The sequence below is a fragment of the Glandiceps talaboti genome, chromosome 1, assembly GCF_964340395.1.
Source record: "Glandiceps talaboti chromosome 1, keGlaTala1.1, whole genome shotgun sequence".
Taxonomy (NCBI): Eukaryota; Metazoa; Hemichordata; class Enteropneusta; family Spengelidae; genus Glandiceps; species Glandiceps talaboti.
In genome coordinates, this window is record NC_135549.1 from 5,692,730 (window position 1) to 5,764,818 (window position 72,089).

General features: G+C 35.4%; 1 protein-coding gene across 1 annotated transcript; it reads right to left on the bottom strand.

The window, feature by feature from the left end:
• Positions 1-33,219: 33,219 nt before the first annotated feature.
• LOC144433570 (somatostatin receptor type 4-like) lies at positions 33,220-34,308 on the bottom strand. The gene has a single exon (XM_078121927.1). The coding sequence runs from the start codon at positions 34,306-34,308 to the stop codon at positions 33,220-33,222; it is 1,089 nt and encodes a 362-aa protein (XP_077978053.1).
• Between the last annotated feature and the right edge of the window lie 37,781 nt (positions 34,309-72,089).

Here is a 72,089-nt window from a genome sequence, read left to right on the forward strand (position 1 = left end):
AGCTTCAATTCTAGACATTACCATAAAAATACACGTGCATTAAATTTCGCTTGAATTGATACAAAAGATTTTGAGAAAATGGAGATAAAAACACACAGACAGACACACGGTCTTTTCTTTCCCAATATACTAGTATAATCTTCCTTACGGAAGGTAAAAATGTATTGCAATTTCTTAGACTGGAAGCCAAATAAGTTTAGACACCGTGACGTCAGGTCATTATGATCAGGACGACCTTCCCATATCGTTTACACGACTAGTCGACGCTGCTAAATATTAATTCGGATAGGGGAATATTTTGGATGTAGTTTGGATTGTTCATCACATTCCAATCAGATATTTGTTCACTACAGATCGTGTCTATCACAAAATCTTGAGAATTTTTACCTTTAAATCTTAAGTTTCTTTCCCCAAATTGATGATTGCTCATCCGGTCTGACTAAGACATCGAATTGTAAGACATTAGCTCTGATTCTTCAATTTTCAATGATACTTGTACTGCATGATTCATGGATGCATGAGATAATACACAAGTTTCCCCAAAACAGACTTCTAGATCTGCTGTTGGTCGGCATTTTGTCCCTCGGACTCTGTACAGTATGTTCGAGTTCAGGAAATCGGTCGTTGACAACACTTTACTTTTATGTTACATGGGTTTAGAGAAGTGCTGACGGGTTACTTCATTAAACGACAGATACTTGAAAACAAATCTATTATGGGAAAATTCAGCGAATTGTTAACGTACCCGTAGAAAACATTGAGTCTATATACATCATTTAAGGTTCAATTTAAGCGCCTTTCTCTAGTTTATTCCACAATCGAGTTCCTAACTTCTAAAGAGAATGGTAGGTTTTGCTGAGTTTGCCGTTTAGAAAAGAATGATCATACTTTTTGTTATCAAAAAAGGTGGTTGCATGCTCTGAAAACCCCATTTGTTAAAGGATAATTGTCTAAATGTAAATTTTAAAATGTAGTAGCCCAAGAGAGATCTATCCATTTAAATAAAACCCAGACTGATTTTTTCAGGCGGAGATGATGATGATTAACATGGTAAATATGTCAAGAGGTGCACACTATTCCATTCTTGTATTATATGCGAAAAGTAGACATTACGATGGCTGTTCGAATTCCTTTATCGCGCTAGGTGGCAAACAAGTCAGGGTCATTTTATGATTTCATAAAAAATCGGCGTCAAAAACTAGGTGGGGTCGGGTAACCAGAACCAAACAGGTTTTATTTGGCATAAAACATTTAGATTGCAATGAACAACGAAATCTAGAATCGTCGAAGACATCTTCTCCTACAAGAAGAAAACCACAATGTAATGTAACAAACGTTTACAATTATATGTTATGATAATGAGAAAAGTTAACCAAAACCAAAGATGAAATAGTTGGAAGATAAACGTCTAGACTTGACAAAGGGCATCACATTCATTATGTACAACAACAACAACAACAACAACAACAACAACAACAACAACAACAACAACAACAACAACACAACATGTATTAGAATAATATACATTTTCAGTTGTTTGCGTACGTCATCTTTCATCAGTGATATGGTGTCCACAACACCACTCCTCTTGAAGAAGCAGCTGGATGTTTATAATCTGAACTTTATTACTTGTGATCTGAAGAGTTACATAACTATACTTTTCCGATTAGGTCAAGCTCCATGAAAGAAAGAGGATATCTACGAATTCAGTAACGGATTGATCCGTGCAGGATTGTAATTATATTCCCTCAAATTAGATGAAACCATTGAAATGACATTCATCATGGTAGAAGTAATTTGTTGAATCGTCTTCTCAATGTATCATTTCCTGATACCCTAATCGATATAATTGAATTCTGAAATACCATATCTTAACTGAGTTAGCAAATCTTGCAAAATTGATCAGAATATATGTAACACTAGTAACTGTCTGAGAGTTAAATTGGTAGAGAAAAGAGAGCATATATATGTAACAATAAGGGAGAGAGAAACAATCCTAAAGGCGAAAAGATAGGGAAAGAAAGTTGTTTGCGATGAGTATCTGGAAACGGTCAACCATGTTCACATAACAATAAGTGACAGCGAATTACATACCCTTCGACAGCGTGGCAGTCTTCTGTCTGATATCCAAGATCTGAGATCATATCGATATCGATGTTAATTCTTTCAGTCCGGTCACCTGCCCTCATACATACAACAAACGAAAGTAAACTTTTCTTTATAATAAATTGTGCGATGGCGCTATTTACAATAGGTTGTAAGCTGGACATATCATCGAGAAATCCATTTTCATCGTTTTGATAGAAAAATGACAAATGAAAATAAAGTGGAGTAACTCAGCATGTATCAATCATGTTGGACGGTTTGAACTGTACACAGAGACAAATCAAGGGGACACAGACTTCATTGTATGATTATATAATGTATTATGATCACATCGATGATATCATTGAAAGTGAATTATTGAGGGAATACATACATACATACATACATACATACTCATTATTATATGTACTTGTGCGCGAGGACATTAGTATATTTTTGTTTGATATCTAGGAACATGGGTGAGATTAGTTCCAAGTGGAATGTATCCATAGAGCTCGTTTTTGCTTATTTTGCAAATGGTTAATGTTAATCACTTACGTCAATGAGTTATCGGTTTAATAAGTCCTCGATATATTTCCCTGTATAAGAGAGAACCGCTCAGGCATTTAAATGAAAGAAGACAGACACACCAAACGAGTATATATTTTTGTCAATTTTTAATCCTGTTAAACCAATCAACGTGGCTTCTTCTCAACATTTATGTTTGAGGATCTGTGTCACGTCTCCTTGTTCATTGAGGTCAATATAGGGTAAACATAGAACATACAGCATGTGTGTATCTAGAAGTGTTAAGACGGCAACACAAAATCTTGACGATGAATCCGACAGACATTTAAATTGGAAAAGAAAATGTAGGAAGGGCAAACCTTTCTATCTGTATATAATGAATGAAGATATACACAGCGAGAACGCTTTTAAATGTATTGGTTTTTGGATCCCAGTGCCAGACTTTCACTTCATACAATGAAGCTGTTCTCCACATCTCCTGAAGGCACTGAAATGAAACTGATCTAATTATGTATGATGATCTCCTCTTTCTCTCCGTCTGTCGTCTCTTCACTGTATGTCTTCACCCAGTCAAATGAGTACACTCACATTTTCATCCATGTGTTCAAATACACGGTCTTTAATACGATTAAGCTCGAGTTTGCAGTCGACCTTCTAACATTACATTATATGTGGATTTCAGCCAAAGGTATTACTGGCTGCCAATTAATAATAATTTATTCCCACGTACAAAAAAAAATTTGATACAGAACAGAACAAAATATCCTTATGTATATACATAAACGTGTTATTCGGGAAAAGGGTGTGGAAGTAGTTGTTATACAGCTAATCGAGTCCTCCCCTCACAAAACATATGACACTCATCATTTAAATTTGCCCTGTTTCAATCAAGACTATTTAACATGGTAGATGATACATGGAAATACACTGAAATTACAAAATAAATTAAACATGAGGTCTAGATCCCGAAACAACCAGACTGTAGACATTTGTTAAATTCCCGCTTAAACTCTGACCTGCATTGTATAGTCCTAATATGCACTGGTATTTTATTCCATAGTTTCGCATTGTTGCTTTTTTCGATAGTCTGTGAATTAGGTGATACGTCAGAAGATAATATTTGAAAGTTATTCAAATAATATCAATACAGTCCGTAGAACAACTCAGGGTGTTGAATGTTGGACAGATGTTCCGATTGGGTAGACCACATTACAACGTACTGTCTGCCATACTCACACACTCACGCATGCGCGTGCACAAAGACATCTATATGTAAATCCTATTTGTATTTACATAATCGTGCACACTGGAATTTGCATGGTCAGTGCATTTCAGATGAATTTAGATTGCAAGTTGACTACAAAAAAGTCCAACCCTTCAAGTTACAAACGTTCACATATACGTTAATATTGAGTGAACGTCTTACCTATATACTTTGCTGAACAGTACAATGTACGATAATGTCAATCAATGATAAATGCTAAAAACTTAAAACTAGACATGAACAGTGGCGAGCATAAAAATTGCTCACAAAGCTGGGAAGTTTTAGGCCAATCGTATTTTTGACCAAGGAAATTGAAGAGTCTGTTAATGATGATATCCGAAGTAGACGTTATCATCAATCAGTCCAATAGATGTGACAGTGAAATTGCAGGCAGAAAACAGAATTTCTGGACAACTTCAAAATGTACCGATCACCATAAAGTAATTGTCTGTGCTAATTGTTGATGTACAGACTGACGCTCGTCGGGGAAACTGTGTCGCAATGGGTAATAAAATCGATTTAGTTGCGACAGAATATCCGCCTATCTTTAAAAAGTACCAGTCGTCATAGAATAAAACAATAACAGTTTTATTTAATTTATTTTAAAACTGACGGTTTGTCGAAATGGAAAACAAAACAGGGATTTAGCTGCGAAAAGAAATGTGTATTCTCATCCAATATCATATAAAATAATCGGATACAATTTAATATACAGTCGACAAAAGAATGTAGAAAGTAGATTACTCTTAAAACTGCAGAGGACGCCCACAAATGTAAGATAATCCTATATACCGTGAATGTATTATAAAAAACTTTTCACAGAACATATCAGAACATGAAATTTGGTAGATATAGAACTATCCTAAATCCTTTCAGTTACTCATGTTCCTTTTTTAAATTTCATCTGCGCTTCCTTCAAAACCAACTTTCTGGCAAAAACAAAAAGAAGCTAAGGGGTACGTTTATGCGGCTTCATGTCAAGCCGTCGATTCTATTAGCTAGTCAAATAGCCGTAAGGATGATATTGCGCTAAGATAAAAGCCAATAATTGACTATAATAATATTTCGTGTCTTCTGCGCCAATTATAGTGAATAATTTGAACCCTCTCAAATATTGCTTTGTAAATATACATGTACATGTATCAAATTGCTATGTGAAGGATTGGGGACAAATGGACATTAAAGGTCATAATTTCGTAATAGTGCAACGAGCGTTTGATCCGTAGACTTCCTGAACTATTTACGCAAATGCACCATACTTACTCAAATTAAACAAAAATAGTAAAAGTTAGAGTTGAGTTTTTCCAATATCACTTTCCAGTATGATTGTTTTTATTGAATGTAACTGTTTACGTTATTAAACTAGTGGGCTACTTTCTAGGCGATGTGATAGGCTATCTCATTTCCTGAATTCTACCTTCTATAGGGGCGCCACCTGTCGATGTAAATAATATATATATTTCACGAAATTGGCTAAAATTGGTGATATTAAAACAATCGATAGTAAGGATCTTTCAAGGCAATGTTTTGTAATATAATATTAATACAGTTTTACAAAACAAAAATGCAATAACAAATAGGTAAAACATACCATAGAAAGACACGGTTAACTTATTGTGTACTTACATGTGTAAACATGTACATGTACATGCACACACACACACACACATACACACACATACATACATACATACATACATACATACATACATACATACATACATACAGCCAGGAAAAAGCAAAAGCTGATTACCACCTAGGCCCTGTTGTGATGCATTCGACACAGAAGTGCAAATTGAATGACAGGCAAGAAAGTTCATAGCAACAATTAAAAGAGAATGGTATGTAGATTTTATTTATATGTATCCATCCCTCTATCTATCTATCTATCTACCTACCTACCTACCTACCTACCTACCTACCTACCTACCTATCTATCTATCTATCTATGCATCTATGTCCAGATCAGTTGTACATATTTCCAATTGAAAGATATCTTTCGCGAAAAATACGTGAAATTCTAGTGAAGAATACAACAGCTCAGTTTTATAAAATCATGTCCTTCTAGAATAAGAGAGGAAAATGAGGAGTTACAACGACAATAGCCAATCATGTGCGGAACACCCAGTGAGAGCTGAACGACTCCGGTGGAATGTAATACGAGGATATGCCATGTCTAGAATTACGGATATAGAGTCCCAAATGGTTTAGAATTGTTACATTATTAAGCTAATCATGACCATGCTCACTTTATACCATATTCTAATAGAGGGGAATGATACAGGAAATATAAACCAACATAATCCCTGGGTTTTATTTTGAGCGACGTTCATAACCACATCTAATCTGGTCTATTATCTGCCGATTTCAGGATGTAATTGAAATAATTGAAAGCAATCCAATGAATTTTATTGTTAGGTTTAATTTGGACATAGAACAATATCAGACAATAATACTCATTCAACTCCGCGTTAGTTCTCTTGATATGTTTTTTTTCCCAAATAGTTCATGACAATATGTATTTCACATGTTCTAGTTCGATGACATTGCTTCGCTGCTGATTATTCGAATCACCGTCTATTCAATTACCGTGCCCATCTATACCAAAACATGTATATCAATGGTGATATGTTCCTTGACCTTGAAAGAGAACTGTGCTGCCGGTAATGCTACCATGGACATTATTAATATATTTCATGTTTAAAATTCTCAATCCTTTAAATATAACTTTCTGTTATTATTCATGAGTGAAATTCTTGTGGGAGAAGGTACGATTGTGGCGAGCCAGCTTTCAGATTACCAAAATAGACACACACTAAAAATCATGTTATACAACACGTTGATGCCAGATACTGCAGAACAGGCATTTAATATTAGTCTTTGTGTAGAATCATATAATCATTCGCAAATGATGAATATATCTCAGCCTATGCAGGACATTGATTTAAATTACATTTACAGTTTGTAGAAGTGTTTCTGATAGCTAGTTTTTTCTCAAGTGACGTAACATTCCACGCCATTTCTAATTTCCAGTGTTTACACGATCTTGGTTACAGGGGTGATTATATCCGCACAATTAAACAAGACACCGCTACCATCCATTGTCACTCATTTGTGTAATATACCACATTGAGGAACTTCTAATTTGTGTTTATCATAGTAACTTGGAAGCTGGATTACCGCGGCAATATAATATAATGTGGGCCATTTCGTCTTGTCCTGATATTTAATAACACTGCTGTCCAAGAATATCGTTTTACGAACCAGTTGTTAAATTAAAAAATAAAGGTTGTATGATAAATGTTGTTATGTAATTGCATAGTGCAGAGCACAATGCTGGGTTAGATTGTAAAATGTATGACATCGTATCTTGAGATGTTACAGTTCTTTTAGTCTTTGAATTACAATGTTGATCAGATTACGCCCTACAGCAATCTTTCATCCTAATGAGACAAAAAACCTGGTTACTATGGAAACCAAGTCATGATTTTTAGTCTGCCCTATGGGGCCTGCAATATTTAGGAAAATATATCATTACATATGCATTGTTTAAGGTGTATACGTTGGTACATGTGTAATATAAACCATTCAAGGAGTTATACATGCATGAATCTAGGAGATATATTACAAATATGTATAATATATATAGTGCTGCCATGGTGAAATTTAAAATTCGTCACACAGGCAGAATTGGAGTGTTTTAGTGTTTTATGGGAAGTTTTAGAAATGAAATACAATGTTCAATGTGGATATAGCACGACTACTACGCAAATCACAGAAAATGACAAACAAAGTGTTGTACAGCGTAATTAATATATTCAGACGAAATCACCATGAGGTAGGCCCACTTTGCTGGTAAGAAGTTAATTCGAAGTAGTGAAAACATGGAAGAAAATGCCATATCTGACACTACTTGCCTCTGAACTCTGAAGAAGTATTGTTTAATTTGAAGAAAAACAAGTTATGCAAGACAAACATCAAAGAAGAAGTATTGTCACAGTGAACAATATCCATGGAACCCGTCTCCGGATGGTTAGCTCCATAGATGGATGGGTGGATGGATGGATGGATATACAAGACTATGATGTGTACGGTTTACAATCGATTGGCATCCGAAACGAAAGTATCAAAAAAATTGATCAATCCATCACTCATACATGTAAAACTGTTTGCATTATTAACGAACTGGACATTTGTGAAGTATTCTATCGTTCATGTTATAGTCACAAATATAGTAGCCGCATTTTTAAAAGTAAAAGAGAACACTTTCATACATTTCTTTCAAATTATTGGATATTTATGCTGAGTAACCATTGTAAGTTGTACAAATTTAAATGTTATTGCATACAGTATACGTGTATGAGAATTAGTGTCTGTATTGAAAATGGATAATTGACAATCGGTCACTTTCAGATGCAACGAGTCAGCATCTTGACCTATGCTTTCCTGCATGGTATACCTTTGATTTATGACTACAAATTTCCAATTATAAGTATCAATGTTGCAGGTCTATTGCACATAAAATTGAGACCGACAGCTGTGTCTACTTACACAATTTGTGAAAACATATCTTCAAGGTGTAAAACGGTAATACTATACCAATGTTGTCAGTTTGCATTCTCTATATTTGCAAAACAGCCATGACATCACTTGGTATGGCAGGATATTACACACCGTAGGCTTTATACGTTTATTGACCAAACCAGCCTATTTGACTCTAGCATGGACAAGTTCTTAATTACCCGCATCGGGAACGTAAAATTGAATGTAGTATCCGATTCAATTCAAGGCAATATCGAAGGCTTGCTTTTGAAGTCATGCATTATGTATCTCGAATTCTAAGCCTTCAAAATACAATGAAGTTTATGTTTTTATTCTAAGCGTATAAAAAAACTCTTACAGTAACAGCGTCGACATCTTTACGCCTCATTTATTTTTCACTGCCAGCAGCAATATCACATTTCCGCATTATTCACGACCAATTCATTTGTTTAACCGTTCTCTAAACGACAGATGTATTGATGTTAAGACAAGCTTAAGATGGTTGCATTTTAGTTTACTATCATCATGAACAATTCCTAGACCAAACGTAATTTATTTTGTGTCAGTTACAGAATCTGATGATTTCATTGTTATAATGGGAAAAAGACACCGACACAATTCTATAGGCACACATTTTTAGCTTCGGTAATTTCAACCAGTCCTGTTTTGCTCGAGTAATTTTTGGATGGTTTAATCAGCAGACTCAAACACAAACAAATACAGACATAGGCACAGACAAACACCTACGTATCTACCTACATGTACTTATAACTACTCCCCCCCCCCATATATGAAATCGTTTTAGTCGAAACGATAATTTGTTTTGTTATCGTTTATGTCTATCCTTTGAATATCCACAATGCCTAGCTAGGTGTTTAGTCAACTATTTAAAGAAAGAGGCGTATAATACTATAATACAGGAAAGACAACGCCTCACAATTAGTGACAGAGCAACAAGTGAAATCGATGTTTCAGAAGGCTTGTTTGAATATAGAATTCATTTTGATCAACATTGTCTCCTAGGGATATTGTGTTCATGATACTCGCAACTACGTCGTTTATGTAAAGAATTACGTGATGGGTCAAACGTTGACATAGCATGCATTGATGTCGTGCTGGACGACTGATGTTTCTGAGCACGATCGATTATCATGTACATCTTGAGACAAGTCTAGCAAAGCACATAATATTACGACTATGTTGTTAGATCCTGCATGCACGTTAGGCTGCTTGGCTTTCGTTAATACAGATAATTAGCTAAAAAACGACATTTTAGTGTTCTTAGAGGGGACATAGTGGAAGAAATTATAACTCTAGAGATACACAGCGTGGGTTTAAGATGCATGTAGCTTCTACATTAACTCCTCACCAGACACCTGCAATTGAATAGCCCATCTCTAGTGTGTTAAACAAAACCCCATAGTTTTATCCGTTATATATTTTAATAAGCAGTTCCTTTGATTTAATAGTCTTCATGCAGTGACCTGTCTTGAATAATATATTTTCCTGTGCAAATTTCATCGAGTAGTGAAGATGGAAACGATCCCTTTAGTACTAGTAGGTTTTGCTCTGGAAAATATTGGAATTGTATATTTAGATTTCACGCTAATGGGAAATGAAAACTTTGTTCCCATTTCTAAATGTTATACAAATGTATGAACTATCCACTTCAGATACAATTACCTACTTATTTCGAAGACTATTGTCTTTTGGAAAGTACTGTAAGTAATCACTATTGGTTTTACATTCTTTAGACGTTCAAACTGAACATACATTATAAACAAGTTGTTATATGTGACTGTTATTGATGTTGTCCCGTCTCCTCGTCTTGTTCTTATTCTGCTCGTCCATGTTTATGTTCATTTCCTTGCTCTATTCAGACACAAGGTGTGCTATTACATGGTAGACCATCACAATTAAGCTATTACTTACATATTGCAGACACTTTGTAGCAATTATTGTGGCTAATGACTAATGACTATAGATAATGCAGAACCAAATAAATAATACACTTTTTAGTCAATAGCAGCCATATGTGTAGTGAACAATCGTGATTTACAACATAATTCAAACACTTTATTACATAGCGATTACTTTATTACATAGCGATTATTACATTCACGTGTCTACCCCAATATTGCGAGGTTTAAACTTTCTTTTCAGACATTGACCTTGGCCTCAACTCTAATCTTCAGGTTCAATTATCGAAATTCAGCCATTACCTACATTATCATACACTTTGTAGTATTAATTTGTTGCCACCGAATTTCTTTTAAATCGTGTCTCTGTTCAGTCACATAGAACTAAAGTATTTGAGGGGATGTATTTTCTACGGAGACTTTTTCTTGTATTTTCCATCCTTGTTTACCTCGCAACCATTTTGAATTGTGAATTTCTGTCATATTATCGGATAATGAGACATCTACCCATATGAGTTCGGAGGATTTTTCCCCCACATGTGCTAATGTTAATTAATGCATTTAAGATACGGTACAGAACAAAATGGTGAAGTATTTCTACCAGAGTTCAAAATAAATCGATATCTGCCTGTCTGAAGTCGATTTTATTTTTACATTTTGCAGAAAGTATTTCTGAACATCGTACATACAGATACAAATGACATACAAAATTAATGACACACAGACGAACACTACTGTCTATATGTTGATGCAATGAATAAAGTAATAGACAGTTTTTTTCCCTTGACAGCGTCTACATTCTTTCCATAAAGTACCGATTCAGTATGAAGTCAGACTATAGCTATACAACGGTTAGATTTCTCACACACATACGCCTTTTTGACTCTTCATCAAATACCTATGGAAAAAACGTTATACTTATCAGAAATACATGAGCCCTGAGCAAAGAATGTTCGATCGAACTATTTTAAAACTTTTCCACTTGGGAGAACAATTACTCAAGCTACTGTCACGATGGTGAAACGCACAAGGAAATATTATATACTAATCTAGAAATACCTTGACAACATCAGATTCGGAATAGTAAATCTTTCACGAATCGAGTATTAAATAGGATCAAGGTACCGTATATATGATGATGAATTATGAAAGACAATCATAACCATTAAATTATTTAACATGGAAAGGATTGTTAATTTTATATATTCTCAAAAGATCATTTATAAGTTTATTGTTTATGACTGTTTAGACAGTGAGAGTCATTTCATCCATACAATACAGCGATGAAATACAGACTGGTTTTATTGATAACAAAGTCGATGTTTCTTCGATGGACTGAGTTTTGATTGAAAAAAATCTAGATTAAAATTCGTTTCCTCGTTTCAATGAAAAAGAGCCTCATAAACGTATTAAACATTAAACGACATTTAATGTTTTATATAAAAATATCATGTTGTATATAAACGAGAGAGAGAGAGAGAGAGAGAGAGAGAGAGAGAGAGAGAGAGAGAGAGAGAGAGAGAGAGAGAGAGAGAGAGAGAGAGACTGACTTAATTCAGAAGCATATAAGGATGTTATAAATCATTACTCAGAGTTTGTCACATCATGATCGCTGTGAACATCTGAGTAACGACTCATAATATCCTCTGCTACTAATATTGCATCGAGCACTGTTCTTTCCAGTGAGACACTTATACTTATTTTTCAAGTAAATTTTCTTCCTTAAAAATAATTTTCTTTTCTCGATATATTCTAATGACATCTTCGAAATGGCGACTGTTTCCCTACAACTCATGCAATGGTATCCAGTTTCATTTAGAAGTTCCTTTTACTAGAAATTACGTTTTTATAAGTTACTTTTGGAAGAAATTCAAAGAATGGCGTTATATCTGGGTTAGTACGTTTCCTAAAGGTTGATTAAACAGGATTTGCTTGTTTGTACACAAGTGATTCCTTGTGAATGCAGTTCCGTTTTCTCATAGTAATATCCTCAATATCATTATTAAAAGAATATACTGAACTTTAAAAAATAGCCGGTTTGATCTACAAAAGGCTTGAAAGGCTTCTTTTAAATTTACAATTAGTAAAAATATATTTAGTCAGAAAGCGATTGACAATACAATACAATCAAAGTGATTCTACAATATCCGTTCTCGCTAGAACACACAAGTTTTGAAAACGCAAATCGACGTATAACGATGATAACTATACTGATAATAATAATTATATTAAACGTAAGTTTTTATATAGCGATTTCCCACGTATTGCTCAAACGCTTTTTCAATGATTACTACCTCTGGCATGGACGTAGAGCGGCACAACCATATGTTCCATTTTACCTCCTCATGATCAACTCTAATGGGAGCACACAGTTCATTTAACCTCCAAAAGCGCGTAGGATTAAATCATTCATATATCCCACCTCTATCCTACCATGTCTCAAATTATAAAGGTGGCTTGACTGGCATGCATTTGTGATTCAAATCTTGCCGAAGGACTTTATCCACTCAGAAACAAACGGCAGCGGTGACGCTCGAACATGCAACTTGCAGATTCCAAGCCAGCCATTCTAACCTTAATGGCTTCATACAACATAACCAGAAACATAATGTATACACCACGGTTACGTACGAAGATGACATAAATAATAATAAACATCACACAAAAATACGACATGACTCAAACTCATTACAGAGATACAACATGACTCGACTCATTGCAAAGCCAGACCACGATCCAACACATTACGAAGATAGTACACTCATCATATCTATACAACTAAACACACTTGGACTCACCACAAACGACGTAGCACACGACTAGCACATAACACACACATGACTCGACTCATCACAACGACATCATACAACTAGACAGTCACATACAAAGGAATACAACAAGACGCATTTAAATGACAAAGATACTGCAAAAAAACTAAAAGCAACCCAAGGCAACATGGCACGGTATCAGTCGTAAAAAATTGTGTGGTTACGATTATATTCAATTTTAAAATAGGTGGAGTCGGTAGATTTTTTATTTTATTATATTTGTTTTTCATGTGTGAGTGCAGGTTTTCCATTGTTTTTCAAATGGTCTCTGTGCTGTTTATTTCTTCCTATCAGATGTACAGCCATTACAGATTGGAAGATTAGTTTTATATTGTATTTTAGGTAGGTGTCAGTTTCTGCACCCACCTAAAATACAATATATATTTCTTGCGAGACTTCACGATTGTATTATTATTTTTCTCAAATACGTAAAAAAAAACGTTTAGGGTCGGCGTTAAAAGCAAGGTGGGGTGGGGTAACCGGAACCAAACAACTTTTTTTATTTGGCCTCCGTAAGGTTCTGATATAACACATATCATGTATCCTAAATAATGGTCATATCGTGATACACAAACAATCAGGCTATAACAGCTAACAATACAACATGTGTACATGCAGCAATTCATATCCTGAATAAATAATTTCACCTTTACATTCACTTTGTTTCAAGGATTATATAGCTCTGACTTTGTCAAACAAGGAAATGCCATTGGTGGTTTAATTTACTCTGTAATGTTCATGACACATACATAGCAATGTTATCGAGGTTCTGAATCGTACATTGACAATAGCCTTCCCAATATGAACCCTGGGCCCGGCTATGGACGTTCCCTGTTCTATAGATGTGTGAATAATTTGAGTCTGACAAATCAAATAGCTATCCCAAGTTTAAGAACTAGACAGGCGTGGTGAATAATCCAAAGTAATTCCACGCGATTTCACCTTAGGGGTAAACCTTATAAGATTAATGAAATCAGCTGAGTGGTATTGTATGGCTCGGTGGGCTTGTAAATTAAGTGTATAAACTAACACAACTCATGTCTGTCGTTTTATTTGAATTGCATTTGAGTAATTTTACGCAAGAGATTTCATGCAAGTTTGCGATGTCGGCAGTCAGTTTTACTTTGTCAGTGGCGTCAGTGATTCCATTAATTTATTGCTCAAATCACATACATCACATCCAAACGTGACATTTGTATTGCAATGAATCATGGGAAACGCTGTTCGACCTATTGACATTGTTAGGAATGTACACCAAGGAAAACCCCAAAAACTACTAAATATGCTGAAGACTAGGAAATGCGTTGGATAAGTAGGTCGGTACTACAATCAAGCTTCTGGTATCAAAATAGATTTAAAATAGACAGCCATACGTATAAATCTGCAGGTAAGGTTTAATTTAGCCAACAGACATGCTACATTAGACTCAAACCCTATAAAGCATAAATCCGCAACTATTGCATAATTGTGGTGGACAGCATATCGAGGACAGTATCTTTTGAATAAAATAATACGTCATTGAACGAACATCGTGGAAAATATTGCAAACTGAGAACGTAGTAGTATTTTTCTGACATTAACACGCACAGCATATACACTTATGGAATTGTATGTTTGATTTCGAAACAACAATAAAACCGCCACTTCGTTTCCATCTTATTACAATGGCATATAGGTTCAGTCTGAGTACATCATAGATCAATGTATTGAAGTTGGAAGCTGACGATGACTGACAGTTGGTATAACATAAAACAAACCTACAGGAAAATAGCATCATTCGTGCGTTGATTTCTTATGGCTCATAAGTAGAATACCTTCGTATCATGTTATGATGCCTGACATTTATACATGTGAAATGTAGCTCAAATCAATATTTAATGGTACATGGTGCGACCTCCTCTAAAGCACTACAGTGTGTGTCATTCGGAAATTTATTCCGAATTTTATTCCAGTCTGCACTACCTAGCCTGCCACACACAACGTTAGTGAAATTTTAAAAGCCATCTGTTATACACATAATTTATGATTACATAAACACTTAGGTGAATTTAATACTATATAACAATTGGCAGTGTTTTTCGCATGGATAGTGAGGTATGTTATGTACTGTTGAATTTTGTTTTGACAGTCTTACGATGTTGTTTAATCTTGATCTATCATATACCATTATCATTCTATTACATGTATTATAACTTATCACATTGACAACAACAGATAACGCCGTGTCATTCACGTCTCATCGACTCACAAATCACAACACTTCACATTTCAATTCTCCAGTAGTCCCGATAGTTGGCCATCAAGGAGATACTGATATTCAATAAAACTCCTTATACCATTTGTATACCCATGGTTGCAACTGTACATTATATAACGCCTCCTCGTCTCTGGTAATGGTATACACTGAACCAATGTTTCATAACTATCGTTAGCAATAATTCCATTAGTAATATCTATAAATGAGTGTTGACTTTACTTTGCATACAATTTCATATTTCTGATAATTTAAATAGCCCCAATATGGAATTGCTTCAAAATCATGTATTTAAGGGTAGTGTCTACAAATTAACTTGTACAGTACATTCAAAAATAGGTCATTCTTGTTTATCTTTTGTTTTGAAGTTGTATGTAATTGTTACAAGTTTAAATTACAGTGTGTACTGGTATCAGCAGTTGTAGGTAAAGCCGGTGGGTCTAAATCAGATTAACCCAATAGAAGAAGACGGTTACAATATCCATGTTGACGTTTTAGTGACGAGTGTGGTATTTACCGGTACAGCTAAAGCGCGATGAGTGACGTCAATCCCTGCTGCGTTAAAGTATAATGTAACTATTAACATTTGTACTGATTCATATAAACCGTTGTCATTATTGTTTGAAATGTCAATGTAATATTTGATTGAATTCGTCAACAGACCATTTTTTTTTCTACAGTGTATTAAACAGAGACCATCCTTTGTTGTAGTGGAACAGTCTGTTTTCAACATGACCATTAAAATTTCAGCTAAAGAAAACTGGCCTCAATTGCAAGGTGTTTTCTAAGATTTGGGCTTTAAATATAAATACGAGGGAACACCAATGGCTAAAAAACGTGTGGTATTGTAAATAGATTTGTAATACCATCCTACATATCACCAATTTTACTTCCAATATTCAACAAGGTATGACATGAGGAAAGGACAGTCCATAATACAATATACAATGTGAGTAAAGGATTTGCAGGACTATATCTAGAACTAATTTGAGTTAACAAGGTTGAAGGCTATGTCTGGAGATCAAGGGCTTTGGCTCTTCTTGGACGTATAGAGAGAGCTTGCATTATTTATCAATGCTTACCTCCCATAAGGGGAGGTTATGATTGTGTCTGTCTGTCTGTCTGTCCGTCTGTCTGTCTGGTTATGTATGTATGTATGTATGTATGTATGTATGTATGTATGTATGTATATGTGTGTGTATGTATGTATGTATGTATGTATGTATGTATGTATGTATGTATGTATGTATGTCTATCTGTCTGTCTGTCTGTCTGTCTGTCTGTGGACACGATCTCAAAAGCTGTTTCATTGATTCTAATGAATCTTGCTACACATCTTCCATATGCTAACCACATGAACTAATTGGGTACATGCATTGACCATGATTTCGCATATATGCCCTACACGGTACGATCTATTTTCATCACATCTGAAAATAAATACCAGTTTATGGCATGTACTTAATACTTAGATGGTATCAGCACTGAACTGTTTTTCTTTTAATATTTGCAAAAAGGGTGTCATTTGGTTATGTAAGAACGCAAGGTGAAACCGTACACGCAGTATTGGTATCACTACAAGATCACCTTGCACCAGAATGGGTTAATGACGCCCACGCGTTTTGTATCATGTATTGTTCTGTGCACGATGAGCTTGATAGCAAATCTCTTTGTTTCAACAAAATACATTGTTCAACAACCGCTTATGAGATTTAGTTGTCATCACATAATTATAGGAGCAACTCTAAATATATTGTGATGGAAGAATGTATTGACAGTCCTATAATGCGTGTTTTTGTGTTTTTGCCCCAGTGTGTATAACGTAGCCTACATCAGATCACTCACCTGCTTACATGTATTATTCTATAATGCACTTTCTTCCCAGAAATGTACCTTCATCCGTTCCCTTACCTGCTTCAGTGTGAAAAAACAACTTGTACACATACCTAAACATGTTATAAATTACACTAAGTGAAAAGTTGCACCATTTCAATCAAACATGACACATGTTTGTTATTCAATAGCATCAACGCCAAGTGTCTAATGCTTAGTCAGGTCATTGGGAAAAATTAAAACATTACACATGTATCTAGTGAAATTATCCAGTGACTACTAATAAATGTCATGATTTCTAAACAAAATAAAGTATAATAACTCTTTGTGGAAAAGACAAAATTGTTTTATGATTGAAGGAAAAAAACAAACATTTTATGAGGTGAATAATAATATAGAGACTACGTGTTTTCCTTTTGTTGTTGTTGGAGACATAAGACGACAATTACCCTTGTTCATAGACAGTTTAGTTAACAATCTATGGTTACTTCTAGTAGATCTCGTCCAATTCGCCAAAATATGGTAAGTATGAGAATATTATAAAATAGATGCTTCAGAATGTGTGAATTTTATGAAATTTTACTTTTTGGGCAATATTGTACATTACCCATCAGAATATTATTAACTCGAAAACGTGACTGAATAATTTATAATAATCAGTTCATTGGGTCTACACTTATGGCATTTCAAATGAAACAAAACATACATAAACACTTGGGATACTTAATACCTGCTATTGCTGACAAACAAATCAAATTAGATGTTGACAGATGGATAAACAAATTACTGATATAATGTGTGTTATTACAGTTAAGAAATACTTGCTGTTGAAAATCTCAATCTGAGTGACTGATATTCCCATTTCTATTGATTTTCCTAACCTATATGTGTTTATGTATGTATGTATGTATGTATGTATGTATGTATGTATGTATGTATGTATGTATGTATGTATGTATGTGTGTGTGTGTGTATGTATATGTGTGTGTGTGTGTGTCTATCTGTCTGTCTGTCTGTCTGTCTGTCTGTTCAGGTTGGCCTTACGTCCATTTCCAAAACAAAATGTTTCCAGCAACGTTTCGATGTGACTAGCACATCTTTCCCAGGCTGAACACTGCCAACAGGAGTCTCTCGCATATCAGAATGATTAAAAGTGAAAGTACCACATAGAGTTAAAATGCAGGATTTAATACTTGAGGGTCTATTTAGATATATTGCCCCGGCTCTATTTTACTACAGGCTTTCTAGTTACATACACGTATATATATATAACTTAAACCATGGGAGGTAACATTAGGAAAGTTGCATCTGTGGCGATGGCTATAATATTGCCAAGAGACAGGTTTGAAATATGTATAATAATTAATGAGGTAGGGCGATTCAAGGAGATACACACTTTTGCTGTAGAATATGGCTATCCCTTGTTTTTATTAACTGATTGTCGCCATGGTAACGTTTATCTTCTTGTACTTAATCGCGTTCACTTAAATACAATTTGAGTTGACTTTAGGAAATGGAGGCTACTAAAAATAAAGTATATTCCTTCAAGATTCAATATTGCGTTGATAAAAGAATACAAGAACGACTGAGATTAATGTAGAATTATGACCTAGATTTTCAAAAATGTTCAGATTGGATTCGTACTTACGCATTCTACTCGTACTCAATACCATAATCTTGTTCTACCTCTGCACTACCTGAATATGTTTTCTGACTTTTTCTTCGTCATTCACCTTGTCAGCATGACTCCATCTCTCACTATCTCTCACTTCCTCCACGCACATTAAATCCGAAATATATGGAATGTTCGCAAACGTTGATTTCGAAGTGTATTATTATAATAGAACATTTAAGATAGAATGCGGTGCTTTGTATTGTAATTTCCTCTTGTTTGTTTTATTTGATATTACTAATAATGAAACTAATGCTAATACTGATCCGCCAAGTGCAAACCGGGGGGGGGGGGGGAGTCGAGGTGCTTGCTATGTACTTAATGTATTATGATGACAGTGTCTATAATCAGTTTAGTCGTGTTGACGCCATGTTGTTAATTATGGCATCCAGTGATGTGTGTACAGACTGATCAAATTACCTCAGACAGAAATCAGAATAATTTGAAATTAAAGACATTAGGTATGTCAAACACAGTCGTACACACTGTTTTATTTCTGTCTTCAAGTTAGGTCAGTAAAACAACCACATTTTGTTTATTGTTATCATTAAGTGGATTTTGACTTGACTAGTCTTGTGGATTGACTGTGCATTTCAATTTCTGTAATTCGTTCAGCCATATATAGTTCACGTATGCTTTACAGTTTATCATACTGTTCACTACGCAGGACCAATGCAACAGTCATGTATTCATTTACGTTTGTTGCGCGCCGTATTGAGTAAATAATGAACTTTCAGCATACTGTCAGCCATTTATCTAACCCTCTCTAGTATTGACATTCGGTCTTTTGACAATGGGAGTATACGTATGACTTTATGCAGCTAAAACTGAGAAAGACTGCCCGAATTGTGAATATGTAACGTATCAGAGAATACTTAAATTGAAAGAAAAACCAAAACATAGGATGCGACGTAAACATTTAAAATATAAAATATGGTAATTGGAGAAATAGGGTAATTGGAGATTGATCGTACTTTCTTTGAAAACGTAAAGATTATAAGCTGAAAGTGGAGATGAGCTAATTATTTGTTATATTCACCAATCAAACTACATGTTTTCACAAGGGTATTAGTGGGTCAATGGCTTTAAAGCTCGTGGTAATGTAAAATATGGCATATTGAATATATACTTGTACAAGGGAGTCTCACGGAGTCAAATATCAACCTTCATATAATGTTGAGTTAGAGGCCAGAAGCAAGCTGATAAAATGGCTGATACGGTTACACAAACGAACTGAGACCGACGACAGAATCAGACGCATTTTCATACACATCTGTAACTGTCATGATTTAATCAAGCCTGTAGTCATAGCCTCTAGTTACGGCTTGTTAAAAATTGTTAGTGACTATTTACTATCAAGACTATCAATTTAGTCACTAAAATTGAAAGACTCTTGTGCCTAAAATGGCTTATTGCTAAACGGGCTCGATTAAAAGCGTTGTAAAGACTCAGAGACGGAAAAGACGTTCGAGTAGTCTGCTCAATATTATTCTACGCAATTCAGTCAGTACGACTTGTTAGAATAGCAATAGGTTTAAGGTTGTTCAAAGTGTACATTTTAATCCAAATATACTGACGTCATACTGTTATGCCGAGTTGCAGGAAATCATTACACATATCATCAAGTTATCGTAGTTCGTAAATTGTCTTCTGTACAGAATGTATGTAATTTCCGTTCTATATGTAAACGGCATTGATACGGCCAAGATGAAATTACCCCCGAGATATCAAGCGACACACCAAGCGGTCAACTTCTTTGCATAACCATGAAACAAGATGTAATAAACCGAGTGCCTCAAACATATACTTTTGTTCCTACACACATTGTTGGACTACACAATTCTGAGCTACAGCTATCGTACATGGTGTACGCCTTAATTGTAAAATTAATTATATGGAACTGTATATGAAATTTGAAGCGTGCATTCATATTGCCTAATTATGAAAAGTCACTGCAATTGAACCATTATGATCATACGCTTTACATGTACTAAATGATCTGAAACATCACAATTAAAAACTACATAAACAACTACATAAATCACTTGTGCTATGTTATGGTTGATGTATGTACCAAATTATATGAAATCTGAATTTTGCAATATAGCCCAATTATCAAAAATCATTAATTATACAAATTTCTCATTCAAAATAAAAACTACATCAACAAGATCTAACCGTACACATGCGCTTTCTTATGTTTCATTTATAACGTACCGAAATATATGCAATTTGAAGCTTGCATACTATAAGGTATTGTCTAATTATCAAAAGTCAGTTATCATGCAAGTAACATATTGCTATCAAAAACTACACAAATATGCACGTTGTTGTCATCATTGAATACACCAAATTACATGCCATTTGAAGGATGCATTCTAAAGATACAGCATAATTGCCAAAAATCATTAATATATACAAATTATATTGTTAAAACTAAAACCTTTGTCAACGGACTTCAAAGGACATGTACGCATTATTATAGTTGATTATATGTACATAATTAAATGACATTTAAATATAATTTTGCTTTCTAAGATATAACCGAATAAGCAATAATCATTAATTATGCAAATTATTCATTATAAAATTTATACAATGCCATCAGGCTTTATGGTACATGTGTGTTTTGTTGTGGTTGATGTATGTGCCAAATTATATGGAATTTGAAGTGTGCATTCATAAGATAAAGCTTTTAATATGGTTGATGAATGTACTAAATATTGTGGCATTTGAAGTGTGCATTCTTGAAACATGACTCGATTACTGCGATTTACCCATTAAAACTAATATCTACAATTAGCTTTATACCACACGTTTGTTATGGTTGACGTATGCACCAAATGATGGAGAATTTGAGGATTGCATTCTTTAAATATAGTTTAATTACTCAAAGTCATTAATTATTAAAACATTATTAACGCTACAAACTTGATCAACAATCGTTATACGACATATACGCTTTGTTATGGTTAACACATTTACCACCATTGTGGTTCCTACAGACAATTGTTGGAATACAACAGAACATATGTAATAAGTTATTTTTTCTCATTGATTGCTATTTGCTCATTGCTGTTAGTGATCTGGCCAACCACAACATGTACTGTGACATTTGTTGAGAATGTAAAAAAAAAAAAATAAGCGCATCGTCGTACCACTTTAGACAACGTTTCCTGACGAGAAACTATTTTTTTCTTTTTGTGGCCCATCGAAATTATGCCAATAACTTATTAAAACATTGTCGCAAATGTGTGTACCAAGTTATAATGAATTTGAAGCATGCATTCTTGAGCTATAGCCTAATTACCGAAAATCATTAATTACGTAAATTGCTCATTAATATTCACGGGATTTTTACCAAAACCCAATCAAGTCTTGCCATTACCCTACGGAATACGTCTTCAAAATTTCGTTTGAATTAAGCAAGCCGTTATGGAGAAAACGATGACACAGATCCTTTAATGTCCATGACAATCGTGTGTACAATGTACCGAAAATATGGCAATATCTTATTAAAACTAAAAGCTACATTAGTAATATTTTCAGAACAGGTGCGCTTTGGTATTGAAAATGTGCGTACCACGTTATAATGAATTTGAAGCGTGCATTCTTGAGATATAGCCTAATTACCGAAAATCATTAATTATGTAAATTGCTCATTAATATTCACTGGATTTTTACCAAAACCTAATCAAGTCTTGCCATTACCCTACGAAATACGTCTTCAAAAATTCATTTGAATTGAGCAAGCCGTTAGGGAGAAAACGATGACACAGACAGACAGACACGTACACAGACTTCCACCCATAAACATATCTCTTCCTTACGGAAGAAAAAAATATATGACATTTGATTTTTGAATTCTTAAGATATATCCTAATTACTCAAAAACACCAATTATGCAAATAACTGATTTTCATTTGATGTTTACCAAAATCTAACCACTTCTTACCATTATCATATGAAAGATATGTAGCAAGTATCATTAGAATCGATGCAGTAGTTTTTTAGATATCGTGTCCACAGACACAGACAGGCAGACTGACATAGACATACATACATACATACATACATACATACATACATACATACATACATACAGACAGACAGACAGACAGACACAGACAGTCAAACAGACATAGACAGACATCATAACATGCATTACATCCCTTTATGGGAGGTAAATGTGTATTGCTAAAGCTTTGCCTTATGTTAGAGAAAACCTTGGGATAATATTTGTTGTTTATTGACATTTTGTAAACAAACTGTGCTTTGATATGTTCTCAAGTAATTATTTGCCATCTCTTTTGTCAAGCACATCGATCAGACTCTTTTAATTCCGATATTGGTGACAGTTTACACAGATGATCTATATGTATGTTGTAGACGATTCAAACCCTGAACAAAGACAATTCAAACGGTTAAATATTTTGTTGTTATAATATTGCAAAGAAGACTTGACCTTTCATATTTATAATATCCAACATAGTATTATCTGCCGTCGAGTTGACATTTGTATGGATTACTTTGTCGGGCTTTAATATCTTTGCCTCGAGATATGAATAATCAACTAAATTTGAATAGAGAAATGAATAATTAACGAAACATCACAGATGCCGATCTTTCCCGTATTACACTCCATGTCATAGAAGCTTAGCATTGGGTGTTCGAAAGAGACACAATCCTTCTTTGAGAAACACACAATCCTTGTCATAAAATGTTTAACATTTTAACGTTTTATGCAAAAAAAAAATTCTCTAAAACACGACACGTCAAAAGAAGTATCAATCCGTGGAGACAAAACAATTTATATTAATTTTATAATTTATATAAATGACATCGCAAATTCAACTAACCAATTTCAATTCCGTCTATTCGCAGATGACACAAATTTATTTAAATTTATCAAGGATAATAATATAAACCTTACCCAAACCAATTGTGACTTTCAAAAGGTTTATGATTGGTGTCAAGCGAATAAACGTACGATCAATGCTGAAAAAACAAATTACATGATTATTGATACACCCCACAGGAAAATCTCAGTTGAGGGTAATATAGGAATAGACGGGAATGAAATACAGTGTGTCATGTCATCAACCTATCTAGGAGTTACTCTTGATCGCAATCTTACCTGGAAATCACATATCCAAAATGTTGTTAATGCTATCACCCCAAACGTTGAACTTGTTGCACAGTTGCGACACTATGTACCGAAAGCCATTCTCTTGTTATTATATACACTTTTTGTCATAAAACCTTAGCATTTGGGTGTTTGAAACACACACAATTCTTGTTTGAAACACATACAATCCTTGTTCGAAACACACACAATCCTTGTCATGAGACCTTAGCATTTGCCGTTTTGTGCAACAATTTCCTCTAAAACAGGACACATCAAAAGATGCGTCAGTTCCAGGCGACAAAACACACACTCCAGTCGAAACCACACCAACTTGTGTCTGCATCAACTCTCATTGACGGAACCCTTGATGTCTTCTGTTTTAGAGTAAATTGTTGCAGAAAACACCCAAATACTAAGCTCTTCTGACCAGAATTTAGGTGTTCGAAACACACTGAATCCTGGTCATAAGAGCTTAGCATTTGGGCATTTTCGGCAACAATTTACTCCAAAACAGCACACATCAAAGGGCCGTCAACACGGATTGACAGTTCGGGTAGTCTACACGACGGGTGTTTTCGGTGACCAACCCCGTACAATTCTGACTCTCTGATGCCCCAGCGGTGGCAGTCGCTTGATTATGGATGGGTGGGTTGTTAGCGAAATTTCATATGTACCCCTTTTCCAGTTAATATTTCAATGAAAAAGACCCCCCCCCCCCATTTTTTATATAGTGAATCTGGGAGAAAATCATTTCAAAAACCCCCTTCTTTCCGAAATCCGGGAAGTTTTACCTTCAACTAGCTCTGGATTTGTATGCTACAGGGTTTTGACATGTCAAAACCCCATAGCATATAAATCCAGAGCTATACCTTCAACGACACCTAATCCATACACTGAGAGAGAGAGAGAGAGAGAGAGAGAGAGAGAGAGAGAGAGAGAGAGAGAGAGAGAGAGAGAGAGAGAGAGAGAGAGAGAGAGAGAGAGAGAGAGCGAGAGAGAGAGAGAGAGAGAGAGAGAGAGAGAGAGAGAGAGAGAGAGAGAGAGAGAGAGAGAGAGAGAGATATGGGGCATCGTACCCATATTCGCGGAGGGTGATCTGAAAAAGTACCCCCTTTTAACGATTCCACGGACCTAGATGGCCGATGAGATGCAAAACATCCATTGGACCGCGACCAAGAAAACGATTCTGAAGAGTCACTTTCACGGTAGTCATGCTCGCAGACGGTATGCGTTTCGCTCAAGGGACGACTTACTCCGTATGCAAGCAGGACTACTATCACAACAGAGTACCATCTAATTTGGAAGAAGAATCATTGAAGTTTGAGCGTATCATATACCACTTTTAAAATTTGATGTAGACACTGGACGTACGTACTCTACGAAAAGACACAGCGAGAGAGGGGTGAAAAAGAGACACAAGAAACATCAGGGGAAAGCGGGATGGTCACCGAAAACACTGGACGTCGCGTAGACGTCTACTGACTGCTCGAGCGCTCTCTTCAACGTTGAAAGCGGCATCTTCTGATGTTCATAAATGCTTAGCATTTGAGAGTTAATGTCAACAATTTACTCTGTTCGACAGACCAGAAGTTAGTGTGTCTTAGACACCACACGAAATTGTAACAATGTGTAAAGCAGGATGCTTTGAAGAAGTCACCTCCGACTAACGCATCTTTTGATGTGTTCTGTGTTAGAGTAAATTGTAGCATAAAACGTCAAATGCTAAGCTCTTATGACCAGGATTCAGTGTGTCTCAAACAAGGATTGCGTGTGTCTCAAACAAGAATTGTGTGTGTCTCAAACACCCAAATGCTAAGGTTTTATGACAAAAAGTGTAACACACTCATTTTACCAGACATTACTTACTGCCTAGAAATATGGGGTAATACCTATGCAACTTCCTTACAGCCAATTCTTTTACTTCAAAAGAAAATTGCTCGCCTCATTACTTTTTCTGACTTTCATGCTCATAGCGACCCTCTTTTCAGACAACTTGGTATTTTAGACATTTATAAACTCTGTAAACTGCACACATGCGTTTTCATCTTTGACTTGTTGAATAATCACTTTGCCCATGGTATAACGCATTACTTCAAAAAACCTCCTCACATGTATCCCATCCGTTTCGCGACCCAAATAATTTCTGTCCCTAAAGTTAGCTTATCTCATAGTCAACACAATATCAAGTATGCAGCTGTAACACACTGGAATTCACTCCCAGACTACATAAAAAACATAACCTACAGACATTCATTCAAACATGCCTTAAAAGCTTACTTACTTCAATATGTTTGTGTGCGTGTGTGTGTGTGTATGTATGTATGTATGTATGTATGTATGTATGTATGTATGTATGTATGTATGTATGTATGTATGTATGTGTGCATGCATGTCTCAAATGCTAAGCATTTATGAACTCAGAAGATGCCGCTTTCAGCGTTGGAGAGAGTGCTCGAGCAGTCAGTAGACGTCAACGCGTGTTTTCGGTGACCATCCAGCTTTCCACTGTTATTTCTGGTGTCTCCTTTTTCACCCCTCTCTCGCTGTCTCTTTTCGTAGAGTACGTACGTATACGTCCAGTGTCTACATCAAATTTTAAAAAGTGGTGTATGCTACGCTCAAACTTCAATGATTCTTCATCTAAATTATACATGGTACTCTGCCATGATAGTAGTCCTGTTTGCATATCACCGACTGCGAGCAGGACTACCGTAATAGTGACTCTTCAGAATCGCAATATCACAATTTACGACCTGTTTTCTTGGTTGCGGTCCAATGGATGTTTCGCATCTCGTCGGCCATCTAGGTCCGTGGAATCAAACCGACGAAGGCCCGGGGAGCCGGAGAAACGTCGCGTAATTAAGGACCATGTGCAGTGTATGGATTAGGTATCGTTGAAGGTAAAACCTCCCGGATTTCGTAAAGAAGGGTTTTTTTAAGTGATTTTCTCCCAGATTCACTATAAAAAAGGGGTTCTTTTTCATTGAAATATTAACTGGAAAGGGGTACATATGAAATTTCGCGACAAGCATGGGTACCCACCATCCGTGATTCAGCGACTGCCACCGCTTGGGCGTCTGAGAGTCAGAATTGTATGGGGTTTTGTCACCGAAAACATCCGTCGTGTAGACTACCGAACTGTCAATCAGTGTTGACCGCCCTTTGATGTGTTCTGTTTCAGAGTAAATAGTTGCAGAAAATCCCCAAATGCTAAGCTCTTATGACCAGGATTCAATGTGTTTCGAACACCTCAATTCTGGTCATAAGAGCTTAGCATTAGGGTGTTTTCTGCAACAATTTACTCTAAAACAGAAGACATCAAGGGTTCCGTCAATGAGAGTTGATACAGACACAAGTTGGTGTGGTTTCGACTGGAGTGTTTGTTTTGTGGCCTGGAACTGACACATCTTTTGATTTGGCCTGTTTTAGAGTAAATTGTTTCACAAAACGCCAAGTGCTAAGCCTCTTATGACAAGGATTGTGTTTGTCTCGAACAAGAAGTGTGTGTGTCTCAAACAAGGACTGTGTGTCTCTTAAACTGACAACACTAGTACTTCAAATGTTCTTTAAATTAATTTTCTTTGCGATTCATATGCAGATACCGTGGCAGTCGCACGAATTATGTCACTTCATCTCTTCCGTACAACGTTTTCCATATTACCTGTCTTTCTAATTTCCTGTCCGGTTCACAAGTCGGCCTAGCTTACTTGTAGACTTAAAAAACTACCGCTACTACACTATTCCGCTATTCGATTTGTTATATACTATTCGATAAATGAATTCCTTGGGCTTCTTAGCAACAGAGACCAATTTGACGTCACAATGGGAAGTCACGACGGTGCTAAGATATGAGAGCTAGTACGTACATCCTCACTGCTCTCGAAGAAAAGTACCAGAAGAGCAATATTGGTCTATATAGAGACGATGGTTTAGCTGTCTTCAAAAACACCAATGGGACCAACAAGCAGAACGTATAAAGAAAGAAATAACCAGTCTTCTGTGCACTCGGATTGAAAATAACCATACAAACCAATTTTAATAAATAAAGACCGCAAACTTTCTAGACACCACTCTAAATCTCTTAAATGGAGAACACAGTCCATACAGGAAACCAAATGGTCAACCAGTGTACATCAACACTCTCTCAAACCACCCCCTACGGTAATACATCTACCGACGGCAATAAGCAAACGTGTCTCCAGCATATCATCCAGCAAAGAAGTGTTTGAAAAAGCTGCACATTTCTACTATGATGTCATAAACAACAACGGCTATATGGAAAAGTTAACATATAATGGAGACTCCACACATAGGGAAGAAGAGAAATAACAGACAAAGAAACATCATCTGGTTTGATCCGCCATTGAACAATTAAACATCGGCAAGATATTTCTCCGTCTTATTGAGAGGCACCCCCCCCCCAACACCAAACTACATACATGTAAGATCTTCAACAAAGGAAATCTTAAGTTAAGCTACAGTTGCATGCCAAACATGTCGAGTATTGTGAATGCACACAAGTCAGTCAGTGCAGACCGTACACAAAAAACCTAATAATTCCTGCAGCTGTAGAGATCGCAAACAGTGTCCATTTAACGGCAACTGCTTATCAACCAACGTAATATACAGGGCACAAGTCACACCAGATAACAAGAACACAAAACTATACTTTGGGCTAACAGAAAACACATGTACAGTAATTCTCAAACCACAAACACACATTTACTCATAAGAAGCTACAGTACAGCACAAAGCTATCCAAACAAGTTTGGAATTTGAAGGAAAGAAACCAGCCATTTATAATATCAAGTGGGATATTGCCACCCAATCGGTGAAATGTGCATGTAACTTTGCCCAGTTCATGGAATGATCAACCTTATGCAAATGAGAGTATAGATTACGATGTAAAGGGGCCAAATTAATTTTTGGGGGCAAGAGTTTTGAACAAGAATTGTGAAGTGATGAGTTTGTAAATACATGATAATAAAGTTGTTTGATTCTTATTCTATTCTGTGTGTGTCCTATAAAAGATCATTTCATGTACTGGGCATATCTTACCATACCCACTTCATAACCTGGGCAACACGATTGCCTATTTCATGAAGTGGGTAAAGTTACCTACCCATTTCATGAATTGGGCAATTTCATGGATTGGGTGTAACATATACATACAAACATTAAATGTATGTACCGACCTTGACAATCCCAATTTAGATGTCTAAAGATCGCTCGAAGCGTGAAACTCTGAGTAACGACTTATTACATCCTTATTCTTTTTAAGAGACCAGGCAGCTATACGCCTTAAACGGTAAAGGGATAAATAAATATAACAGACAAAGAATTGGATACGACGAAATTTAATACTGTAAAAACACTATTACACTTATTAAAACAATAAATATAAATGTGTGTAGTTATCACAATCTCATTAAAATCTGATGTGGTGAAAGCCGCCCGATTGCTTTATTTACCTCTATTTCCATCGCTTAGTATCGATTGATTTTTTATTTTGTTCTTCCAGGTTATCGCCGCCTTCCCACCTGCAACCAGATTTTAATCAGATTGGTAGCTATACAAGTATATTTCTTTCCGAGGCGTTAACACTAGATGAACTGTAAGCTTCTCAAAATGCCCACAGATACGACACTTTCCAATTGTGACTACCAAATTAATCACACTGAATTATTAGAATTCTTACGACGTTTTGTTACTTTTTTTATTTCGTTCTGTGTTTGACAACCAGCAAGGATAACACTCGTAGTTCTTACCAGGGTCACACACGTACTTTAAGCTTATCATTATGAAGGCCGTAACGCGTGATTAAGCGGTAATAAATAAAAATATATAAATAGACAGTATATATATATATATATATATATATATATATATATATATATATATATATATATATATATATATATATATAGACAGTATATATATATATATATATATATATATATATATATATAAAATATAATATAATATAATATAATATTCTAAAGATGTCATATAAAACGCCATGAAAGTTAACATTTTATCACGTAGCTAATATGTCTTTGATGCGACTCCATCACATTATTCAGCTCTGTTGTCACTACGCACATTCTAATGAGAGTGACAGACATACGGAACATTTACCGGCAAAGTTAAATATCAATTAATCAGCCTAATGCTTTTGAATTGAGAAGTGAATGACAAGATCTTTACGAAGACAATTTCACAAAAAAGTATTTGTAAAGGCTTTAACTGATTAATCTCGACTTACGAGTGGCGAGGCTGGCAAACATCAATTATTCGTTTAGAATATACATTGAAAATACTTATGTGCTAGGTATTCAAACATGCTGTAATTTGGAAGGTACTTGTGAATAGGACATTGTTTTTTACATTAATAACGCCTATACATTCAATAGAATCACTACATATGGAATGATGGGCATTATAGGATCAATGACTATTTCCACTGGATTTCAAAGCAATTTCAATCTATCAAACTTTGTCATCACAAAAGGTGAAGAAAAATCAGGGAGCGACTCAAAGCTTCCACAGTATGCATAACAACAAATGTGTTTAAAAGCTCAAATACGCGAAACGTTAATATTAGTACATAATCATAATATCACATCAAGGCATTATAGTAATGTTCACATTAATAGAGGTTTTGAATGTAAGACTATTACTGATCGAAAATCAAAAACAATACAAAATCTTACAGTGAATTTTACAACTATAATGGTAATTAATATACGTTTTATACAATTGTACTCAAAGGTAACACCCCCTGTTGATTCGAAGCAAGAAACACTACCATAACGCCATCTTAATAAGCTTATCTATCTTGCTATAATTTATAATTATATATATAACACCATCAAATCTTGAAAACACAATACCAAGAGAACCTTAAAATAGTCTAATACAATAATAATATAGCGATAATATATTCAATCTGAAAGTCAATCAACTTTTGGGTTGCTGATTACAAAACATACATGTACATGTTTATGACAATCAAGTTGTCAGCCTCACCTTACTGGATCTTACGTAAGTTTCAGGAACAACTTCCGTCATGACCACGTGCCTATCCACCTATTTGACCTACCCTAAATTTGTAAAGTGCTTCTCAGCACCAAAATACAAAACGAAATATCAAAAGATCCACGGATAAAGTTTAAAAGTATAAATCCCATTTGTTGGAAAGCTACATCCGTGATTGTGAGACCAGACTATCTATTCAACGAATGTCATAGTTTCCTTGATAAACGCTGTTACAGTTGATGATAATGACATTTTCAATCACTTTGCCGATGAATACATATCTGTATTTTAATCTCTTTTATTGCCTACCAATCTTGTCTTGTTGTCCAGGTGTCCAATCTAAATTTGATTACGATTTCTTCTTGTCGAAAACACTTTTAGCGGTTGACTTTTAAAAAACTATCCTTGTAGCAATCAAGTTTGCAATAACGGAATATTACTCTTTGTCTTAAAAGCTTAACATTTGAGTGTTTGATATACACACACAATCTTTGTTGAAGAATCCATGTCATAAATGCTTAGCAATTAATGGTTTTATGCAACAAAATACTCTTAAACAAGACATCAAAAGATGCGTCAGTTTGAGGAAACAAAACAAACAGTCCAGGCGAAACCACCCCAACTTATGTCTATCGACGCAACCCCTGATGTCTTCTGTTTTAGAGTAAATTGTTGCAGAAAACCCTAAAATGGTACGGTACAATACTCCAGGCCAGGGTAGGTATTGATTGAATATTTTTTTCTATTCACATTCACATTGAAAGACGTGAATCCGTCATTATATTTGGTGTAGATTTTCGATTTTCGATTAGTTGTCAGGTTATTTACACTCATATTTGAAGGTAGTCGCATTTCGTACAGTTTCGAACAGTTTCAGTATTTATTGATAATAGGACGATTTGCACAACTGGAATATACCATTGCAATATGTTAAGGACAAGAATGAACGAAAATGACTTGGCTAAATGAAGTGACAATTGCTCATTCAAGAACAAAACGTCTAGGGATATTAGTCAAAATGCATCATCCCCGAAGGCAAATGACGATCTAGACTAGTAGGTGATTCTGTTTCATGACTGGAAAGCTGTCACCCTGACTCAGAGGGTAAACCTTGCAAAAATTGATATAAATATAGCGAAAATAAATGTCCTCCCTACATCCTTAATTTAGTTTAGATGTCACATTTACGTACACGCGTTCCAGATGAAAAGGTCATGTAACATGTATAGTAATAGTCGTTAGAATTTAACAATTGAAATATTGTGTGTAATGATGAGAATTTTCAAAGTTAGCATTACATTCAATCTGTTTTAGATGAATTTTCAAATTTACGCTCTAATATATATTGATACATATACATAGTCCCGATTACTCAGACTCTTGATGTTGAGGGGACCAACCCCAGCAAGGGTGGAGCCCTCATTGCTGGGGGTGGAGCACTCAGTGGAAAGAGTCTGGGTAACCAAGACACTAGCATATATGTTGCATCAAAGGTCAATGAAATTTGGCGAAAAAAACCAGGTCAGGTGATGGGTACTTTCTATGCATCTACTATTTATGTTCACTTCTTCTGTATGTAATATAACAAATAAACTTTGATTTCTACTTGCCTACTACATACTTTACAACACATCTAAATGCGCATGCTCCGTGTGAGCGGTAATTCATAATTATGGTAATTAATGGCTTTCAAGAGCGACACTGTTTGAGCGGTTCTTTACATTTATAGATGTTTCCAACAAAATTCGAACATATTCGGGTATTTAATACATCGTTGAATTAGCAATTATAAACCAAAAGGGAAATTTGCCATCAAAACCAATATACATTTGTTTGTATATTGCAAATAAAATAAGATGACAGATTTTTGGATCCGAATGAGAATGTGAATGCAAAACAGAATCAGTTTAAACCTGACCTGGCCTGGTCTGTACCTGTGATGTGTACCGACCGAAAATGCTAAGCTCTTATGACCAGAAATGAGGTGTTCGACACAAATTTAAAGAGTGTAATATGAACTGTTTGTTGTGGTATTTGCACGTCATTGTGAGGACTTTACCTCAGTCTAGGATTGTACATAGACTGTGCAACATATTCCTATGAAGTGATGATACCACTATATAAAATCTTAACACTCAGTTTCACTTTCTTTGAAGGTGTCGCACGCTCCATTTCCTTCCTGTTCTCCCACCTTACCGTTCTGTTGTTCGATTTGTCTTGGATTCGACCTGAGACAGTGTGTCAAAACTTCACCTATTGCTCGTCGGTGACGTTCACATCCCACATTGAAGATGATGGTGTTGGCGGCGAAGTTAAGGATGATCGAAAACCCGAAAAATTTCGCAAGACAGAAAATCAACAGGTTACTGTTGTTGTTGACCAAGTGGTAGTGGCCAGTTAGTTTGGAATAAAGTCCTATAGGGAAATAACACGTTAGGGGAATTGAGCAGATGAAATACGCCAGAAAGGTGATCAGACACATTTGTATGGTTTGCGTATCCTCGACATTGTGTCTCGATCTGCTAAACCTTCGAGCTCTGATCGTTTTGTAAGCAATCAAAACAAAGAATGCTGCAACAAGCAGTATGGGCAACATGGTCGTCACACAGAGGAAAATTAACTTCCCGATCTTCCAGGCGTCAGTCAGGGTTTTGAATTCACAGAATGCAATCACGCTGCCAATACATGACCCTAACAGCCAAACGATACTCGTTAACAGTCGGCTGCGATACTTTCGTCGCTGGTGAACAGTTGTTGTGTAGGAGTGATGGCGGAATGATACATAACAATCGGCCGATATTACAATAATTAGCAATGTAGATGTGCAAACCGATGTCCAGAATGTAATGTAGTGGGTCAAAGCCATACCTTCCCTAATACTGTTGGACAATGCACCACCAGTTATAGAAAATATGTAACTCACGGCCGCCATTATAGCTGCCACGAACAGAAACAAGAAGTTAGAAGTGGCCAGGTTGATGAAATACATATTAATGTCAGTTTGCATGTTTTTTACGCGACGGATGGCGAGCACAAAAACTGCATTGCCAATAATTCCAAAGGCAAGGAATGTAAATAGGAGAATTGAATATTGTTGTTCTGTAAAACCACAACTAGATTGGTTGAAAATGGTGTTGTCGTTCAAATTATAAGTGTAATTATTGAAGTACACATTTGTATCAAAGACGGTAGAATTCTTGTCCAGTGGAAATTCCATTGTCTATCTACAGTCTGAAAGAGAAAAGAGAAAAAGATAGATAAACATTAAGGCTGAAATTATTGTATTTCATTCGTGTGTTCTTTGTATTGCGTTTATTTACATAGTTTGGTGCATTAGATAATCTGATCGAAGGATTGAAATTACCCTGCAATTAAAAGATACTGCTCTTGGAACGTTGGTATGGCGCCGTCAAAATCTTTTATTGAGATAAAAATTGAGATAGTCTAACTGGCGATACGGTAATGGTGCCATGGTGAATTTGTTACAATATACATATCACCTTCCGTAAGAATATGAACTTTTAAAAGTCTCATTAACATTGACTCAAGATCACTTGTGACGTTATCCTTCGTACGAGAATTGAAATTGTCAACATTTTCCAGCGCTAATCAAAGATAACTCTGTGACAAATTTATTGACCTAACACTTGTTACAAGATCACATGGGTTAATTGATATATTAATTAGATTTCTGTTTCTGTTCAAAGTAGTCAATCTGTCACTATATCACTTAGCCTGTCACATATATCACTATCTGAGGTAGGGACATTTACAGATGCATGGCTCCTGTCTCAATGTTGTCGACGCCAAAAAGGAACAGAGAGCGAGCAAAACAAATTTGTTGCCGCCAGCGTAAGAATAACGATGACATAAATGTACGCGATTAGCACAAAATCAATGGATTTCGAGACAGCTGAAAGATTCTTTATAACGACCAACTAACATTATTCTTCAGGGTTAACATCAAGTATGCACTATTCATCCGAATGTCAACATTTATCTTTTTCTCACATTAATATCCCTCTCGTAGTATGTCTTGGGATTGTTTGCATGTGAGATTTGCTTAATGGGCCGATAATCGAAAGCAACCAAAGTAGCTAAAGTTAAACCGTTTCAGTAATTGAGGTCATCACTTGAATTTAAACACATCCCCTAACTAACACCAGGAAACAACGGCAAGGGAAATGTACAAACAGGGAGAGAAAACCACTTTATGCATGAATTGCTACTAGATTGACCGATTAGGTGAAAGATGTAAATCTTCTAGGTAATGCCTTTAGTTTCCGCTTTGATAACATTGCTAGGATGCCGATACTTAATGTACACTGTTCACTAGGTGTTAAGATTGCGTGTTGCATGATAAGCTATGAGGTGTAAATTTCATTTCCTGGACATTTCGTGATGACTTACCTTAATTTGCACATTCCTGATCTTTTTTTTATTCATTATGTATGTTTAGCATATTAGCTTTGTTTGACGTAAACACAAGGACATCTTTATTGATATCAAGTTTTAAGGATTGTATGGGACTGGAAGTTGTAAATACACACCTTCCTCAAGAAAAAATTGGGTTAGTTCCAGTCCGTTTCAACCTTTAGGTTAATATCTTCCAATATAATCATTGTTATCAACATGTCTTAAAAACGTGAGCAACTCTATATGATGTCCACCGCATACAATTATGGAAACCTGTCTTAATCACTTACCGCGTTGTCTAGACTTGATTGAAAGAATATTGTTCAATAAATAAATCTATGTGCCGGATTTTTAAGATCAAGTCGGTAAATGTGGAGTGGAAACAACAGAAGAGTAAAATTTCCTTATGGACAACAACACGACCATCATTATCCTCCGAATACTTAGGGATTAACTTCTTATCTTGGAGTATATTTCAATGTATACCATTTAATAACGTGAAAGAGAGTCCTTTCAGAGAAGGCGAGACTGGTGACAATTGCATCACTCTTACTCTTCGTCGGGTAGTAGCGTTTTGTTCAATGTTATCTACCTCGTGAATATTCGAAACTGCAATGATGAAAGTGACGCTTTGGCATGCTTGTTTTAGTGACTCATTTAGCCATACATTGTACAAATATGTATATAGGGGCAAGTCATTCCTCAAAATTAAGATTCCTTACAAATCCACAACAACAACAACAACAACATCAACAACAACAACAATAATAATAACAACAACACCACCACCAACAACAACAACAACAAAGCCAACATACGACTGCTAAAGAGTCGATACATGATCAACTAGACTAACTATGAGATACGTCTACATCTGCCCGAAGGGACACAATCTGGCGATATTAAATATTATTCTTGTAGTACGAGGGGTTTATGCAAACTGTGGAGAGGGGAACGTATAATTCATTCGGTCACATTTTTATAAACACAACTTGACGTATTGCTCTAAAACTGTACTTGGATATTTTCAGTTGTCGATAGTTGAAAAAAAAACCAGTAGGCTGAACTTATGTCATACAAATCAAATTGTATATTCAGTAGCAACAATTCTAAAAAGAAGCAGCTTTTTAATATTGACGTGCACAGAAAATGGAGCTGTGGACGATCAATGCATGAACGGGGTATATAACATGGCGAATTGTGCTCATTTACCATACAAATGTAATGGGGAATACTAAAGGCACCACATTTCGAATGAAAGCTGCGTTGGACAAAACTTTAAAAAAAATATGAAAACATGATTGAAAACACCCAGCGGGCATTGAGGCTTGCCAAATTATTGATGTATTTTGTAAATGGGTCTTAAAACGATTGACTTCAAATCCTTTGTGACTAGCTCCGCTTAAATGCCAAGGACTATCGTCGCGATCAGTTTCAACGTTAGTATGCATCATTTGATCCCAACATGCACACTAGTAAACGTTTTCCCTGTGAAGGAGAATGGCCAATTTGTCACGTTCACTTGATAATGCAATAAATATATTTTCTCTGTGTTTAGCATGAGCCAGGCTTTGAAAACATCAATGGCACTTATTAAAACAATCACTGACTGTGAAGATATCAACTCCTTGCACAGTCACTGGTTTCTTAATGTATGTAGTGAATCCACTAACTGTTCAACAGATGTGCCCAATGTTGTCAAATTACACAGAGGAAATGTCGACTGCAACGTTTGTAAACGCAATGCTTTCAGATAAATTATTCATCAGTGACGTATCTAAATAAAGCAAAATTTGAAATTATCCTGAAATTGTGAGTCCTTAGGTAAATCAATGGAAAACAGTTCGGAATTACTTTTTTCCTTCCGTAAGGAAGGATATATATTAGGTGAAAAGTCTGTGTGTGTGTGTGTGTGTGTGTGTGTGTGTGTGTCTGTCTGTCTGTATCAACATTTTCTAAAAAACATTTTCTAAACAACCACTGGCTCAATTCCGACGAAATTTGGTTCACGTGGTCCGTAGAGTATTGACAAGAAATGCTGAGGTTTTAGTAAACATCCCATGAATATTAATGATTAATTTAAGTAATTAATGGTTTTCGGTAACTGGGCTATATCTCACGAATGCACTCTTTGAATTCAATATAATTTGGTACATGCATTTGTGCTACCACAATGCATATGTCCTGTTTTAAGAAGTTATTGGCATATTTTCGGTAATTAGATATGTAGGCCAAAAAAAGAAAGTTGTTTCTGGTCAGGAAACGTTGTCTAAAGTGGTGTGACCACGTGAAATTTTTAAAATTGTTCTTGATTAGTTCTGTAGTTGTCTTCCCTGAAGTAGCAATTATTTTGTGTTTTTACCTTGGATCTGCAGTCTGCACTGGCTGAACAAACACCAGAAAAAAAGATCGAAGTGGGGTATTTAAGTGATGCATTCTGACAAGAAACATTTTTTAGCAGTGAAAACTCCTACCGTGAGATCTATGCTAAAACGTTCTATAAAAGTATCACATTATTACATGTTGTGGTTGGCCGTAAGATCACATCTGCAGGCAATCATGCTGGAAAATTCGCCTACATAACTTCATACCATCTCTTCACTATTTCAAAATTGAAAATCTTGTTTTTACTTCGTTCCATACTCCTGCGTCCGAGCAGCCTAGGAAGTTGCCAGTGAAAAATGTGCCAAAATGCCAGTGAATTCTATAAATATCAGCATTCAGCAGGTAACATTCTAAATTTACTGGTATATAAATGGTGAAATTTCAAATTTACCGGCATTTTATAGGCAATTTTGAAGGTTGCACTTTTAATTTTAATATACGACGAAGTGTAGACGAAATATCCTGACTGACATACTCTGACGCAGAGCTCTGACGCCAATGTATCAAAACATATGAAGACAGACAACGTTGTTGACTTTAGTTTTGATTGACACTTTCATTAGATAACAATAGACGATCGTTCACACGAGCTGTGTACACAAATTTGATAGGTTTGTTGTTGTACATGACTATGTCGACAAGCCTTTGATTTCGACACAATTTGAAATTTTCTGTTTTTTCATTGGCTACTCCCGTTTGCCCCTGACATTGGTGATTTTAAAAGGTTTTAGTTCAACGTCTCTCCTCAAATCATGACAGTTTGACACAGTGGAGAACCACCGGTTCCAGTAGGAGAAAATTAACAACATATAACTTATTTCTCCAGCTAGTAAGCCAGGTACGAGTGGTGGAAATGATGAGCAACCACTAATCGCAACAAGACAACAGGCGACGTTTCAAACGTGGTGGCTTGAAAAGTTCAATCGTCATAGTCTGGAAAATGTAAAGATGTAAAATTGGCACGATGTCTTGAACAATTTGAGTGGATGAATAACCATACCAGTGAAGACAGTAAATACCTAATAGATGGCAGTATTTACAGAGTATGGTGTCGATATTGTAAATTCTCGAAAGAGAATTCTGATTTCGCTTTGGAACGGAACACTGGTTAAAAAACAAACAAACTTTAATGGAACACTCCATTTCGGTGATACACGTTCGAGCGAATAAAAAGACATATATTTAGCGAAACCAGTGTCGGCCAGTCCCTTGGTGAAAGCCCTTGGTATAACTTAGTACTTAAAGGGTGATAACAAAGTAGCAGAAATGAAAATAAAGATAAATATTGTATATTTGATAGCCAAACAAGAACTGCCATTTTCACTATTTCACTATTGCTACTGCTCATAAAAATGGCGTCGGTATTAAATCCAATCTATGATATCACACACAAATGCTCAGAGATGATTGGAACAATTGCTGGACGAATTAGGAATGACTTAGCTAACGATATCAGAAACGAAGGTAAATATATTTCTATTTTGATTGACGGTGACACTGATAGAGCTATGCAGGAGTGTGAAATAGTGTACATGCGACGAGTAGACAAGCCGACTTTTAAACTGGTGGTGAATTTAGTGGGATAGAAGGAAGTTCAACACGCACATGCTGATGGTGGTGTTAGTGCGACAAAAAACTATATGTGACAAAGTTGATGAAAGTTGGATCAGAAACTTATACTAGGATTTGGAGCAGATGGTACATCTGTCGGTCGAAACAGGAATGTATACACTTTACCCAGTGACGAAGTAGTGCAATAATACCGTACCACTGCACTGTAAGTTGTTAAACTGTTACGATGCTAGCCCAAGAAGTATGTAAAGTTTCTGATGCATAAGGCCAATGTTATGAGGGTTTAAATTTCGTTTATTATTTGCCGTGGAAACAGGTGTACACATATACGTATGTAGGGGATCACGAAAGCCAAGTGAAGTCGAGGATGGCAAACATTCCTGTGAAGCGGACATTTGAACATTTTTGACAACTAACTTTCACTGGGACTTGACAAATCACATAAATCAGAAAATTGCAAGACTACCCTTACGGAAGGCATTCAGTTTAAATTCGGTTATACCTTGCTCTGGATGCTGCGACTAAAAACCCGGAGAAACAACAAAGTCTTCACAGTTTTTGCTGTTGCTGTTAATTGACAATATATGGTGAATTTTAAAGATACATTATGTGTATCGTTCATCACTTGAAAATCTCACATCACTATTCTATGATTACTTACTGGTGCTGTCAGTTTTGCTAAAACAATTGCTACCTAACAGTATTCACCCAATACACGTCCCATAGCCTGCCACTGGAAGTATTTGTCGTGCAATCATACCATAAAGATTAAGATTGTGTTAAAAATGTTGCCTTACAATTCCAAAGGAACATTTTCAGGTATAGTCGATGTATTGATAAATACAAAAGGTATATTCTAGGATAATTAATCTGTTATCGACGTTTTGTGGTTTAATCTACCCAAGAGTTGCAGCAACTGGAGGTCATGGTAAAATCGATCCAATGAACAGAAATTATTAGTCTTAAAACGTTGTTATATTTTGGCATATGGCTTAACAAGCTATGCAGGTAAATCCTTAATGGCCTCACTCGTTTCATAATGTTATGAAAGAATACGAAAGTAATGCTAGTGTCAAATGACGTTCCGTACTTAGTACTTCACATTGTAATTGCATATTGCATTTGACTCCTTGAAAAGTCTACTCAAGGGTATTGTAACAACGCCATTAGATTTGTTGTCACATAGGAATATAGAGCTTTTAACATTATAGAAATCATAAGAAGCTTTACGCTTTTTCTCAATACCCACCACCCATTCGGAGATAACAATTTCATTCCTACAACGAACCTTATTATGTTATATGTGATTGAACGTGGGCAACGCGTCAACAAACACGTGGCAGATCTATTCCAATTAGTATAAGATTTGTTAGATAGATAGATAGATAGATAGATAGATAGATAGATAGATAGATAGATAGATAGATAGATAACACATTAAAAGTTATGGCATTGTGTAAAATAAAGAGTTTCACTTTATCTAATGTTGGATTTCATTGGCGTCATGCTGGTGCATATTTCTCTGAGAGATAGTGTTTAATAGAGTTGGTAACATTGGATCTTTATTTCCCGATGTGTGCTACATCAATTTATATGACATTAGCAACCAGGTTATATTAACTAACTAACTAACTAACTAACTAACTAACTAACTAACCAACCAACCAACAACCAAACATTTAAATATATTATGCCAGCGATAGTCTATGTATACGTTGTATCCAAGAGGTGATCCTGAATGTCAGATATTGCAAGAGAATATGAACGGAATATAACATTTGCCTTTTTGGCTATTATATAAGACTTGTTGCTTTTTGAATCATGAAACTGAGCTTGAAACAAGCTTGGTACATAATTGTTGATGTAAAAAGCATTGCACACAATCAACATTTTATGCAGAGTATATCAAATTACAGCTAAAAAGGCTAATATCGTATGAGCTGATCAATTACATACAGAAAAAAATTAATGTATAAAACTCGTCGTCTTGCTTGAATATCAGTGGACATAAACTACGGAATAAGCCATTTTGATGTGAAAATACTACTCATAACAACAAACCAAGGTGCTTACCAGTGTCAGATACTTTTGATTTTGATTGTCCGTTAAGAACGTTGACTCCAGCTCTGATATCTTTACGGCAAATGTGGTTTGTCTATGCAGCTACAAAATGACCCTTCCGAGTTCCATTCGCTTTACACAAATATCTCTAGTCGTCCCCTGTATCACGTAAACAACTGCGTCAACTTGAATAGTACAGTGTACAATGATAATTTAAACTGGTATGTTAGAAAGCAAAGTCTTGTGCCGACGTGTGAGAGACAATCATCGAACTTGTGTCTTAACTGACAACTGAATTAATATGTGGAACTAATAGGAGTGTGCTTCATGTACGTCGTGATAGAGTGGTGGCGTTTGGCAGCATCCAATAATATTGTGAGGGGGATCAGAGTATTATTGTTCGTTGTACGTGTGCTGGTTGGCGGGTTGCACTTTGCAAAATGATTTCCCCCATCTCTAGTTAAATATTCAGTCTGTCCTCGATGGAAGCATTACCTCCCCGCAAGAAGTATGTGAAATAGAACATTAAAATAGCACACAATCTCCTAAGCTTTATTATAGTGAGATACGAATATACTATTATGATGAAGAAAGCAAGATTTGACGAGAAGAAAATGTCGACTCTTCCTTCTCCCAGAACAATGTTGTTCACAAGTAAACCATGTAACGTAATAATGTGTAGACAATTCCATTTCTTTGAGTAGGGACGGACTAGTTGTACGATAACTGTTTCCATCAACATATATACCATACCGTTATGGGTTTTATTTTTTAAACACAATTTATACTTCAATTATATATGACTAGTGCTTCTGAAAGGTTGTAAGCAAAAAAGGTGTGAAGAATTTAAGAATAAGATATACACAGTAACTGTATGAACGTTTTTAACATCGATTTTAAGCGTCACGTGAAGGCAGAAATCTTGAGATTTGTTTTTAAGATATGCCTACGACCACTTTATTATTTTTATCTACTTGGTTATTTGACCTTACAGCTCTGTAATTACGTAAAGTGCATATCGTGTGCTATTTAAGTCAATGGCAATGTTCGTCTAATGTCCTAGGTACACACTGTTTTGTAGGCGTTTTCTTATGGGTGATACTTGTCAACGTAAAACGTACATTAGAACAATACATAAATTTTCCACTAACGAGATTTGATCGAAGTATTCAGTTTAGTCTGAAAAAAACTAATGATGAACACTTGCTAACTCGGTGAAAGCGTTCAAAACACTTGTTTATATATCATATTGTTACTGGCGTTACATGCTCTAAATAAGAACGTCGTGACTACATTCTGAATGTACAACCTGACTGGTCGGCTGCTTTAACCTCAGACAAGTATAATCACTGTGGTCTGACCTTTAACTAACAATTTCAGTAAGACATAATGTACGTGTTAGAATCTAAATGACGTTCACGCGTGTTCTGTATAGCATACAAGCACCAATAATTGCACACACCTAACGAAAGATGACTCGTATGTTGTCGTGTAAACAAGTAATGCAGTTGCTTGTGGAATGCGAGTTCTTTACTCTTTTACATTTATGACGAACTGAGGATACCATGGCGCCCTATAGGTATCAAACACTATGAAAATAGCACCTTTTGTTGTCACATTATTACTCGTTATTATTATTATTATTATTATTATTATTATTATTATTATTATTATTATTATTATATGCATGCAATGAATTATTATGGTAGACTAGTGTGTCCCTCGTGACAGGTTCTTAACCAGTAATCGGACAGCTTGAGTATGCAATATAGTATAGTATTATAATATGATATAGTATAATATGATATGATGTGATATGATATGATATGATATGATACGATACGTTATGATACGATACGATACGATACGATATAATATAATACATAACATAACAGCACAACATGATATAATATATAATTTCATTTAGGTTTCTAGATCGGTAAGTGACTGGACATAAATTACAGGGGTGGTGATTTTAGGCGGTGGGTCACTATTTTTCGCGCAAGGATTTTGGATGGGTCACTTATTTGTGCTCATGCATTTAGGGTTGGGTCATGGATTTTTGTGCAATGATATTTTGATAGTCAATCAAATCAAAAACATATGTATTCAAGAAAAAACAACAATCTTTATGATCTTTAATAAAAAGTACATAATTGTATCAGCGGTCATAGTTTATCCACACTATCATCTTCCATTTCACTATCTTCATCGTGCTCAGTATCATCATCACCACTAGACCCATCATGGTTGTTACTATCGTCATCTGCTTCATGACTATCCTTATCTGTTTCGTACCCTGTGTTCTGATTTTCGCTTAGGTTATAAGATGTGCCAGTAATGCTGTTAAATATGTGTGTGCATGTTACATGTATCACTGATATCTATTCATATTGTGTGTTACTGCCATTTCAATACTACCATTGCATTTCATCATCAGTTGTATGTGTTTTTGTTTTTGTTTTTGTTGTTGTTGTTGTTGTTGTTGTTGTTGTTGTTATTTCATTCTTTTTCAGGATATCACTGCTAGGTTTGACTATAACTCATACAACTGATGATGAAATGCAATTGTAGTATCGAGATGGCAATAATACACCATGTATAGTCAATTTATGATAGTCTAGCTACAATATCGTGATAGCTTTCAGTAATAACATACTTGCAAAATACCACATTAACATATCTCAAGATTTCGCTACATAGCGTTAACGGAATCCTATCACCTTCCCCAACTACAATAAAGATACAGTTTAAAGAAAACTTAGTATATAATTGTACTTGTCAACTCATTGGAGGTTGTGGTGGTGGGTCATATTATTTTCACGCATGGTAAGAATGGGTGGGTCAGAATTGTTTGTGCAAAGGTTGGGGGGGGGGGGGTCTATTTTGTTCATGCATCAGTCTTTTGAAAAAACCTGTCCCCTGTAATTTCCGTTCAGTCCCTATCCATACTATCTTACCTTCCCTATAACAAGAAGTAATTTAACATAATTTGTTAAAACTTTTACCGCAAGGTTGTGGTACGTAAAGTATTCAACAGCAATGTTCTGCTTTAGTGATTTTCTAGTTGATTCATTGCATTTTTGCAAGTGATTGGTGATGTATTTGCACTTTTAATACGCACTAGTCTCATTCAAATCTAACACGTTTAAAAGTTAATAGGGATTCTAAATAATACTGCACAACGCTATTAAATTTGAACCCGATTCATCTGAGGACATTGAAAAGTTCATATTCCCTTCAGTCTATAACAGTATTCATTGTATAACCATGAATATATCATTTCTGTTGACTCCCATGATGCAATGGTCAATAGAAAAGATACCTCATAAAAGCATAACATCAACTTGATATTTCTCTGAAATCGCAAGTAATTGTAGGTGAAGTAAAATCATGCAATGACTCTCCAGAACCCACAGTGTATGACAAACTGGAGTGGTGTTCCCCCTTAAATCACTTACTTCTTACCACTTACCACACTTCGAGCCTTTGTCTGAACTTGTCAGCAAACGAAGTGTCCTCAGTTTGAATCTATTGAACTACACATGTTTTACCATAGACCCTTCACAACGTTGCTGGAGGGTCTGTGATTTTACACAGGCATACTTCTTTCCTCCTCCATTAAGTGAATCAAGTCAAACTTTATAATGTTACGACGTACATAGTCGGTAAGCCAAAGATCAAAAACGTTAGATCTACGTATCATATAACTATTATACGTGTCAGTGCAGAGGCGTAGTGTGTATCCATAATAAATTATGCATATATTCCCGCCTTGGAGAGTTGATAGCAGCTTATGTAGAACCTTGCGAGACTATCCTTGTTTCCACTCAAGTTATCAGATTTATGTTATAGACAACGCTTTGGGGCATGGGATGTTAATGATACATCTGATAGGACCAAGGTACTACAATCATTACATTGACAGTTTCGGTGATCATTCCCACAACCATCCAAATTAAGACATAAATCTCGAATGCAGCTCTCCTCTCTTACATTTGAAGAGTGTCCATTGTTCACCGTAAAATGGTGTATAACCTACATAACAGTTGAATGTTATTAATGAATCATATCATAAAATGTCCACATGGAAAACATTACTGACATCATTGAACAGTCCATTGAACAGGTGTGTGATGTATAATATATACAAATTCACCCAAGAAGCAGTACAGTACCAATAAATATCTTTATAAGTTTTGCTACCAGTGACAACGCTTTGAAACATTACGTCAGTATATTTTTGTCCAAGGAAATGCATATACACTTTACTATCTACTCCGTTGCTACCTTGTCTGTCATATGTAAATCGTAAATCTATATTGCAATCTAACTTAGATTCATCACGTAACAACTTCTGATCTTTTGGGTTTTTTCATTTTCTTACATTTTTCGACATTTTGGTGGTAGAAATGCATCATTCCAAAAACCTTGGACAAGGATTATTGTTTTGTAGTATATTCACTCGCAAAGTGTAAGTGGAGATTATGATGTTATCACATTTGCTAAGAAAATAGAAGCCCAAACAGATCATGTGTTACATATTTAATATGATGCTTCATTTTTATGGATTATCAAATATATTAAAGGCCTCACCTGATGACAGTGGCACACCGAATTCACATGAAGTGCGCCTTATAGTGTAACCATAAACATAAAATCTTGTATGAGACTGAATTTGTGGAACTCCTCTAAATTTTCTCATCTTCTCCAAACCTAGCGGTTATAACAACACTAATACAGATTGATATTATCAAATATACATAAACATGCACTTGGTGATGTGCTGTTCACGAATTGATATTGTGTGTATAAAGATGATTGAGATATATACATTACCCCATCAAATCTCTTTGAAACAATACTGACTAGGCGACATAACTAAGTTTTCACATCCACATTATTCGTGTCATCCACATTTCGGCTATTGTGGGCACGCACATGACAGTGCTTTTATTGCCGCTGTCCTATTGAAGTGTAACCCAAACATAGCCACACAGCGATGGAGTATATGGAGTAAATAAAATGAATGCACATGACTATCAAACATTCTATTAGATCTATGAGTTTAGTGAATGCTTAAAATGACGAATATCTTAAAATACAATGTAACTTAACTGTCAATGATATTCTTTTAGATGGAAAATGATGTTTTCTTTGTGTACTATAAGTTATAAATGTATGTGATATTACCATTGATCGATTTAACATACAAGCTAGCGAAGTGTCATTTTTGAACAATTACAACTTACTAAATCCAAACTATATCAGATCACTATCATAAAGTTTCTATCGTGGTTTAAAATAATATATCGAGTAGTCAACAAAAACAAAGTCTAGAGCATTTGCCTAACTACACATGTGTGACCTGTAATGTATTCAGGATGTGTTAAATGAAAACAGCCTCATTGCGAAGACAACAACAGTGAGATGTGTAGCAACTTTACATTTTAATAATAACATGGGCCCTTGAATTTAATCTGTAGAGAAGGTTCATGGTAGCGGAAATCCATTACTGTAATGGTAAAGATTATTTCTTTCACACACAAAAAAATAGCTCGTCATATTCAATCTATCATCTATTTAGTGCATTATTGTCAACGAGAGATGTCTAAAAGCAACGTTTGTGACAGGGTCAACAGTGTTCTGGATCCCTTCTTTACCAACAATCATAGTATAAATGTCTTAGTATGTAAAGATTACACATAATGCAGATTATTTTATATCATTTATTGCTGACCTTTTGTATCAAAGAAAGGTCATTTTGTGATGGATTTTGCTTATAATGTCTACTGAATGTCTTTATGATATTTGTCTAAGATAATTGAGTATAAGAAATAAGCCAACACATTGCAATTGTACCTTGAAGCATTTAGATGTGACAAGGCAATCCTCCAGCGCACTAATAGAGTTAGCATACATTGTTATTGACGTTGTATCGTGCGCCTACAAAATCCACACGAATCAAGACAGGGACACGTTTCTTGCAAGTATAATTGCCTATATTAATTATTATCATAGATTGATGAAATAACCTAGATACACTAAGTGTATGTCTAAGACAGCAGCTCAACAAATTAAAAAGAATGAACTAGGTTTAGGTAGCGAGTTGAAGGCTAAGGTCGGTAGAATATAAGAATCTATCAATGGTTCTTAATGAGGCCATTCAAGGAAAACAACCTACATCAAAATAGTCCTCATTTGTGCAGTTTTAGATACACTATTCTATTCTCTCTTCTTTCTGTACCTTTTTTTCTTATTGAGTACAAATTAATATTATGTCTATTACTTTAATGTAATACCTATCTTTCATGTAAAATGGAAATAAAAACTATTGTAATTTTGAATCAAGTTTTACACCACAAGTAAAACTATTTTTATGTGTTTGAATCACCTTCAGAAGTTGCGCATGTATCAAGACGACGAGCTCATTTATTTACTTGTTGCAGCGCATCTCCGGTAGTAGTAACATCAAGACAATATATTTTAAATCAGACAGCTAAGTTTTATATTAGTTGAATCGAAAACATGAAATGGCAAAGAAGCCTTTATATGCATGCTCATTAATGTAACATTTTAAATTGCTATATACGACGTCAGCACATAGATATATAATGATTGCAAGAATGGCCTTCAGGGATTCGTAATATTAAACCGAAGATGCATAAAACAATCTTATTTCCAATAACATCACATTTTAATGATTCGTCAAAACAGTATATTTCTGTTGTCATGGCAGTAAAATACATATTACTATAACTATGATAAACGTATTAACTATTCTGATATGTGTTGACAGTATTTTCAATCAATTCAAAGTGCTACCACCGTTTGTGTAAATGAAATCCCACATTTACAGGCTATAGTCAGTCTAGACATGGCCAAAATAATGCACACCAAACAAATTTGAACCTACTGCCTACACAGCCAGCGCGACAGAAGGGATTGATATGAACAAAAAGGATTTGCAACTCAGACGTATTTTCAGAATGTCGTTGATACCCAGTAAATATTTTCATAGGCTTAGTTATTTCTGGTTGAAAGGTCCATTTAGTTACCACTCGGCCCAACTTTACCATAACTCGATACATGTAACCAATTTTAATTAGTGTTTCCTTTCTGTTAAATCAATCTAACTTCGACGTCAAGCATTGCATATTTAGAAATTTATATCTATTTGGACCACATCGAACCTAAATTACACGATTATTTTCATCAGTAAGCCGTAATTAAAGTGGCTAAACCATTTATTATTCCAGTACGATTGTTTACCTTTTTGCTCAAATACTCGACGTATTAATTTCCGTCATAAGGTTTTCTTGTGTATAAGAGATTATTATGAACTCAGACTATAGTATAAAAGGATAGAGACATGTTTTACCATTAGGGAGCGATCAGTTTTTACGGCCGGGGGGGGGGGCAAATCAGAGGGGGGGGGTTTACCTTAATTTAGGACTCAAAGAAGGGGGGTCATCATTTTTACGAAGTGAATAAAGGGGGGGTCACCTTGTTTTCAACCAAACAAAATCATGAGCCACGCTCCTGTACTTAAATGTTCATACATATATCATAACCAGGCCAAAGCCCCTAAGTCCAATCAGCTGGGTAGATTCATTTGTGAGCGGCTGCCTCACGATGATATCATAGATAGCACTCTTGGCATGGAGATTGCACTTCATACATAGAACGCACATGCGTAGTCATTGTACCGCAATGCATCCTCGGGTAAAACCACCAAAAAAACATTGCATAGTATATAGGACACGCATGCGTACTAGTCATTGAGCCACTATGCTGCCGCTTGTGGGCGCTGTGCGAGCTATTAGACAAAAAAATGGATGTGCATAAAATAAACCATAAACAAATAGCTATAAATATACATTCAAATATAACAAAAACTCTGTCTCTTGATACATCCAATACATATGGTATGGCATCACAACACTGCACCATGGCCACCTTTAAGCAACAGTTTTTTGTTAGAAATGACTTCTCGCTATTGCATGCCATGAGTTGCATTGTGTCATCTTGTGGTAGAAAAACTTGCTTGTGTAGCTGTACATGTAACACATAAGAAATGAAATACCTTAAGATTTACGGACTCTAAAATCCGTTCCTTCATTGACCTGAACATGTGGAATTGTGCACAAACATAACCAATTTAGGACACTTTGAAATAATATGTGGCAAACACTGTGACTGAAAGTGCCTGACCCAGCCTGTGTCTAGATATTGGATATTCAATGTCCATGTGTATAGTTAGTCTAGTTCCTATATATTTTTGTACATCTAATGTATGATAACTACAATCATCTCCATTAGAAGACCCAAATTGATTTATGGTTGAGATCAATAGTTCAATGTAGGGTAAAAACTAAATTCTTTTAGTGTGGGGTGGGGGTGAGAGGAGGTCTTTTATAATGAAATCTGTTTTGTACCCCAATACAAACAATTCTAAAAATGTCATTGAAAAATGGGGAAAACATTTGTTATACATGGCACTAAAATAAATTTATTTATCCAATAAAAGAGCTATTTTCCTCACTACATACTGGCTTTGTATTCATAGCACTACATAATACTACATACTGATTTGAAATTGATTGTGCTGTGTGCAACAATTTTACCAATTTAGTTAGAAGGGGATGGGGAAGGGGTTCTAAGGCCTTACTAAAAGAATTAGTTTTTTTACCTACTGATCTCACCCCTAATGTGTTGGTTTATCATACATGTACAAACTGTTATTGTTACTTTGCATAGCTATAGTACGAACTATATGTCTTATCAAAAATTAATTTTCAGTGTTTGTGTTTCACTTCTTCTCTGATACCTGTGACCATCACCAAGTTTAATACATGTTACCAGGCTACATGTGAAACCCCTTTTTCTATTGTTTTACACCATAAACTACCAAGAAGAAATATATTCTAAGGTGAACACAATATTAATCGGATTCTCGGAGAATATATATTATGTGAATGACTGATAAACAAAGCTATAAACACAGATTTGTTTAATGATGATCTAGTAGCCAGGACTTCTATAGTACTGACACGGTGCAAAGTTATGAGGAAAATTCGATTTTACACCTCCCCGTGGAATATCTAGCATCCACATTGAGTGACTGTATACTGCAAGTACAATTTTGTCAGCAGATCATAATATTACATTTTCTTGGTATTAGAATGTATTTATTTTCAAGGCTATCATGTTGTCAGCAATATACAGGACAACATAGCCAATAGTAAGTGAATTGAATTAGTAATCTAGTTTAGAAACTGATGTAGTACAAAAAACATTATTATGACATTTTTTTAATTTCTATTTTTAAACCAATGACATTTATCACATTTCATTATTCAAAACCTTTCAAAAATATTTTGGTTAAAATTAGCAGTGTGGTCAATGAATGGGGTGGGGATGGGGTGGAGTTTTGAGTCAGTGCCAATTATGAACAGGACAAACAAGTGCCTTGAGGAGTGCAAACGTGTACATGTATGGAAAGCCGAAGTTGTGTTAAGTCTAAAAAAAAACAATACATTGACTATATGATGTGAACATATCTTTATATGATGTAAACAATTCATTATATGATGCAAGTACATCATTAAATGTGACAGTTATTGACATGGGTTTACAAGTATGTTATTTCCCTTTATAATATTGTAATAATATTGTAATATTGCGACCTTTCCTGAAACCATTTTGACCTCCTGGTTAATATGTTGATGAGCAAAATGGTTTCAGGAAAGGTCATATTTTTGTTCTAACTTCTGTTATTCGTAATAGACTTGTAAATAACTTGCCCACTTTTGCAGCCTTCTTAGATTTGCGGAAAGCGTTTGATTGTGTGAATCGTGAGGCGTTGCTATATAGGTTATTAATTAGTGGCGTTAACGGTAAATTTTATAACTCTATAAAGGCCATGTACACACTGACACTAGTGCTGCCGTCAATCTGAATGGGCACCTGTCTAGTAGTTTCCCTACGAATAGTGGCGTCAGACAAGGAGACAATCTTTCACCTACTCTATTTTCACTGTTTATAAATGATGTAGCTGTTTTTATTAAGGAATCGCCTCCAGGTATTAGAATTGGAGATATAAAGTTGATATATTATTATATGCAGATGACATTGTACTTCTGTCCGATAGCGAGGATGGTCTTCAGGAAATGTTAAATATTTTCTTTGCTTGGTGTAAAAAATGGCGATTAAAAGCAAATATAGTGAAGTCGAAAGTAATTCATTTTAGAAAGAAAGGCACTGTTTGTACTGGTTTTAACTTTATGATCGGTACTGAAACAATAGAGATTGTTACTAAGTACAAATATTTGGGTATTGTTTTGCATGAATTTCTTGACTTTTCTATTACCGCTAATGCGCTTGCTGAGTCGGCTGGTAGAGCTTTAGGTGCAGTCTGTTTCAGGTCACTGAATAATGTGGGTTTTAATACATTCACTAAATTGTTCAATGCATCTGTGGTACCAATTCTTGAATATTACTCGGGTATCTGGGGTTTTCAAAACTTCTCGTCGTGTGATTTAATTCAAAATCGGGCAATAAGGTTTTATTTAGGTGTTCACAAATTCGCACCTACTCTCGCTATTAATGGAGACACTGGTTGGGACTCGTGTATTGCGAGTAGGTGGGGTAATATGGCCCGGTATTGGAACAGACTTTGTAACCTTGACGGTGACAGGTTAACTAGTAAGATTTTCTTTTGGGACCATGTGCTGTGTGTCGGCAATTGGTCTTCTGAAATGTATGACATCTTTGAAAGTCTAGATATTGATGAGTTGATTCCATGTAATACTGGGATTGTCAGGTTACGTAAACATTCGAATTGTACTGAAAACTGGTATATGCATGTTCGTAACAAACCAAGATTACGCGTACAGTATCTTTAAAAGAACATATCGCCGTGAAAATTATTAGGGTTAGATTTGTCGAGAGCTGAACGTTCTCTTTTTGTTCAGTTACGAATAGGAATACTTCCACTCAGGATTGAAACAGGTCGTTTTAGGGGCGAGGTGTTACATGCTCGCCTCTGTGTGTTATGTAATGCAGATTCAATTGAGGATGAATCTCACTTTTTATTTCACTGTTCATTCTATCAGGATTTAAGAACACATTTTTACAATATTATACTTGTCTAATCCAAATTTTGTAAACTTTAATGAGACTGAGAAATGAAACGTTATAATGATCAATATGCCTAGAGCAACTTTTAAATTTATTCACAAAGCTTACACCAAAAGGTGTAATCATCTTTATATAACAATGTAGTATGTTACTTTTCTTTACTTGTTATGACTGTCCTCTTTGCACCCCTTTTTTTAAGTGCTTTATACGAGTAATTCAGTTTTGTAGTGACTAATAAGCCCGGTGGGCTGGGTGATGTGTTTGCTTTCTGATATTGTTATTGCCAATTTGTAAAATGTATATCACATGTCACTATAATAAACAACTTTTACTTACTTACTTACTTACTATTGTACTACAATGATAATTAGCTGAATTAATCAATATTAATAGTTCACTCAACCTAAGAGATATCCTGGAACTTTTGGTTACTAAAACATGAATATTTTGTATGTCCGCGAACAGACAATCATACTTCTCATAGGGTTCCTATCTAAAGAGCTTTATACATGGGAAACAATGGATTTTGGTTAGCAATTTACCAGATACAAATTACTGAAAATGTAACATGTAAAATTAACTATGCAGTGTGTGGTATTGTGCTTTGAGAACAGAGTGTCTTTTGCAAGAACAAAAAGAGTGATTCTTGTCAACAGATGGGGGGGGGGGGCATTGTGGTTTTTTTATTTGTTGGGGGGGGGGGGTTGGATTGTTTTGTGGATGAATTGCAGGGGGGTCACTATTTTTAAGTACAACATGAACAAAAAGTCACCGGCCCACCCCCGATAGTAAAAGCTGATCGCTCACTTACTTCTAAATGAACCTGATAAAATGTCATCTCTAATAGGAAATTACAAAAAGAGACAACATGTAAATAGCATTTTATATAGCGCTATGACATGTGACCGTTCAAATTTAAATCTAGAATGATGGTATAATTGTTTGTATCAAATTAAAGATTTAGTATCGTTGAGTAGATGCAAATTGTTGGCGTTTTATTTAAGAAAGTAATTCCGGGGTGAGTTGACTAACCTTGTGCTGGTGACCCCACTCCACCGTTGTATTTCACAGCTGTTTCTAACAAATATAATGAGACTCTCGGGGAGGCTTTTTATAGTTGCTTACGGGGAGCATGGAACAAAAACCTAAACTAACAAGATAGCTGAAATATATTTAAAGCCTCCCATAAGGGTCTTTGTTTTGTATATATATATATATATATATATATATATATATATATATATATATATATATATATATATATGGACATAAGAATGTAAAGATCAAAATTATGAGCTAGAGAATGGTGAAACGATAATGAAAATTTAAATGAAATGAATATATACATATATATATATAGTTCGTGTAGACAGGTGATTTAAACTTCTATTAATCTGTATGTGGGTAGTGCTAGAATCGATGGATATGTTTCGCTACGATTTAGAATCGCTAACATTTATCCACGATATAAATTCATAATGGTGTGTTTATGTATTAGTTTGATATTCTCGATACCATAAACTTTGAAAACATTCTCTGGATAACGGTAATAAACTAGTCTGGGAAGTAGTAACTTCTATTTCTTCAAGTATTCTTTAGTCCATTCAGAGTACTCCATACTTTTAATATCGATGTCGGCTCTGAAAGATCTAAAAGGAGTATTTCCAAAACGTCCGACTCAGCTTCTTATTAATCAATGTGAAACGTGCACATTCTATTTTCCACTCTTGTATTAATCACAAAACAGCGTTGATGTTAATATAGGTACACGCCGAGAAGCCCTCCATCTCATTTAACCCACTTTATCGCATAATCCTTAATACCCTGCATATCATGTATATCCTGCAAAATGAAGGAAGCCAGTTTATTCTCCATCTAAGATTTTCTCATCACCTTACAAGCATCTTCATTTTCAAAGCTCTTATTCAAGTCGCTTTATTAGTCTGTAACTATTATATGGTTTGGAGGGGTATTTATGTATATTGAAATTGAATGTTATACGTACCTATTGCATTGCCCTTTACTGGACCACATTCCCTCAAATCTAACATCTTTTCATTTCTCTCACTCTGCATGTAGACACGATACAGAATAAACTTGATATCCATATACAGGTTATATTATTGTTCCCTCATTTATTGCACAATGTCAATTGTGTGCAACCGGAATCTACATAGAAGCCATTGTATGCGTCTAAAAGAAGATGCATGCCTACAGTCAGAGGGAAAATTGGAACATTATCTCAGATATATTCCCGCTGACAAAGCCCCTCATATAAATACCAGACTGTGAGGAAGACATGGTTGCAGCTTGCGATGAAGCGATGTAAATCCGAACCATGTCCAACGTACAACTGTACTTTTCCATTCTCCAGTGACTAACGTTGCCACGTGATATTAAACAATTCCACACGTTGAACACTGTTTACTGTGGTATCGTGAAAGACAAATAAAAGGCTGCAGGTATATATAGAATGTATCCTAAAGTGTAGTCGGGGAGAGTGACGAGTTAAGCTAATCGTGTGACAGTTGGCTATGATTAGCCTGCACGATATGCTTGGTTCTATAATGACTGGATGCTAGCAGACTAAGCAATTGTATTCAATCATCTTGACAACTGAAAGACATTTGTTGTGGTCTAACTTCTTGGGGACTATTGCTAGTGAGTGATACCATGCTATCCACCACTTAATAAAGAAGTGGTACATAAAAAAAAGAAAAAAAAAGAAGTGGTACATTGTGATCCACGATCTTGTGGAGAACGGTCGGTTGTTTGGGTTATACTGACCCAAGTAAGTGGAATACTGTTATTCACCATCTTGTGAAGGAAAATTATGTGTTTGGGTTTTAAGGACTAATCTACAGGGTACCGTCTTCTCGGCTGTGAGGTTTTTATTTGCGATTCAAACAGCCTAAACTAGATAGAGGAATTCAACATGTATCTCGGACAATTTCATTCAAGTCGAGTTTTAAAGAAAAGTATAACTCTAAATGAAACCCTTATATACTTCTAATGTTCCTACATGTCCTTGAAACTACCAGCTACCCGTTTTGAAGTTTATTTTTAGCTCACATCACTGTGTCTAGTAAACAGCATGCCGCTTTAAACTTTTCCTTTAGCAGTTCTAGAAGCACTTGAGTGCTGCATACACATTTCAGAAGCATGAACCGGAAATTAAGATGTCAACATTAGGCTATATTGCGAATGATTTTGTAAATCGACTTATAAATGTACTTTTTACAGAGACTTTTCCGACAGCGATTATGAATGGACTTTTTCCATTCCGATCCATTATTGACTAGTTTGGTTAATAGGATATCTTGTATACAGTAAAACCAATGCAATGTTAGTCGTCTGCGAAGGAAAGAAGATATTCGGTTCTAAATCTTCTAAAGTACTTCTGATATGTACCTTTTGTTATATATAGGCTCTTGTGTAGTCGACGATGGTGAAAGCAAAACCGGAGTTTTCTCGAGGCTCTTTAACGAGACCATTCCTTGCATCATGATCTGTATGATCTTTAATAATGCCATATCGGTGTGAATTCATGAACTGGCTCGCTTTCCCTTCTACAAGCTTAAAGTGTAGTTTCAAATAATCACAACTGAAGAGACATTGATGTTCAGAAAGAATAGAATTGATTAGAATAATTAAAATAGAATGGACTAGAATAGAATAGAATAGAATAGAATAGAATAGAATAGAATAGAATAGAATGTTTCTTCAGAAAAAATATAAATGTAATTCTAATCGAAACGACGGTACGTGTACTACAGTGTAAATGTTTAATGCGATTCAAATTAAGCCCTTACTTGTCGGAATAAATTATAGTATGTGCTGCGTGCCACACATATTCACAATGCACACATTTAGCACTGCTGGTCAAGTATTGAATAGTGTATATAACGACTCTTTAAAATATGCATCAACCGAAAGGAAATAAACACCGTAAGATATATATCATTTATATGAAATGCACATTGCCCAGAGCTATACCAATCATTGCAACAAGCACATAGAGCTCGTGGTAATTTCTTGATTGGAAATTTTGCTCGATTCATGACAACGTGAGAACTTTAAGGTACATGTTGATTTCATCTCGCCACATATCAATAAATATTATCATGATTAGTGGCGCTTTTATACTGCTTATTTTTCTCGATCTACTAATGCCTCCAAGCAGAACTTTGAATTTAAAACGACCCTAAATAAAAGGGAAGTGTTTTTTATGAATATATTAATTATTTTTCATGTAGGTAGGTGTATGTAATGCAAGGTCATAATTCGAAATACATGTATACAGATTCTTGAAACATTTTCACTAGTTGTCTTTGTAACACACATGTGCGATTTCTCTCCAAATCAATTACAAGATTGCGTGCTTGCCCAAACTTAAAGTAGTAATTTTCAGTATAATATAACACTAACTACATTTTCGTTTATGCTATATATCGGAGTAATCAAGATTTATTTTTCTCTGTGATTTATTTATGTATACGTGTAGAATAAATGTCATGTGTGATCTAGTATGAGTATATAACTTCCTTATTGCGTCAAGTCGCTATCGTGCTATAAATAATACAGGCATACGCGTTTGTATCGAATCTAACGCTTATTTTGGAGTGTCCATGGATTTACATACGACAAGGCGCATATTACAATGTTACAAATCAAACCATTGAACACTAAATTTTCCAAACAATATCATTTTATATTACGAGAATTTTATACTCAAAACGTTCATCTAACATGAGTGTTATGCCCATTGTTTGTTTATCAGAGAATATTCAATGTAGGCGTGATCAATATTTGTGTGGAAATACCTTTTTGCGCTACCGCCATTGATATTTCAAATTTATTTTTCATGCAAGATTCATTTATGATGAGCGTTACACGGACACGTGTGCAAACTGGGTATTTCTAGTTGATAATATTATTACTATAACAACCTTCTTTATACAGGTATACGTGTACATGTCTTAAAAAAGAAGTTCAACTCGATATCCTCAATTTTGTATGCCTGTATTTAAATTTTAAAACACACATGTAATATACACAGTTACTAATCCTGAATAAAATGTACAAACACCGTGTACATAAAATATAGAGTCGTAGCAGCGTTGACACCCAATAAATGTCATCCCTTTAACGTGCACTTGCACATAATATTATATATATATATATATATATATATATATATATATATATATATATATATATATATATATATATATATATATATATATATATATATATATATATATCATGCACTCGAGTGATCCGGTTATGTGTAAGCCTACCATTACTATATACTCAGAGATAAGAGAAATGAACGACATAATCTGGTATTTAACATTGTGTCGTCACGAGGACATCTCTGACTTCTATCGGCAAATTAAATATTAATCTTAGCCTTGGAAGAAATTTCATTTAAAAAATATTTTATATATCGTATTTACTTAAAATGTATCCATATTAGTGTTGGTCCTCATCGATGGATGCTTATAATTAAGTCAGTCAGTCAGTCTGTCTGGCTGGCTGTCTGTCTGTTTGTCTGTCGTTACCACGTCCTGTTTATTTTTCTGAAGCTCTAGGAATGTTCATGATAAGTGTTATTTTTGTGAAGCTCTAGCAATATTAATGATAAGCGTTTTAGATTTGTCTAGTGTGTGATATTAACACCATGTATTACTCCGGTATACCGACATAGTAGAGTGTTGACACACGTAGTTACCTCAATATATGTATTGATCGACAACTCTTCGCTATAAATGAAATGTGGGGGTAGACATTTTTAGCGACAGCTGTAATCTATAATATGCTTGTGTGAATGTCTCGAGAACCAATATAAAAGATGTATAGAAGCAACTCGTTTTCACTTCATCCATATTTCTGTTTATGAAACTAACTGAGGTCTACGTAAGAATGTTTTCCATGCAACTGCTATGACAATACATCACCTAATGTGTAGAAATGGGATTGAATGGCTTCACCAATATGCTTTGATAAAGCGTCTCTACCGTTGCGAAGTCTATATTACGTCTTCCGTGACACCTACATCACTCGAAAAATCATCCAATCCGCTGTATTCATCATTTCACAAACTACACAAATTGCAAAGAGGTTTGTAATTTCTGCGTATTCATCTATCACACTTTCTGTTACCTATATGAATTTCCGTAGGGAAAACATGATATATGTATATCCTGGACTTTGCACTGGCAACTGACATAACTATGCAATCATATATCATTTGTTATCACAAGATGGCGGTTATTTCTTCGGTGCTCTCATAAACACACAATATCAGCATCACACAATACAAATTAAACTGATTAATATTTATGAAGATAAACTTTTGGGATTGTTAATAGCTAAGAGCGGTCAAAAGCTCGTGAAAAACTGTTGAGATATTGTTTAAGAAAAATCATCGTATCTTGGATCTCGAGTTATCTTCAACGTTTCATCATTTCGTTGTTGTTTTTAACGATTCATATCACGCACAGAGGTGAGCAAAGCAGATGTCATAGTTTATAAGAACATAGACACGTAAATACATAAACATAGCGTGGCCCCATGAAAAGATGAAATAAAAACCGTAGCAGCTGCAGTTGTGACTAAAGCATGATATTGCCGCCTCTTTCATATTGCCTACGAATATTAGATTTGACACGGTGTAGTTCACACACAGGATGTGACTCGTCTTACTGTTTTGATTCTCTGTTGGAAGTAATAGATCCAGAGAGATGAGTATATCAAAGTGATAGATTTTTTTATATGTAACCTACTGGGTTGTAAGATCTGCCATCACCCGTGGTTTCTTTTAGGCTAGTTACGTTATAACTTAAACAGCCATCCTTTATGACAACTTACATTGGTAATTGTATTTCTTGATCAAGAAAGGCACGTTTCCTCTCCTAATTTGAGGAAATCCAATTTAATCTAAATTATTTACGATTCCCAAAAAGCCCAATGTATCGTTAAAAATTTAACTAATAATCCTTGGTATTTACTGAGTATGTACGTGTCTCACTGCAATGGGCCATACAAGTATGTTGTTCACGTCATTCAGAACAGAGTTCACGTTTTCCATCTTTTCTGGGGTTATCGTGGAAGACGGCTTTATCCCACACATGAATAATTAAATCCTGTAATAATATACAAAAATGTAACTACAGTTGCATTTGAATAAAACTTTTGGCCATACCAGATTAGTACAAAATAATTGTAATTCTACTACAAGTCCATATACTTGTCTGTTTATTGTGGACTGAAACAAAATAATGGGCATGCCATCTTTTCCGATACTTCCTCACATTCATAACAATGTCCGATTTCAGGAGGACAAAGGTGAAGATTTTGTTTAAGACTAGGAGGAACTCAAACACCCGTTCATTTGGTGATTTATTACATTCAAAGACTGTTGCTGGAAATAATAAGCTTACAATTTTTAAAAAACTCGTGTTTAATGAACAAATAGTAAACTACAAACCGATGTACTGATTGAATCTATAGACTCCTTCATGATGTTTATTCATGAGAGAAACCGTCGAGTCTAACATATTCAACTAGTAGACAGGCTACAGTAAGTACAACTTACAGAATTGTGCTAATGGGTAACCAGCATGTGTCGGTGGATATGGGAATAGAAATTTCAACCAAAGTACATAAACCCTTTATAACTGGCATATATGCGATATTACGCTAGATCTGAGATCTTTCAGTCTCTTTATGATTACTTTGGATCCCTGATTCCGTCAGGCACTGGACGTCATCGTCTTCCTTTCACTTCAACAGTTCTGTCCATTATTGTTTTTTGTCACATGCCCAAAGCTGTCTCTATTCAACTATCAACCAGATAGGTTTTATTCAATTCAAAATGACAATATTTGATCCTTTGGCTATCCTTGACACTCGTAGCTCATGTAAATGCCGCCAACGCCATAGGTCTGAGGAGTCAATCAATTAACGATCATGCTTTCTGACTTCAGCTTTCACTGCTGTACAAGAAACCTGCAAAACCAAAGTGTAGACTAATGGTTTCTTTGTTTCCAAAGCAATTCCTCTATTCTGAGTTTACTGAGGTTGCCTATAGGTGATGCTGACATTCCAATCTGTTGCCTGATCATGATCACTGCACTGCTACTAGCGTCACGGTCATTAAGTGAATCCAAGAATATGAACCTGTGAACTATTTAAACTTGCCTTCTCGAAGACAAAATTGTTTTAGAAATGCTGTCAAACGTATTTGTTTAGGATGTTCAAATGCAGATTTGTAGCGCTTGTATCTTTCACGAGCCAGGCAAAGTTGTATCATCTCTATAGCTCAAGTTACAGATGGTTCGTCCTCAAAATTCATACTCCTTATGACGTTTGCTTTATTCCTTATATATATTTCCTATAAAGGTTGACAAACGGTCAAGATGGGTTGCAACCTCACCCAACACCTTTAAAACTCTGCATTAACACACTCTGTTCCAACTGTGGCTACTTGACAAGTGTCCAGGTTTACAAACAAAATAAACACCCGGAAAGTCCCATTTTCCTTTAACACCCCACAGAACATTCAAGTAAATACAATCAGATGGTTCGGAATAAAACACAATGTACCGTTCTTTCTGGTGCTTGCTGGCTTTTTCCATAACGCATTTCAGATTTGCAATGTGGTACTTGTACCTTTTAAATCCAGCCTGCTCAATTGCAATTTCTCTGCCATGATGTCATTTCCTTATTTTATGAATGGCTTTGAGTAGTACCTCGCTGATATGTGAAATGATAGCAATTGTATGACTGTTGCTACATTCCCTTATTAAATCCCCTTTTCGTTGTTGTTGTTTTAGTAGGGTTGTACATAGGATGTAGATAGCGCGCTTTCAGTCATTGGCCATGATTTAGTTGCCAGATTCTATTGCATATTGCATTTAATAGTTTGGTTTGAATTTTGCCCAACTCCCTTTAACAGCTGCATAGCTATATCATCCACCTGGAAGACTAATATACCGATTTTGCTGCGTTATGTGCTCTTATAAGTTACCGTTACCTTTAGAGGGTTCTCATAGAAAAACCTGAAAATGGGACACCTTTAAATTGCCAACTTGTAACTACTGAACTTCTATTGTGTTATTGTCTGCAAAACAACCTTTAATGTAATCGTATACAGTAAAAATTTCCCCGTCCCTTCTCTCATAGGCATTATTGTACACCGCTGGACTTTATCTACATTAAATTGAGTCATTATCTATGTTTAATAATGTAAAATACCCCATTTTTCAATAATCACTCTTGTAATCGAAATAATCCGAAAATAATAGATTCCGAGCTCATCCAATCGCACCGACATCCTATCGGCAATTTGACATCCTTACGTTGCAGCGATACTCTGTATACATGAAGATAGTACTGATTGTTGATGGATAGAACACTGTAAGCTGAGGTTACATTGGTTACACTAATTACATTCTGCGTGTTAGTCTCGACTGGGTAGGCTAGTTCTCCTCTGGTAGCGCTCGCTGTCGACTATTCATAGAAATTTAATTTAACTGCAATACCAACTTCTGTTGGACATCATCATATATAGCAAGGGAAATAGTTAATATTTATGAAGTGCACCTGAAACCATGTTCGTTGTCTTTTGATTTAACTGTTCGCTAGATCCTTAATTCTACCTTAGATTGATCGTTCGATCAAACACAGCAGACAATTACTGCTGAAACAGAGGCATTCCCTTATGTAATCACGAATCGGTGCTGAAGGCTATGTACATCAGTTTGCTACCGTTACATAGTTAGGTGTTTATTTAGCTTGAAATTGTAATGTGTGTACCCATAATCCACATTCTAAGCAGTTCTGCGTCATTGCATCCAAACCCAGTATTTTCAGACTTTATTTTAAAGGGAAACGTTGTAATTTCTGAGAAGAATACATTCTCAGGAAGCACAAGACAAATCCCCTCAAATACCTCTGGATGAAATAAATACGTGTAAATTTCCCTTGCTTATTATTTTATGTGCCAAAGATTTCTTCTGAACAAAGGTCATACTTTAATACCTGTGTCTGCAATATGCAAGTAATGGCCTGACTTTGATCATTGACTCTAACGTTCAAGGTCAAGGCCAACTCTAAAAGATTGCGGTGATATGGTGGTGATATGGCGGGGTACACACTTCAATTGAGTCTATGTGTATTACATGCTTTATTTTGTATAGTAGTTAGTTAAAGGCTTAGGAACCTAAGAAGGCACAGAAAGAGAAACGGGACAGGGAGATAGACAGGGAGATAGACAGTGGCATGTAGGTACACAGGCAGACAGAGACAGACAGACAGACAGACAGACAGACAGACAGACAGACAGATAAACGGACAGAGAAAGAGATGACAGGCAGACAGATGGTTAAACGAAGGTAGCAAGAAGGAATCAAAAGGAAAGAAAGTAGCGTGGGTGCAAACAAAGGGACAAAGATAGAAAGACGCAGTCACTCAAAGGCTGAAAGAAAGGCCTAACTAAATAGTGTCACTCTGTACAACTTCTGAAAATAAGTAATGCAATTAAAGTTAATTTGAATATAGATCAACTGTCGAGCATTGAGACACTTTTTAATCAGTCTACTTTTAATGCACTTATATGAAATATGATTATTATGCTATTTATTACCCAATAAACCTACGAAAGTAAATTTCGTATGGGATATAAATCGATGATTTTTTTTCTGTTGACATATAATACTACCAGGGGTGGGTCTTGCATTAACAAATGAGACGTTTTGTCATTACAGGGGTAATTCAAAGCAATAAAACCAGCATGTATGAGGTGACTTCTACGGCCTGAATTAACCCTAGGTATGCTCCAGGGTTATGAATATGCGTCGTTAATGTTATAAATCTAAGAATGACCTGATGATGCAATAAATACAACTTCAAGGTAGGCGATACTTTGCCCTAGATTAAAATTCTTTGACAGGGAAAAATCGCGCGTGAAACACTAGTACAGTTACACACAGAGAGGGACAAACACGCATGTATGCGTATTATAGACAATCCAGTAGTACTCAGTAGCTTTCTTGTTGTGTTTTCAACCAAACGTTTACCAATAATATGTGTTTGGTATGCATGTTGTACTGCACGTAGTGTCTATGTCATCGCATTTTATCGATGTTTCAAATGTTACTGAACATCAGTAAGGATCGCACCCGCCGGGTAAATAATTATTCTTTAGCACAGAATGGAATCGGACATTCAATCAACGAAGACCTTTCCTCTCTCTGAAATTACTATTTATCGAGATGCGTCAATTCGAGCGGAAAGAAATCCCCTTAGCGACTACTTTCTTTCATATATTTTGCTTTCCATTAGCACACGTTTAAAGTATGCTCACGTGACCTTATAACCGTTAAAAGTCTGTCCATTATTCTTTCTCACAAATTGGAAACTGCACGACCGTTTTTGAAGCTGGGAGAAGAAATGGTATTGAAATGCAAGATGGTATTTGCACTCTCTGTGATATGGGAGAGGTAGAGGGTGAATTTCATTTCCTTTTGAAGTGTAAATATTTTTACCAGTATCGTAAAAAATGTATTCCTCAATATTTTTATTCTCCATATTATGACAAGTTTATTGAAATAATGCGAACTGACTACGTAAACGTACTGCAAATATTCGCTGTATTCCTCTTTCATGCTCTTTCTTTTAGGAATGAGGCAGATGATTTGAAGTATTAGTAATAATTTTATTCATCTAAGTCGTCAACGTATTGTATTTGTACATATGTGTGTATTACATTGTGACTATATTACTAGTATAACGTTATATAGTATGTTCATATAACCATATAGTATTTAATAGTTTAATGATTTCTCCTGCAAGTGGGAGGTATAATTTTTTTTCATGAAAATACAGTTATCAGGTTATTTGAACTGTTTATGTCTAATTGAACATTTACATGAAACTCGTTGAGTATCACTGAGTTTCAATGAGTCTAAACGAAGTTTATGCCATTTTACTTTTTTAGATTTCATTTTAACAGTTGAATACGATTGACCACTTCTAGGTTATGTATGGTTTTAGTAAGTAATATTAGGCAAGTAATTCGTATTATCTAAACTATTGAAGAAATAAGTATGTTCATTTCTGGACTGCACATGTTTAAAGCGATATTATCTTTTGTGCAGAGTATGTTTTTTACTCCGCTATGCAACACGTACACGTGCATATATTGTATTCTGATTACAGTTGGCGGGAACGACAAATTGTATAACGCTAAAGTGTAGGAAAGATGAAAGCAGACTAATATCATTACTGATTATGGCCATATTGTAAAAGAAGAGTAATACACATAACAACGTGAAATTACACTGCGCAATAGATTTAAATTTCGTTATTTTCAACCACTGCCTAAGATCAAACTCCCAGTGTTTTCCGGGCAAACAAATCAGTATGTGATATATCGCATTCACCTCTAAAATTCCCATTCGCAAACAATAAGTGTCCATTTATCGTAACAGCTGTACGTCTTTATTTGACCTGGTACCTATTAGCCGCTGTCGAGTTTCGTTTTAACTGTTATGACATCAACAGATCTACATTGATGTCGCTATGTAAATCAACCTGTGCAGTGAGAGTCATTAACCCTACAGCTATGCAATGAGTGTGTGTGTGTACATGTACGCCAAGTAAACATATCCTGTAATACTGTAGATTACAACTACCGGAGTTTTCCGAAAACAAGCCTGTATAGACGTATGGCGGAAGTCTATACAGCGTGCTTTGTAAAACTTATCCCGCATTTATCAGGTGATATGATAACCCATATTTGATTTTGCGTCATTCTGTTTTTTTTTTTCCAGCTTGCCAGGTTGCCTTTCTGCCTCACTATGTCAGGATAAAAGATTCTTTGTTACTGCTAAGTAATCCTGCAATACTCTACGAAATGTTTAAGTAGATGACTGTACGAAATATTCCCTGTGTAAATAAAATACCGCCAGCTGTCATCAAGGCGACACATCATTGACATTGGTATTTTGAGTGTAATATTCCTGTTTTCTTCTGCAGCAACGGGTCGATGGCGCCGAAATAGTTTCGCATATTATTATGCATACACCTTGCAGTCAAATCCATAGTGGTTACCATGGATATCTGTACACATTAATGTGACTTCTTAAGCTATGTCCGAATTCGGCTCGCCAAATCTAACATGGAAAGTACTTGCCGATTGCTAAACCAGTCATTCTTAATGTAATTGTCGTGTGCACGTGTACGCTATCTTGGGGTTCATGCTTTCATATGGATGTTTATCCCGTATTGCTTCCAATTCTTCCTTATTTATACGATGTTAATATAGAATATAGTGTTATACAAGCCATTCGTGTACCACATACATAATTAGTTTAATTATTGATGTGAATGCAGCACAAGTGCCTTCATAATCACCCCAATATGCACATATTCATTTTTCATGCTTATGTTCAATGTACCGACAAATATAGACATGTATATTAACATTCATAACTTCACTACTATACATTGTCAAATGTATTATAATAAAATGACCAAGTTAAGAGCTTAAACCGTCGTCTAGCTAGCTAGACAGCAATCTCACTATTACACTAACAGTGCTACACTTTTTATCGTCTGGCCTAGCAAAAATATCCGCAGTGCTACATTTTATGTTCTGGTTCCCAAAATATTAAAATATTGCAACATGTTATCATATATCTGTTTGTAAGATTCTTGTTAACATACAATAATATGTTGCACGTCCGTTGGTAAGATTTCTGTTCAGCCAGACTATAAAATGTATATCAGTGTTAGTAACAAGTCAGACGGCGTTCTGTTTAAGGTCTCGTGATTTTGATTGTAATGTACTTTGCCGACAAACCCAATTGTGTTTTACATTCGTCACATTATACGTTGGTTGACGTCAGAAGAGTCTACAATATCATGATATCTATATCTGATATATAAACCATTAAAGGAGTTTATTGAGGTCGAAATTTTCTCAAAATATTTTCTAGTGTATAATAGAAACGTGCACAATTCAGTCGTCTTACAATTGTACGGTAATGACATATCGTTAAATCTATACATATCTCCCCTTACATCTTATTTGCTACTACGTATACGTATAGTCAATAACGATAATATTGATTAGCTAACAGAAAAAAACCTCAGGGTGGTTTCCAACCTACGTGGCGTCTGGTAGGCAACCACGTACACCATGTCATGCCATTTATAGTTAACTGTTCGATCTCGTCAACAAGCACTCAATAAATCACCACGTTTTCGCAGACGACAAACAATTGTACAAATAAGCTAAGATCCATCAAAATAATAGAACTATCGTAACCATACAAAACTGTATTACTGACATCAAGAAGTGGATGGCATCTCATAAACTCTAGTTAAAAACTGTAAGCCAGGAACAAACTAAAATCATCACTCCCTCCTTCTATGCGTGTTGGAAATTCTAATATTATTTTCGCCTCTTGTGTAAAAACCCTTGGAGTGGTACATCATTCTTATTTGAATACGTTTGAACTGTCTAAATTCAGATCAGCTCTATTCATCACGTTTCTTCACAAGCTACTCAACCCCTTGTCTCCGCGTTTGTTTTGTCTCGCTTAGAATTGTAAGTGTCTCCTTCTCGGTTGCCCTTGAAGCAACCTATTGATTGGTTGCAAAGAGATCAGAATGCTGTCGAACATCTTGTCTGTAAAGGTGAAAAGTATAACCATGTCCAACCGCTCTTGAAACAATTTCTTTGTTACCTAAAAATTCTCGTATTCGCTTCAAAGTCTCATCTCTCTGCTACTGTAACAAATCAGTTGTAGATTCTTTAACACACTGCCTCCCTTACCTTCTTCATTAATGTACTCCACAGAGACAACTGCACTCCCCCTCCTATTCTCGTTTTCTTCAGGGTGCAAGGTGATGTATTATGTACAAAGACCTCTGGTGAATGATCTTTTTCTCACACCAGCCCTACATCATAGAGCAATCGTTCTATCATTCTCCCCCACTGCAGGTCTCTCTCTCTCTCTCTCTCTCTCTCTCTCTCTCTCTCTCTCTCTCTCTCTCTCTCTCTCTCTCTCTCTCTCTCTCTCTCTCTCTCGGTCTGTCTGTCTGTCTGTCTGTCTGTCTGTCTGTCTGTCTGTCTGTCTCTGATTCTGAATATGGGCGGGACTGTTATTATCGAATTACAAATATACACATAATGTAGTAAGGGCAAAACTGATTCTATATAATTCTTATTAATATTTTACGACACCGTCCTTATTGCAGTAAACGGAGAAGATTCAGACTATAGGGTTTATGGATGCTTTAATCATGATAATGTAATATTTATGGACACAATAAGTTGATAGCTCTAATCATTGGGGCATATATAAATGTATACTAGAAAACGCATCAATTCTATATGTATCAGTACATTGACTTATTTCAAATATAGTAGTAGTCAGAATAGATACTAAATCTATTTCTGATATCACTTTTGATATCCGCTATAGGCTGAATGAACATAACTCCATAACAAAATTTTTAATTTACCCTACGTTCGTAGTACAAAATGAATCTAAGTGTCACTTAGCTATTAGAGGTATGTTCCATTAGCCAATAGTCATATCCGAGTTTTGCTTACTACGTTATGATTTATTAGAATACTAGCCAAAGGACACATAATAGCTATATGATGTTGAATGGCTAAAGCAACTGTATGTTGCTTCATAACTTGTGATTAATAACTTTAAGTTACCAAATATTCACTTAAGGATAGGATTAGTGACTATGCAAAGTTACTGATGAGGTCAACAGAAATTTTAGATCAAACGACTGAATGATACATAAACATCAACACCATTATTGTAATCACATTTGAATACCTTGATGTGCAACGATGATCAGTTACCGTTTTTTTTAACAGATCAAATGATACTACCATGCGATTGCCAATGGCAAAACACTTGCCATGCCTAAGCCGAATTACATTTGATATGTGACAATTATGGTATTTTCTTTCAAATTCTGAACGTCACATCGGAACTGTTGGAAACTAAATGAAATAAACGGTGAATGAACAAATTTGTAGGATCAAAGGTGGTGGCAAATGACTCTTTAACTTTGCTTTATCTAGTTTTATTTTTTTAGGAGAAATTCAATTCGCTCACCGTGATCACAATCCACTCTGTTAGTGCGCATTATATGCCATCTTACCAATCAATGGTGTTGGCATTTGCAGTATGATGACGAACTTACTTGCGCATAATTTGCAATCAAAATGATTCATTTCCACTGGTGCAATGTTATGGCTAGATTTCAGCCAACTAAATTAACTCACCCTTTGTTATGATAGATATGTCTACAAGACAGGGAAGTTTCGACCTCGTTGTATACCACAATGTTCAACCCACAAAGTATTAACGCTACGTTTGTACACTCAAAATATGATTTTTGATTATCTAGATTTAATCATATTTGCTGCAATATATACAGCGCCATTCGGCATTTCTTTGAAGCGACGTATCAAACAATCCGTAGGCCTTTTAATCTGGCTAGAAATTGGATTATCAAACTCTATCAGACTCTCCGTCTATACGAGTAACATCTTGTTGTCAACATTGCAATAATTCTTTTCTTATACATTCTGTAATGGAATATTTTCGTGTATGGTTTACTTCTTGTGTCGTAAATAAAACAGTGGAATGATTGCCGAATGTCTGAAAAGAATGTGATTTTGAACACTTATATAAAACAACGCAATGGTTTGACGGTTGCTGAAGACACACAAACTAGACAGTGATTGACGATAGTTCGAGGAGACTATGACGTGTGTTAGACAGTATATGGTCATTATGACTCCTTAGAAAGCTTTTTCGAGTATTATCGAGTATGATGATATAGAATGAGTAATACATTTATGTCTACTTTTATATCAATGAGATTTGAGCACAAGTTTTTCCCTTTACTATCAGAGTTCATCGTTGCAGGCCTGTCGTTATTGGTTTTGTGTTTATACTGTCACGAGATGATACTAAATCACAGTCAAGGTTTGGAATGAGATTGCGACTACCATGTATGGTAATTTTTACATTCAGTAAGGAAATGTAATGTTATGCTTCTGTATATATATATATATATATATATATATATATATGTGTGTGTGTGTGTGTGTGTGTGTGTGTGTGTGTGTGTGTGTGTGTGTGTGTGTGTCTGTTTCGAATGAAACTTGCTACACATCTTTCTTATGGTAAGATTAGATTTCGGTAAACACCCTACGAATAACCATGACTAATTAGCCTACTATACCTAGATCCCAAGCTTCAAGTTACACATTGCATCTGTTGAGTTTGCCGTAAATAGAATAGAAAGCATATGCAAGCAATCTTGCTGGAGAATTCGCCAAGATGAATTCATACGATCAGCTTCAACTTCTGGGTCAAATCACCCACTTTCTACCGAATATTCTTCAATTTACTCAAAGACCTTGCCATTTAATGAGACGGATAAGTGACATAATCGTTCAAATTGTGATACAAGCATGAAAATTGTACTGGTTAAGAAAATAACGCTATCCACTTGAAAATCCAATATGATCGCTATTTTTCAAGATGGTCGCCAATTGATATTTCCGAATCTGTACAAATCGGGGGTTTTGGGGGTTTGTGGACATATTTCAGATATCTTAATGTCAAATGTTATTTATGCATTGTGATATACCTTGGATCATACAAATGACTCCTTCATTAATAAATTTGACACCTTGTCAAAATGACCTTTGATATGTTGGCTAAAATCCTAAATCATTGCTGTATTGTATTTCTCAGTAAAGACAAGAATCTAATGAAACATTTACCACTTTGGATCCTATGTAAATGTAGAATTATTTGACAATGTCATTCATTTATAAGGATATGCGTTTTTAAAACACGATTCATATGTTTAGTATTGTACTATGTCGACATATTATATCGGCTTTCTATTGAATACAGAAAAATACGTGTAACTGTCACATAATGACATGAGAAAACCACATTTTGTGAAAGCTGAACAACAATAAAAATATTATGAAATCCGTTTGATAATCGTCATGCTACAGTCTTGATTCTATACATTTGATGAACACAATTTATTAATGTTTAATACAGTATGATGCTCATTACTCAGATTAGGACCATTGCTGTGCAACTGCCCATAAGGTTTAATCTTAACTGAAGTACTTGAAAATGTTACATGTTTCTCATGTTCAGTATTCAAATATACCGGTATGTACTCATACTCTTACGCTGTTTAGCCTGACACAGAATGGTAGAAAGTGCCATGTAGGAGGATTGCCTAACGAAGTATAGCACAATGTTGTCATTGCAAGTGCGAGAATTGGAATTTGCTTTCATTCAGTAATAACAAATACATCAAGGGTTGACAACATAAGCTACTTGGTAAAGGGGTATCCAACGTATCTTAATTCTGTGGTGCTAAATTTAAGGAGCATGCTATAGATGTTATCTTTGGGTTAAAAGGAAGTGATTAACAAATGGAGTCCACATGGGCTCAATTTTATATTATATGTACAATATCGTTTTAAAGTATGAACAAACATAACAAAATTACATATATAAGTGATGGTGTATCCAACAATGAAACCTCATAAATGATCAACGTTTGCATTAGCTGTTGCAGTTGGATAACTTCTCAAAAAATAGTCAGCCAATCCCTATTGTTTTAGCTAAGCCAAAGAAACATGATCAAGATTACCAAGAAGTAACTGCACTGGAGAGAAGTTATGTCATCACCAATGTCAAATTCGTCGAAGCTTACGACATATGTGAAATTATACACTTTTGTACAAGAGAATCAGATAAACAATCTGGTGAAAAAAGAATAACACATTGCATTTTCGGACTTATGAGTTGCATCACATGGCTTAAATGTACACGCTCCAGTTAAGGAACTTTCTTTCATTACTTACGCTATTACTTTTACGAATATTTTTATTTATTTATTCAGGTAAACCAACGGGCATAAAGCCCATTTACAGGCACCTTTAAAAACAAATAAGGAAAAACAAGCACTAAAAAGAAAAAACAAGGGGTAGCAATAACAGAAGTGACATGACATAAAAGGCAAACACAGAAATAAAAACAACAAAACAGGAAAAATTATTAAAAACACGCAGCCTGAAGCACACACTCTGTATTATTAAGTCACTCTGTTTAATTTTGATAACTTGGGGATATATTTATATGCCAAGAACTCATGGAAAGAACAGTATATATATATATTTGTCGAGCATTACCGAAAACCAGGAACTTTAGTTTTGTAAGTACGCTGATGCAAGGGGCTGACATTTTCTACAACCAATTCATTTTGAATGTCTTTTTTTTTAGATTTGAACCAACAATGATGATTATTATTATTGCTATGGACTTTATTTAA

What these genes read in the sequence shown, in the direction of transcription:
- LOC144433570 (XM_078121927.1), bottom strand. Translation starts at nt 34,308, where the DNA reads ATGGAATTTCCACTGGACAAGAATTCTACCGTCTTTGATACAAATGTG.